This window comes from Nymphaea colorata, chromosome 10, assembly GCF_008831285.2.
Source record: "Nymphaea colorata isolate Beijing-Zhang1983 chromosome 10, ASM883128v2, whole genome shotgun sequence".
Taxonomy (NCBI): Eukaryota; Viridiplantae; Streptophyta; class Magnoliopsida; order Nymphaeales; family Nymphaeaceae; genus Nymphaea; species Nymphaea colorata.
In genome coordinates, this window is record NC_045147.1 from 9786895 (window position 1) to 9858983 (window position 72089).

Genomic DNA, 72089 nt, shown 5'->3' on the forward strand with positions numbered 1-72089 from the left:
CAGTTGATTGTCGAGGATGGACATCTAGAAGATACAAAGTACTTGAAAGAAACAACCTCAACAAGTACATCTTTGGAAGAAAACATCCAACAATTCAAGCCAAATTTGAATACAAACTGGTTTCAAATCCCTTTGATCGTTCAGAAAACGTGTTTCGAGATAAATGCAGCTGTCAAACTGCATCAGCTAGCTGAACTGTTATTGGTATAAAAACCCGTGCATCATTAGTAGTAATTACTAAATGGTCGCATGCAACTTCAACACCGGAAAGAGAAAAGAACGAAATTGCAACCATAGAGGAGAGGATGTCAATACTACGATTATGCAACAGCCAAATATTTCATAGATTTTCTGCATGGTTAACCATTTCGTTTACATGGAGTATCTAGAACCTGATGTCCCTTTAATATGGTGTCTCCTCTTTGTCACGTGGGTACTGCTGTAAAGGCAGCGTACCCGTACCAGTCAGGTACAACACCGGTACTAGTACTGTCTCGAGCACCTCTTGGATACTAGTGGCACAATACCGGATAAGGTCAATGTACCCAAGACCATATCCGTCTGATTTAAGACTCGTCAAAGTTGACTGAGTCCTTTTCTATCCAAAATTTAAGATTTCAGTTTTGTTATTTACACTATTTAAACTTCGGAAACACATACAGAGCTATATTTTCATATTTTGGTCAATAGTTTTTTCTTTGAAAACTATAACTTTTGAATCATGAATGTGTTATTTTGTTTGAATTCTTATTTTAAGTTGTACCCCCATACCCAAGTTTTTTGAAAATAGTCTGAACCAGTACTCGTACTGGCATCCGTACCTGTACCTATGTGACATAGTGTCTCCTGAACCTTTAATAGTGAATCTATCCTTGCCTCTCCAAGCATTGATCATGGTTCCAATCCCCTTTTGCTATTGGCTGTGATACCATCGGCTTATTTTTGTTTCCATGTTACCTAATTGCGACTCTGCAGTTTCACTAGTTCACAAAAGGTTATTCAATGACAGAAAAGCATGCCGTTTGCATGTTCCTCCTAACTTTGGCTTATAACCATCACAAAGTGCTAAAACAAGCAAACAAAAGGAAAACGTATACCCCTGGCCAAGACAAATACTCACCATGACTTTCAGTATAGCAGTTTCTTCACATACAATATCTCTTGATAGCCCTTGACTTTGATCACCATTCTCCATATGCCTTTTGTTGCTTGATGAGATGGTACCTTGAGAAGATCCATAGCTGCAACTATTATGGGTGCTTCTTGAATCAGGATCAGCAAACAAAGGAGTGTCGTTGTTTTTTAAGTGATCTATCTTCAAAAAGCCCTCAAAGCGGTCATTACACATTTGAAGCTTAAACCACGCATCATGTGTGAAAAGTGTTGCTCTCACTACCTTCATAAGTTGAGGTTCTTCAATACCAAGGTTCCTACCAATTGCATCCTACATCAAATCGATTATATAAAGTTAGGCAGACCCCCACTCGGCTTATGATATGTTTTCGAAGTCTCAAGTTGCATTAATAAAAACAAAGAAATTAAAAAAAAAAGTGGTAGCAATGGAATAACGATAATGAGAAGAAACAACAGTAATGATGAAACCATGAAAGTATACAAAAGAGAAAAAGATGACCTTCACAAAATAAAGTTTTAGCAATTTTTACATAAATAGGCTATTCCCTCACTTTTCAAAGATATATGCAGTAAACGTTGCTACATCATTATCGAGCTGGGAAGAAGCATGAAATGATCAACAGAATATTGTTGAAAGAAGAGGCACTTGAATATGGAAAAAAAAAAGATTTTTATTTTCTGAAAATCAAATCATTCCTTAGACATATGCACAAACATGGACATGAAATGAGAAGTATTATTTTGTGTGTGTGTGTGTGTGCGTGTGTGTGTGTGTGTGTGTGTGTGAGAGAGAGAGAGAGAGAGAGAGAGAGAATGAGTGAGAGAGATGAAGAGACTTTTCATGTGTATGTGCATACTTGTCTGCATGTATGGGGAGAAAGAGAGCGAGGGTGAGTGTGTGTGTGGGTGTGTGTGGGTGTGTGTGTGAGAGAGAGAGAGAGACCTGAAAAGACGTGGCAAGAGCAGATAATGAGATGGGTTTTGCTTGAATTTCTGCCATAGGTCTGAGCAATGTCAACAGTGTCTCCTTCAGAGGCTTCAATAGAGCTGCATTATTTGCAGCAATTGGTCCCAAGTAAGAGCATGCAACCCTGAGAGCATCAGAATGCTCTCCAGATTCAACTAGCTTCAGAAATTCCACCTGATGAGAGTATCATAATTTGCTCAGTTCTCATAATACATAACTTCATTTTCTAGCAACAATCTTCACATAAAATGTCACATGATTTACCTGCTTCAACTGAAACAGCAAAACAGGGTTTTGTTCGAAAAAGTGGGGGTCCAACAAATTGACTTCTTCAAACACCTTAGTAGTCATTCCCATCTTCGTAAGTTCTTTGATCCCCAAAATTAACTCATACTTATTTAGATCTTTAATTTTCAAACCTTCAATGCCAGCATCCTTCGTATCAACCTGTATGATAAGAAAACATCAATGAAAGAAAAAAGAAGAAAATGCTGTCATTCTATTTTTAAGCACATAAGCTATGCATACCTCCTCATCCTTTAAGGCTTTCAAACGAGCTGGATCTGTATAAATTTTTCCATCACCAGAAGCTAAAGCCCCTTCTTGCCTCTCAACCCTACCTTTCCATCTCTTGAGTCTGATCCTCTCCCTGGATCCACGCCACCCAGCAGATACTTTTCTAGGATGGTTACCAGTTTGGTGTGGTTCGCTGGTGCTGCAATCTTCCTGGTCATCCATTATCTCGTCCACTAACCTCAATTCAGAATCAGCATCCCTTGTGCTCAGCGAAGAATTTGTTTCAGGCATGTCTTCTTGATGAAAACCATTAGCTGAGATTTCCCCATCCAAATAACCCATTCCACAATCCATGTTCAATGATGAATCTTCTTTCTGAGGATTGCTCTCAAAATCTGGTAAAAGTGTCTTCATAGTTTGGCAATAGTCATTTGTATTCAATCCTGGAAATGATACACAAGCACATTCCAGTTAATTTCAAACTTGTCATGCTCATATGCCAGGTTTTCCAGTGATAATGTTTGTTATTTACCTGATACTGATATCCCATCAAAATCCAGCAATCCTTGGTAGACACAGTACTCATAAACAAGTTTGTCGAGCATTGGAACATCCAATCTCATTCGGCATAGCTCATTCTGTAAGTCACTAAACAAGTAAGATAAATTGCAATACTAGATTTCCCATAATGAATTAATGTGAGTAATACATCAGTGCCTGAGGTTCTATGTCCACTATGTGTTGCCAACGGAAAATCAAGACCAAGAAAGCTCATTCCATGTGATCAAATTATGTCTACTGTTGCTTATATTACCTACTGCATTTTTCTTACACAAACTTATCTTGACATATAAAATAGAAATTTTAACATTCAAGTAGCACCTGAAAAGCTCTGAACATATCTCCTTTTGCATATCTTAAACTATCAACTGCCCCTTGCCTCGTGAGCTGCACAGCATGAGCAAGAGCTTGTATGTCTACCTGAGAATATCAATACCAAAAGATGGTAACACTGGAGTACTAAAGAGAAAGAAATAGAGAACATTCAGAACCTGAACTCATGCCTCATCATAAAGGGGGGCCTCACATAAACCCTCTTGGGGAGTAGCTGGTGGATCACGCTCCTTAACTAATAAATGCTCAATAACATCTGATACTGGTGAGACAACACCTTGCCTATAGCAGAACTCCTTATGTATGCTGCACACCAAGAAAAGGAGTGCTGAATCCACGTGTGTCCGTCAGTAAGGATGCAAAGATACTTCAGAAATGAAGCGAAGATGCTGCATACCTTACCAAGTACCTTAGAGTCATTGAGAAAAGTGGATCATAAGCCTGTAATTGGTCTCTCAGAACAGAAGACAAGGAAGCAGCTAGGTCAAATCTCCTTTTCTCAGACCACTGAAACAGACAGCACAGTAATATGCAAATATTAGATACAACCCCAAGCAATGCAGTCTAATTGTAAATCATTTGCAAGTCCTCCTAGAAGACATGTTGGGGCTAGACAATTCACATGGTCTTCGAAAAAATCAATAAAAAAATATATAAACACAACAATTAAATTGTCAAACACAAAGGCATATAAGACCATCAAAATCAAGCCAATGCACAATTTATCCACTACACAAACATTTTGCAGGATGATAAACCAAGTATTAGTATCTAGAGCCACATCAGTCAACATATAAATTCAACAAACATTCACTTCACAACTAAAAGAAGAAAGAGAGGCAACAACAGAGAAGAATGGTACAAGGTAGCAAATCAGCAGAAAAGAGGGACAAGGAGAAAAAAGGAATGAAAAAACAAAGAGGAAGGAAGGAGGTGAAAGAAGAGGAGAAAGAACAAGAAATACAATACAAGTAGGAAAAAAGACGAAGAAGTGTCATTATGTAACTGCAGAACGATGGCAGGAGAAAGAAGAAAACAAGGGGGGAGAAAGAAGAAGAAGGAAAACATACCTATCGACCAAAAGGGAAAGGGAGAAACAGGGAATAAAGAGGCGAGAACTCCTACAATCAGAATTTTTTTTTTTTCTTGTGAACACCGATCATCTATCAAAGGACTAGTTGTGGACTGATCAGAGTAGTCAAGGAGGAGTCACCGACTTTAAGACCAGGAAGAATTACACCTAAAGACTAGCCGGTTGACAGCCGAATAGACTGACTAGTCGTGCTAGTCAGACCAACTAGTTAGGATTTTTAGGACAAGGCCCAAAATCGTAAAGAAAACCATAATGACAAGATGCAGCAAATGCTTACATGAACAACTATAAGTATAACATTATGACAAGCAAGAAAGGATGGGATTCAACCCACAATAAGGTAAAGGATACACAAACCTTCAAAAAATTGATATACTTAGGCTTTTTGTGAAGGCAGGTACATATGCTATGCCTCCATCCACATCTACATGGTGTTCATGCAGATGAATATCTAGGCTTGATACTCAAAGATGACCACAGCATGGATGGCAAAAGAAAAAACACCCTCAAATTTAGGTACACCAAACATGACACTCAATAATGAATGGCAAAAGAAAAAACACCCTCAATTTAGGTACACCAATGTAATTAATATTTCCTACTTACATCCTACGCAGTAGAACATGGAGGTCAGACATGCCCCAAAAAGACATGGAGGTCAGGTATGGTTTGACCGTTCCTAGGCATGTATGACAGGGTGGATGAATGAATGGTTTGTTGAGTGAGTTGTGAGCGTCATATTGTATCGTACGCGCTTGTACTAGCCTCGCAACCCCTTAGCATATTGTAGTAGGTTCAGCCTTTTGGGTGGGTAACCTCACTTGTAATCCATTGTCCTAGGGTATTTTGAGTCGGGGTGGCTGTCCAGCCGGGTTTTGAAATTGTAAATAATTTGTTTTTGGTTTTGTCCGACGACTACTCTGAGAGATCTTGGGAGAGGATCGACATTCGGCAGAGGTCTTGGTCGATGCCGGGTCTTGGTCCTAACAATTGTGCATGCATGTGCACTCAATGCACGTCCACAAAAGATATATTACCATCCTAGCTGACATGTGAATGATGTCCATTATGAATAATAAAGATATATAAAGAAAGTGTTAAAGCAACGACCAATAAACAGCACATTTCAAGAAGTATCTGAAACTAGTGCAAGTGCATAAAACACAAGAAGTGCACCATGACAGAAGTGTAGGCCTGCACAAAAATGCTTGACCAGAACTGTTGGATAAATTAAGATCAAAGAAATAATAAACAACACACATGTCACCCAACAGGAGAGTATGGTTAGTAAACATATTTATGACCAACCTCATTTACGACAGGAGAGCTATGGTCGTCTTTATCATATATAAATGCAAGAAGGACATGCTTGAACTCCTCATATGCTTCCTACAAAAATAAACATATACAGAATATCACTCATAAAAAAATATAACAAACTAGACATGACTGTAAAACTAAGAAATTGAAACACAAAAGAAAACACACAAATCAATCATTTGGACTAACAAAAGTAGGAACAGACTATGAAAATTATTAAAAGAAACACAAGGTACGAGGTTTGTGAACCCAAAGTCTTTCATGAGTAAGATTGCAAAACTCCATCAGCATGATCATTATATTAAGAATTCATTACCAAGTGTTTCAATAATATGAAGCAGCAGACACAATACAACAAAGTACACATAGATACAGCTATCTCGATGTATACTTACAACTTACAAGTATATATGAGTGTGTTCAGTTCACATCAGAGTAGAAACTGAGAATAACAAGATCACAATGATACTTCAAGGTATCCAAGAACAAGGTCAACGTAAGAGGGACAACAAGGTAGTTATGGAAGAAATGGAACAGGATAACTGCAATTGCGGGGTGTGTCTAGCAAGTTATAGTTAAGAAGAGATGAACAAATCTTAGAAAAGGAAAGGCACAGCATTTGACCACCAAATGACAAACTCGAGGACTGGACACTAAAGCTCATCAGTATAGTAGGTTGTTCATCAGTATGCACAAGATTTCATTAACCTAATTTACCATTCCATGAAATATTTCCTTCGATCAGAGTTATAGAAAAACAGAAGATCGAAGCCACTTTATTAGCAATACGTTTAACCTATCGACTGCCAATTCCAACATTAAAAAGACAATAGCTATCAGGTCATTTTTAAGTTTTATTTGCACTAGGATAACAATCAAGACAAGCGATTCCCGGCATTAGACAGAAGGCAGCACTTCCTAAGAACAGGAACCAACACAAACCAGGAATGGCTCAGGGAAAATTGTCACAGATCAAAAAAGGTCTCATCTGATGAGGATGCTGCACACAATTACTATAACAATGAGATTCACGATATCATGTTCTAACGTGATTCGCTGGTTCTAAAACTATCACAGCATAAACCCATGTAACAATTTCAGCTTTGAGAAATGTATAGCACAATGTGACTGTTTTCGACATTATCCAATTACAACCAAAGTAAGCCATACTCGGTTTCTCAAAGTTGCGCCTCTAAAACCCCTTTCCAGTAAAGCTAATACACAATTCACCCTGATGGAGAAACTCCAAACTATACAAAATCAAGCTAATACACAGTTCATATTCCTCCTGGTGGTGCAAATCAAAACTATAAAAATCACCCAAACAATCTGCAATGCAAAATGGTGCCCCAGTTACGCAAAAAAATGAGATAATCATTCCCGACCCTAGTTCAAGCTACGCCATAACTAATCTCAGCACAGAAAATGTATAACCAGAATAGCTCAAATACCGGATAGGCATGGAGGGCGCACGGAGCCAGAGACGTCCGCAAGCATTTGATCGCCGAATCCCGCTCCTCCGGCGATCCCTTCCTTAGAAGTTCAATGAATCTCTGATCAAAAGGCAACGCTTCGTAAATAATAACAACTAAACTAAGCAAACGTTGCAGACCAACGAAATCCATGCCCTAGAAACGTTAAAAAACGCAAATTTGAACGAACAAAATCCCGAAACCTGCTTCTGCAATCGGAAAAGAAGCCGGTGGTCCTCGAGAACAGCGGGGGCGTGGATTTGCAAGAGACCCAGCGCCCCGTCGATGTCGCCGACCTCAATTGCCCTGCGGATTCGGTATATCACCAGCCTCGAGCTGTAAGAAGAGATCAAAGACGACGCCGACGAAGACGAAGAACACGACGAGGACGAAGGGGAGGACGAAAAAGGAGGAGGAGGCGGCGAAGGGCCACCGGAGAGAAGGTTCTCGGACTCTGCGTAGTCGATGACGAGGGAGTCAAGGGCGTCCCAATTCACCGTCATCGATTCCATGGAGGGCCGTCGGAATGATAGTTGATTGTCGAAGGAATTCTGACTGCAGGGAAGGGAAGGAAGGGGCGGTGGGAGGAGAGAGAAGAGAAGGACGGCTTGGCTTCTCGGGTTCCTTTTATTTGCGGGCGATCGTGAGGCCCGAGAGGAAGCGGAGGAAGCGGCGGCGGTGCGGATTTCGGCCACCCAACCCTTTAAAGGCGGCGCCCGGAGCATTCCCCTTCCCTCCCCGGGTTTGGTTTATTATCTTTGTCTTTTTAGTTTATTAAAAAAACAAACAAATCAAGTTGAATTGAATACTCTTAACGTCAAATTTAAAATGAAGAGGGACGTTTTTTTCTTAAACTTTTGGATGAACAAATCGTTTACAAACCATCGCCCGAAAAAAAAAAAAAAAAAAAAAGGATGAATGAAAACCTCGGACTTCTCCTACTTTAAAGATTCAGGGTTGTTTAGAAACTTAAGCGAACTCATAGTAATTCCCTTTAATTCCAAGATTCAGGGTTGTTTAGAAACTTAAGCAAACTCATAGTAATTCCCTGTCTACCAACATTTGTAATCCATAGTAATAATACATTATAATCAAATTGATGACCAAATTTTTACCATTCCAACAACTTGAGTCTTGACCAGCTACGCTACGTTTCTTGGAACCGTTTTGAATAGAATCGGTTCTCCTTGAGTTTGTTTTTGTGTCTTACCTCCATAAGGCACAAGCCAATCACATTTGTGATGCACCATTAACATGCCACAGTGGGCCGGCACAGAAAAAAAATATATTATTACGTAAAATTTAAAAAAAAAAATCATTGAACCCATATAAAAATCTTTTATAGCTCCTGCCAAACTTTTGAAACCATAATTTGGTCTTCTTAATAAAAAATTTCTACCTTCACCCCTAATGCCACCAATCTGTCTAGAGATGTGCTTACTCATATAGGTTTAGTTTAAAGAGAGAATAAATGTTCTTTTGCTTTGCTTAAAACTTATTTTTATTGGTTTCTTTTAATTTTTGTTAAGGAAAACTCAAACTTAAGCTCTGTTATAAGCAGCAGTCAGCGGTAAAATGACTATACGAAGTGGAATGCAAACATCAAGGGTACGCTTGACTCTGGCTTTTGCGAGGGACTGAGCTCGTGGAAATTGTTTGTGTGACAGCCGAGGCTTGTCCTTCTACACCAACACTTATAAATATGCATATTTTAAATGTTGACTGATTGCTTTTTATGTTTTCTCCTTTTCTCATTATAATGATAAAACGATTATACGCGGAGTTTAAACAACTTTTTTTTACCAAATCAAGCCAATAGGTATAATCATCTTAAGCGGCTACAATATGTTACTATTTCATGCATCTGCCCTCAAAGTGGGGTAGATTTACATATCCAGTTCTTTGTCTCAATTTTTATGTCATATTCATAGAACAGTTATATACTGTTCCTAATGTCAAACAGCCCCGAAGAAATTGTTTGGCAATAAAAATAATAACATAATGATCTTGTTTCCATTGCCAAACAACCCCTAAGCTGCCTTTACAACCTCTCAAATAAAATGGCTAGAGATATTAGGGTAATGGTTTAGGCTTCACCCACGGCCGGCAGCAAATTTTGAATATCCAAAACCAATAGATGTTGGCTATCAGCAATGAAATTCCAAGGGAGAGGAGAGGAGCCTCCAGTTGCTTCTCCATGCAAATAGCAGCTAGTTTGAATAAGAAATTTGCTTCTACCATGACCAGAGGAGATTTACCAATGTCAGTCAGACAACAATTAGTGACTCAGTCATCTCAATAGATTGTTTTGATCCTTCCAAAAGACTACAAAAAGAAAGGCATTTGATTTGCCCCTCCTTTCTTTAATGAGGCAGCTGCCCTACTTTTCCCCAGGATCTACTTGCACTGCAGTTTATTATCCTTCATTTGGAAAGGTAGAACTTAGGTTTACCTTTGTTCACCACAAAGTTTGCTCTGCTTTCTAATTTATTTTTGAGAGAGTAATTCCTTCAAAAGAAGATTTAGCTTTACAACCGATAAGAACATCATCAGCACAAAAAATAGTGACAGGCCGAGGCAACTCCTTTCTTAACCTTGAGTGCATGCTGGGCAGTTGGTGCTAATATGACTGAGGCTACATTTGTTTAGCTCGGATGTCAGATCCCATACGAGATTCAATGGCCTGTTGATGGTTAACGTCCCTCTCTCTCTCTCTCTCTCTCTCTCTCTCTCTCTCTCTCTCTCTCTCTCTCTCAGTTGCTCTCACTTTTTCTGAAACCTTTGGCCATTGCTGAGAATTTGAAAACCCTCAACAATGGCTGAGGGTTCAATGCTATTTTCAACACCCTTGGCCTGTTTGAGAACCTTAAGAGCCTGTTTGCATGGACAGAAAGAAATAGAAAGAATTACTAGAAATGAATCAGATAGGGATCTTCTTTGCTGGTGAAAAATTTTCTACAGTCAACGTGCTTCCACATACAACACGGGCCTTGAAAAATAAAAGGATATTCCCTTTACCTAACGCTTTTCGAGTGAGCAAGAGGAAAATTCCACCACCCGAGTTAGAACCGAAGCTCTGTCCCTTTTTCTTTTGTCTTCAAGATCCAAGGCTGCGTTGGTGCCTCAAGAACACAGCTATACTGCACATTAACTAATGCATCATTATGCCCTCATTTGCAGCGCAAGGAGTAATCCCCCATATGAACTAGTAATAGGCCGCTTACCTGCCACTGACCCACCCATTGGGGCATTCACCAAACATTTTCACCTTTACAGATCCCCAGCGAATCCTGCCAAGGGCGTCCAACTCGCGGCCTTGCTAATCTTCCTGTAACTGTTCCTTGGCATAACCACACTCCATTAATTTATACAGGCACAACGTCATCCTTGGCCTCAAAGACCTCTCAACAGCTTTCTACAGTCCCACCATCTTGAACCAAAACAACCAGAAGCAGAATTGGTCGAAGAGGAACTAGCAGAAGGCTCCCCAGGGTCAAGGTCTTATATAGAGAATTCCTAGGCAGGGAACAAGCATTCCACCCACAGAAGACCAAGGCTTCATTTTTCTGGAGCCTCTCGCCCTCAACATGTATGCGTGCACACACGCATAGAGACATGATCAGAATCCAAGCATAAATGACCTTCATGAAACATTAGCGCGACGCCAAAATTCGATGTACGGTTTACTCTATAAACAAAAGAAGCAAATAGAAGTTTTGAGTACAAAAGGCAACTTGGGCACCTCACCAGATACAAAAGCCAAGCAGAAACACAACCCCTAACAACCCCCCGCCCCTCCCAACCAACCCTTTCTCTTTCCAAAATGCTGTCGCAGGGATATTATGCTAAGAGAAAAGGTAGAGCTGGCTCCATCTAAATTTGAGGATAGCTGGCTTGCAGATTTAAACATGGACACGAGACAATTGCTTCCACTCAAACCAGGTGACCTCAAGAACGTAGATTCTTGATTCCTTTGTGCAGGTTTCTGATAAAAGTTCCACAAAGTATTCAACAGCCTAATCATGGAGCTTTTCAATCTTGTTCTTTGTAGTGGAAAAGGCTCATTCAGTTGATTTTGTCAGCACCACCCTGCACTCAAAACTGTACACAAATAAATGACTGCCTGAGGACTTGAGGGCAAATGAACGGATCAAAATGCTTACCTGTATAAAAAAATAAAAAAATAAAAAAAAAGCAGTGATATAAGCAAGCATATCCATTTTGAAACATTTGAAGGAGAAGAAAAGTTTGGCTAATTTTGATTCCTTAACCATGAAAGGGAGCAATATCATGATAAATTTGTCCTTGGACCAACAATACAAATCAGCATGCATGTGTTCAAGAGAGGAAGCAGCAAGGAACTTGAAAAACTGTGTCTAACAAACAATATGAAATCCAAATCATTTATTCATGGTGGTCTATAACTATTCCATCTGACATGTAAGGACATAATATGCTAATGACATAAGCAACAGCTAAAAGTTCATTAGGTTATGGTCATGAGAGTTATATAACTGTTTTACATAAAGGAAAAACAAGTTTAAGCATCAACTCATCAGTAAGAAATCCTTCGTCGAACATCCAGACGAGAAAAAGGACAGTTGTGCACCTTGCACTGGTTTTGTGCTTTAGGATGCATCACAAATTCATCCTTGAATCTCAGAATTTAGTTTACTGACTGGGTTCACTAAATAAGGAATTCCACAAACTTTACATGAACCTTATTTCTAACATAACCCTAACTAGAAAGAAGTATTGAGCATACTGAATACACCGTGTACTCATTAACTAGGAATTTTCTACAGGTCTAAGTACCAGGGCTCACAGCCACAAAATTTATATGTCATCACAGTATAAAAACAATCAAGGAACCAGTATGCAGGAAGAAGAATCACAAGGACAAAACACTCTTGTTGCATGCGCAATCATCTTCAATAATCCAATTTTAGCTCAATAAAAAATTCTGAGTTAAAACTTCATTCTAGCAGATAAAATTTTGCTGCATACGTACAAAGAAAACATCAATCAACAAATTCACAACATGAAGAAGACCACTGCAAGTAACTCTGCACCCTCTTCAGTCAACATGGGCTAACTCCAAGAGCTTGCTACTTAAGCACCTCAAAGGATAACATGACAGAGAAAGATAACACAAGAATTTGCACGTCCCATTTCACACTTCTACATTTTTCTTATATGGGCCAAACTCCTAAGTGGTTTTAATGTATTTCTTCATTATTTGTCTTTCCTCATAACAATCAAGTTATCCATATTTCCTTCACATGGATGATGCTTTGAAGTTGTCGCCTAGTTGTCCAACATTTAACTCCTATAATAGTGTTGATCTAATGCCAACCTTATGGCAACGTCTGTTAGTTTTAAAGGTTTGTTTTTTCTCACATGCCAGTAGCCTGTTCCTACTTCAACACCTTCAGTCATGCTAATGATATTTTCATCAACTTCACCATCTTCCTATGACATGGATCCACAATATCAAAACTTTTGACCATTTAATTTCAGAAGTTTGAATCCTGATTGTATTATCCTCACTAGTTCCTCCACTCAACTTACACTCCATATATTTGTGTTTTCTTTAAAGAAGTCTTAACACTTCAAAGAATTCAGTATGTTTCTTCAAAATCACCACCTCTCTTCAACAAATGTTCTCTACTATGCTTCTTCAAAGTCATGACATCTCTGTGTTTATTAACAAGTACCATATCATCTGCAAGAAGCATAAAGCATGGCAGTTGATATTCCATAGTGGATGTCTATGGCAATTTATATAGTCATAATATATCAGTTCTGCAGCAAGAACTCTCATGAGATTCATAATCTAAAGATTCTAAACCATTTGAAAAAGTATAGCTACCAACATTCCATATATGGTTTTCATTTTGGAGAATGACATACTTTTTTTGCTGCATGTTTTCCCATGAAGAACAATTTTTCTACAGAAATATGCAATCACGAACACTAATACCTAGTATTGTTCACCAGTCCAATTAGCACCGGAAAAATCTAGTCTAACACTCTTAAGTGATTCTAGAATACAAAATATCAAGACTTATATGATAATACCTTCTATATACACCATGGTTCTCTTTTCTGAGCTCCCAAATTCCTTATGCATATTAACAGAAGAATGTGTAATATCAAACTTGATCTTCTCCAAACTTCACATTTAGCGTAGGGGTATCCATGTGTTTAGAGTCTAGCATATTAAGTTTTTTCAAATACATCAAATACATATTTTTGACAGAATTGACCTTCTTTCAATACTTTCTTCTCTTAATTTCTATATTCAGAAGTTGCTCCATACCTCAATATTTCATTAGAAATATATAACAAAAACTTGGTTCCTCTACGACATACGAATTATGTAGTAATGATGTCACCAACATATATAAGAGAAATCACCATTTACTGATCACTTAAATTTAACAAAATGACAAGAGCAACATCCAAAAACATTTCCATTTCAATGCATCATCGAAACCCTGAAGCCAAGTTTAGACTCTTATTTGCCATAGGAAACCTTGCTTAACTTGCCGAAGCACACCTGTCTGTATTAATTTTTTTGTTTCCCTGTGACTGTTCTTCCTTGAATGCTTCCATTTGCCAATGTAACGCAAACGTCCAAATTCTACCATCTTTGAGTATGTGCATTCTACACATGATCCATGCATAAAATTTTCATATTTGGTTCATATATGAAAAATTCTAGACATGTAATAATGTTCTGTCGGTTTTGCACCCCAGGTTTGAAAATCTTTCGTGTATCGGATACACAAAAGTTCACCCGTCTGACAAATAGCCATGAGTTGAACAAAAACAAAAAACAAAAACAACACAAGGGCGCGCAGACAGTATTCAGGAAGCATATTGGACGACAGCGAACAAGAGGCGCCTTTTGAGAAAACCAATTCTAGAGGCAACAAGAGAAGTATCCAAACAAGCGATACGAACCGTCAATTCGTCTTGCTGAGCTGCTGAGACGCGATGGAGATGAGAGATTGGATCTTGGCAATGGCAGAGGCCTTTTCCGGCGGGCAATTTGCGAGAGCCAGCCGCAGAGAGGTGAGGGCCGAAGCAAAGTCACCGGATGCAAGGGAGGCGCAGGCCGCCCTGTAAGCCTCGTCAGCGACGCGGACTTCGTGAGTAGTCGGCGGCGAAGGCCGGGAAGTGGGCTTCACAGCAGCAGCGACACCGGCCTTCCTGGGAAAATCGATGCTCTGAGCATACTCTGCGGCGGCGATCGCTGCATCCACCTCAGCCATCAGGCAATCGGGCGTCGGTGGCAGCGATTTGAATGCATCGTATACGCTCCAATAACCCTTGCCGCCCGCGCCACCGGAGCCCATCTCTCCCTCTTTCCCACGGTTGGAAACGCCGGAGCTTAACGCCTTAACAGCTACGAATTTGCCCAATAGTTTAACGTATTTGCCACAATCTCCAGCGCATCAAGTGTACACACAAATTTCCCTTGTGCCATTTATTTTACAAATATTTTGGCGGAATTTTTTTTTTTTTTTTTTTTTGAGTGGGTGTACCGTTGGAACAATTGAGATGAAAACAAAGGAAAAAAAAAGATGATGTGATATTTTCTTTGTTTAATATTAGCTCACATTTTTTTTTCAGTCATCTAAGTTCATTCTTTATCCATCTCCATATATATATTATTTCTTAAATGCTGTATAAAAACATTTATCCCCTTAATTTATTTGGATCATATCATATCTAGGCATATTCTATTTCTATCATCTAGATGTGATTTACATCAACTTTGTCTCTTCTTTTGCTTGTCGTTTCATTCTCGGCAGGATGGAGAGCGCCTGCAAGATGCTTCAATAGAACTGCACATTTCCCTAGATGCTTGTTCAGTTATTTATCCTCCTCTTACCTCTCAAAATGTTCATCAATTGTTAGAACTTTATAAGTAGTGGGTAATAATTAGTAAAAACGCCCACAAAACCTTCTGGACTTTAGAAATGCCTTCCTAAAGTTTTTTCCCCTCTTTTCGTCAGATGTAAAAAGTGTGGGTGTCGCTGTTTTTCCAAACGTTTGAAGCACATTTTTTTAGCTTTCTAAAGCTTCTGGCCAGTATCTATGTTTTGAAATATTTTTGGCACTAGGTATTTGTTTTTCTACCTTTATATATATATATATAATTTGCATGCTAAACATATAAGAAACAATTTTACTTTTTCATCTATTCTAAATTAAAGAAAAACAAAAAAAAAATGTGATGGAGCATTTAGGTGGTCTAGTATTAGTTTATATATGTTTTTTCTTGTTTTTCTCTGAAGTACACATCTCAAATGGTCAAAGGCTAAGATTGTTTCAAATCAAAACTATTAGAAAGTAAGAGTGGTGGGAGAGCGTGAAGGGTTATACGAGATATTTAAAGAGAACAGAATCTCTCTTTTTCCCACAGGCTTAAAGACTTTAAAGGGGAGTAGGTCACCCATCAATTAAAGTGTCATGTATTTAGTATTTACAGTCTATAAAAGTAGTGCCCATGAGAATCAAACAATCCACCGCTCGACCGACCGGCTACGTTACGCCCCTCGAAGATGTTTAACAGCTATGGTATGACTACAACGTATTTCAAGCACTCTCCTTGCCGTTGTCACATAAAAGAGGACATAGGTCTAAAGGGGCCTTCTCAAAAAAGGTAATATTAGGGTGATAATATTGGTGATGTGAACTCAACACAACGCAACATTTCTCGTTTATAATCATTAAAATAACCCAGATAGCACGTTCATTTTCCTTCTAATTTGCTCGATATTTTAATCATTTTGCTTAGGTCAAATATATTTTCAACACCTACCATTTTTTTTGTATTTGGATAGCATATTGATTGATCTATATCTCGAGGACTTAGAACAAGCTAAGCACGTATTAGAGAACACATGGGACTTTCATAATTTGTTTGATCAAAAACAAGTTTTGTATCACATCATTCCTATGCTGAAGATTAAAAAATAAATAAGACTAAAAAGTTTACCAGTCCGCAATTCGTCCAAACTTGATAGTTTAAAAAATAGGCATCTTTATCCAAATAAAACATTGTTAAAAATTTGAATTTTAATCTGTTTTAGCTGCTAAATAAACTAAAATCGTTGTTTTTCTTCCTTTCTTTTGTCTTAGGGTAGATAGAGGCATGCCATTCAGTTCTCATTTAAGTAGAAGCACATTATTTAAGCAATTTATATTGGTTGTAAAAAAAGTTGGTCAGATAACATTGATTTGATTATAAACATAATATTTATTGATCCCATCCTTTTAGGGCTCGTTTGGTGACTTTGATTTTTATTCTAGAATTAAAATTTTAAAACCAAAATTCTACCTCAACCTCAAACTGGAACCAAAATTCCAACTCTAGTTTCTTTTTTGTGTTTGATTGATAGTATGGAATTTTGATTCCAAAAATTAAAATGACATGTTTGATAAAACAAGATAAAATTCTGAAATTAATGAACTAAAACTATCGTGGTATGCACCCTGAAAAAAAAAAACATATAAAATTCTAGAATCATAATTCCACCCCGAAAGTAAAATCTGAAATAATGATTCTATTACTCCAAAATTAAAATTCTAAATTTTTTTGTTTGGTAACACAATTTCCATTTCATTAAAAATGAGAATTGTGATTCATAATCACACGACTCTGGCTTCGTCAAACATCCCTTTATTGCTGGCTTGGATAATTTTGTTATGTCAAAATCAAATTACATATTTGGCCCTACATTGGCTGGTCCTCGCAAATCATTGCACCAGCTTTCACTTTGTAATCAAGAAACCTTTTTGCTTGCTCAAATTATTTACACTTTTTTTTAAGTGAAAGTTGGCTTAAATGGATCTTAAGATTATTGCCCACCTCAAGTTGGGAACACTTGATGTAAGCGCTGTCCAAATTGATTCACAAGTCGAATCGGCAGCTTCGATAGACCAGATGGCCATCACCAATAAAAATTATAAAAAAATTATTTATTGAAAAAATAAATGAAAAATGTTTTAAAATAGTTAAAAACAAGAATTCTTAAAACATGATTATTGAATCAACCATAGAATTTCCACCAATTTGATTTCAATTGGCCGATTTAGGATAAACTTAAAGTTTGTTTGGCATCAATAACAATGTGTCTCATAAATCCACCCCAAAAAATAAAGTAAATTCATGAAATACTTTCTATTTTTTAGATTAGGTAGATGAAACAATTGCATAATGTTATTATTCTTCGGAGCTTAGGGGCCGTTTGACAGCAGAAACACACTATAAGTGTTTGATAAATTTGTATCAAAGATTAAACTAATCATCATGAATCGGTCACAGACTTTAGAATAATTCATGGGCCATTCATAAGGTGTCCATGCTGCTGAAATAAAGCTTATCAAAGTCAGAAATCAACTCCCTGAGTCAGGTGGATACAACTCCATACCAAACTTGAAACATTCCGAACAATTTCATCTAATATTACATGTTACAACTTACAACATGCTGCTTTCTGAAACTACCCCTCTCATCAATCAACATTGACATCGAATGCTCAAGATATAAAATATATTTTAAATATGTATATTTAAATATTAAATCATCATTGTCAAGTATGACAATCTTAACGAATTTATTTATCTTTATTTCGATAAACATTTAAGCATTTATACACTTAATAGTTAGAGCTTTCAAGTTTGGTAAAAGAATATATCTAACACTCTTAACCTAGAAAAGTTATCAAATCACGCTAGCGCGAATCAGTGCAAGATTACAATTTATTTAAAATATTATTTTATTTAAAACATATGTATATTTTATCATAATTGGGAAGGGTCGAGTTTGCTTAGGTTGTAAGCCGTTGCGCCAGGCCCAAGCTGTGTAGGCATGTAGGGGCGGAGCTAGGATTTTCTGCAAGGGCGGGCCAAATGGGGACTAGGTTTTGTAGATTGGATTTGAGTAGGGCCAAACTGAACTTATATTCAAAAAATACATTGAGACAATTTTTTTTTTCAATTTTTACACTAGATTTTTTTTTTTAATTTGGTTGGGGTGGGGCCATGGCCTAGGCGGGCCCCCCCTCCCTCGGCCCCTACAGGCATGAGATGCAGCCCTGGCCTAAACCCAACTTTTTATATCCGGTAATATGAATTAAGCAAGCACAATGTCCAACCATAAATACAACACCTAAGTTGATGGGTGCACCATTGTCACTATTTATACTGATTTATAAGCACCATATATCTTGATTGGTCATTGCTCATTTGATCATGACAGGACAAACAGATGGGGCCGAAAGCCATCAACTGCATTAAATTACATTTGCCCCCTACCGACAAGCGTGAACAATAGGCAGAATCCTTGAAAGTGTTCCTTTTCCTTCAATTATTTGGTGAAGTAAAAACTAAGAAGGCGATTTACTCAAAAGTGGTAGTCCTTTATAAGCTCAAGTTCAAAAGCAAACATCATAACATGAAATGTTTTTTTCAGTATTTACCTCAAGGAACATAGCTGGTTGGAGCGGGGGATATATAGACAGCATACTTTCAATTCGATTCTCAGGAGTGCTGCTCTCTTAAGCCGCTAAAAATAAGGCATATTTTGTCTAGTCGAAGGAGGCTCATTGGCTGTGATTACCCAAGGTTTTTTTTTTCAATATTTAAAAGAAACACGACGCCAATGAAGACTGTGGCCAGTGAAAGCAGGAAAGTTGATGGAACTTTACTGGATCTTCAGAATTTTATCCTCGGCGGAAGATACTGATCCAGTCCGTTCAAGCCACATCATGAGGGTCTGGTTGCTTGGAAGCACTCCTGCCCGGATGTACTGTCGATTTTTACTGTATTGGATTGCCATGGAGCCAGATCTGGATCGGAAGATTTTCACAGTATACAGTTCCACAGTTTTTGGTTACTTAAACTTAATGGGGCAAATATGCATTGGAAACGCAACCCATTTTTTAAAACATTTTCTGCCGATGTGTTAAAAAAGTCAAAAGCAACAAACTAGATCTCATTGTCCAAAACCAAGTTTCATGCTTCATTGAGAAACGGCAACTTGATTTTATGTGTGCTACATAACTAAATTGGAGACTCAAATTGTGGAAAACCTGGTTGTTGGGCATCCACTTGACTACTAAAATAGAAAGATGAAATTTATGAGACATTTGTGAGATTTTAGATTTAAAAGGAGTGTTTTAGGAGATCATAAATTTAAGCAAACTGAAGATATGAGTAGTATAAATTTGAAATCTTTGCTACACGTTAAAAATCATGAATTTAAAGTTGGATAGAAGGGAAGGAAAACCCCGATCTTAAATCCATGAACGGATCTTAGATCACGAAATCTGCAGTGAAACAAAGCCAACCATATTTAAAGTACTTATTTAATAAATAAGTAAACGTGCCATAAAATTAAAGGATCAGTTGTGAATTGGCTTAGATGCAATACAAATCGTTGCAGCAAGATTTTAAAACGATTTGGAAATGGAAAAAACGAATATTTTAACTTCGAAAGGTCATGTATGGTTTTAGTAATCACCAGACGCTTGTTTTGATTGAATCTGAATACAAAAATCAGAAGCATAAATACGGTGGTTGGGATTTTGGTTAGCTTTTGATTGAACCGCGAACAGCGAGCTCCATCTCTCTCTCTCTTTCTTTCTTCCCATGGACGCCAGATGAAGGGAAGAAGATGGCAAGGGGGTTCGAATGGGGGAACAACCTGGGGAGGTCGAATTGCTCCTACAAGAGAACCACCATGATCATCTGCTTCATCAATCTCGTGGCCGGCTTATACGTTTTACACTCCCTCTTCACTTCCTTCTACATTGTCTCGAGGCCCACCAAGCTCTCCGCATCTTCCTTTCGAGGCATACCCACCTTCTCCTTTTCTCCCTTTCTCTCATTCTTTTGTTCGCATCCTTTCTTTTCTCTCTTCGCGGGAGTATGTTCATCTCTTTCCCTTTTTTTCTCTGTTTTTGTGGTTTTTTCCCAGATGGGTATACTGAAGAACAGATTAAGATCATGGAGGAGTCCATTCGGATACGTAGGGCGTCGGAGCCCACTCAACTCGTCAAATTGGTGATGTTCTCTCTCTTTCATTCTTACATAGACATGGCTCATTACATGATCCGCCATTCTCGATTTTTTGCCCTTCTCTTACGTTTTTTGACATGTACCGGAAAATGGTTGTTAAGGTTAAAGCAATTAAGAATGAAACGGTTCAAGACGAATCTGTATCGTATCTACCGCGGCATTTGAAGCAGAAGATTGCTGAAGAAATTCTTCAGAGCTTAAAGGAGTTCGGGGAGAACATCAAAGACGGACGCAATGTCAATACGACGGAGCAACGAGGTTGACTCTGATTCGCATAGTTCTCTTTCGTTGCATGTAGATTTTATTTCTCGTGCTACTTAGGTTTTTGGGTCTGCGTTTGATGAAGGAAACACCAACTCTTGTATGTAAATTTAACACTTCGTACTTCTAGACCATTTACCTTATCTATAAAAAATGCTAAATTTGAAGTAAGTTATTCATTTATGGTGTCAGGAACCGATAATTTTGGGCAAGTGATTTGAAAGATTGCCGAGAAATCGATTTGCCCCAAAGCCTGCAACTCTAGTGGAAGAATTATATCCTCATTCCTGAAAAATTCTGCCATCCCTAATGCTAGATTTCATGATCTGGCAAACTTCGTTTCTATGGCATCTATAAGCTTGATTTACAGGGGACTGGAATAATACCAATTCAATCACTTTTAATTCCTTATATTAAAGAAATTGAAATGAACTTCATCAATGGCTATAACCCTAAAACTTCTAATCTCTTAAGTAACTGCTGATCCTTCAAAATCCTTTTATGAATGCAAAAGATTTGGATTTCGACCTGATCTGACATATATGGTTATTTAGTATCTACCGTTTTGACGTCAAAGTGTGTCCATCATGCTTCTCACTTCTCCCCTTGAAGAAAGACTTAGACAAATGCGGTTGAGGACTTTTTCTCCTCTGTTGTCTTCTGTTTACATAAAGTATAGGTTATAGTCAAAAATAGGATTTCTATAGGTTATAGATCCTAAAATATAGGATTTCTATAGGTTATAGATCCTAAAACTAAAAGTATAGGAATTCTATCGTTCTTGTTGTAAATTTGGCTCTAACTTCATAATCTCAATTAGGTAAAGTCAAAATATTTAGGTCAACCATGGACACCAACACACACATGTGGATTGAGGTTCAGGTTACCTATTATGCAACTTTAAGAGGCAGCACGGCAATCTGGGCTGTTCATGAATTGTGTTAGTTTACTATCATCCAGTTATAAGAAAAAACAATATTAATCACATTTTTTTCACCTTTCCTCCCTTATTTTCCTTTTTTTATTTCTTGTCTCTTTTTCAACATTAATGTCGTCATTGATTAGAATTTAAACTTAAAGTACATTATTTATCATTATTTAAATGTTACTTTGATAATCTTATTTAGTTATTTTTAATGTCCTTTTATTAGTTTCTCATTTATTTTATTTTTATGTAATTTTTAGGTTCTTTTTTCTTTTGCTAAAAAATTGCTGAGATTTTCCCGATATTTTCTCAAGAAAAACAACTTTGCTGAAAAAAACACTCAAGACAAACCTCGCCATTAAAAACCCGAGAATGATATTTGCAACAATCCTATGATCAGTACATTGACCCCCTGGGCCACACCTGTTGAATGGCCCAAATTGCTGGGTGACTCACCCAAGTGGCAACTTTGTTTGAATTCTGCACAATGTGGTTTGCACATCCATTTTTCAAAGTTGAACTTGTTCTACACTTTTGTGCTGCTGTCTGGACCTCATACTAGTATCAGGTAAGTTGGTAAGAAGCAAACTGCTTGACCATCAGACAGATCATCTTTAGCTGCTAAAGCCACTTGCTAATCTATGTATTCAGAATAATGATCATAGGTCTGTTTCATGTACATGCATAAGCACACATGCATCCACATGTACGGGTTGCTTATGTTGTGGTCCTGTCTTCGCGAAACAGACGTTCTTCAGAAGTGGCGCAAGGGAAAAGTGGAAGAAACAAAGAAATTGGCACTTGAAGCACAAAAAAATTCATCTCAAGGTTCTCGCTTATCTAAAGAAGCTGGTATTCCTCTAATTTCTTGACGGATACTTGATAGCTTGCTTGTGGTGTATGTTTATATTCCAAATTCTCATTTTCTTGAAACTTTGAAATCTGACATGAGTGTCCTACTGAGTTGAAGAAACTCATATTCAAGGACTCTCTCTATTTCTCTCTCTCTCTCTCTCTCTCTCTCTATACGACATTTAAGAGGGCCATTCTGTTTCTTTGGCCATTTGAAGTTGCTTTTGCTGAATTCAACTTCACCGATGTTCTTCGAATGTCCAAATATATAAGCTTGGAGACAAACAAAATTGTGTAAATTGGATGTGCATATAAGTGTATAAATCTAGACTCTTATATAACTCTTTTTCTGAAATCCAATCTACACCTTGGGTCCTTGTGGCTATGCAATACAGACATACGTATACATACACACACATAGACATTATATATTATGTATGTATACATATATATAAAATGCTTGCAAATCAAGTGGCAGAAGCATGAGATAGAGATGCTTGCCCAATCAAGAGGCGGGTGGCGGTGAACATTGCTGGCCAGGACAACAGAGAAGATGACGACCAGCACTGGTTCGCGTTGAAACCTACTGATGAGGACAACAAAGTGCAAAATTGGGCGGTTGGTGATAATAATGGAGGAATCTAAGTTGATGCCTTGCTGACCTTGCCACTAGCAGCAGGTTAGGCTAGCAGTGAAGTTCAACATCATTTTTGCTGATAGCGAACTTTCTTGTCGTGGAATTTGAGCTAGTTCTAATCAGCCTTTGTAGTTGCCAGAATGTTGTCCTCTGCTCTGGGACTTGCCTCAACAAGGTTTCATGCTGGAGGATTGGGAGTTACGGGCTGGCAGACATTAACCATTTATAGAAAAAGGAGGACAAAAGTTACTGGGGGCTTCGCCACCGGCCACAGGTCTGTTCGTTGCCCAACAAGCTTCATGGGGCTGGCTGAACTGCTGCTGGCAAAAGCAGGGCTGGGTGGCCACAGTGGCAGCCATGTCAGGCCCCGATTGCTCTCCTGGCTCCTGAGGATAGTCTGGAGCTGGCGGGTGATCTACTGCCTTTGCAATACAGTGTCGCCATTGCCATGAGCCCCAATCCTCCATACTGGAAGCGGTGGGGGGAGTGGGGTGCCCATTCCTACTGGCTCTGACTGGGTCGTTCGGGACCCGATCTGGGTCAACATGAGATTGCTTCCAGCAAAAACAAACAGAGGTTTGACCGATCTGGTTCCCGAACCCTTTTTGGAGCATATTCGGGCTTCGAGAATGTGATTCTTACTATGTGAGACCTGCTTCCAAACCCAACACCCACTCCGCAAGCCGATTCAAACCCATTTTGGGCTCTGATCTAAACTCATTTTATTGAATCTCCTTTCTCTAAACAGGTTCAAACGTAATTCTAATATCTAGCACTTAGGTCAAAACTTGAAGCTGTAATCAAGCCTAAAATCTATAACCCAAACTTTTAGGAGCATGGTATCAGAAACGTTAGAGCAAAGGATGAAATGAAGCATTAGTTTACTCTGCTTACCTTAGAGATTTGATTTGTTGAGGGCAACTCTTTCGCAACCCAGGAAGAATGACGGAGGGTGGAAGTAGAAGAGATCTAGTTTTGATATTTTGGTTCTTATTAATTGTTTTCTTTATTTGGATCCACACCCATGGATCCACTTTTAGTCTATAAAAAGGATCTTAGGGCCCATTTGTAATCAGTCATTAGTTTAATCAAAACTCTAATTGGCCCTCTGCATTTTGTGTACCGTTACCTCTATTATATTATTGTGTTCCTTTCAGTTTTCCCCAATTTAGTTTGGACTTTGAATGGGAAGTAAAGAAAAACTTTGATCTTCATATATAGACACACAACAAGCACCCGCACTCAGTGTTCTTGCTGATTAATTAGGTATGACCTTTTTATCTTTTTTGCTAATTGTGTTTGTGATTCTTGTCCAGTGATGTTAACAAGAGCTCTGGAGCTTGATTGGACTCTTCTATTGGAAGATATTGGCCTTTGGATGCCTGCTGAAGTAATAAACAAAGAGGATGTTGAAAAATTACTAATGGATCAAGAGCTTGGTAAGGAAGAATATCTTATCCTTGTTTACTTGGATCTATCTTCATCTTGCTCTTCATATTTTTTGGCAGTTTACAGCCATTTTACAGTTAGGTGTAGCTATGATTCCCTCAATTGTCAAAAGACTTCCTGCATGCTGCAGAATGAAATAAACCTTCTTTATCAGTGTTGATATTTGGTGAAGAACCATTTCTCATGCTTATTTGCATTAGATATTTCCTGCATGTAACTTCATAGGTATTATCTCTTTACTGCCATTTCAGCAGTATTCTAGCTACAATTGCTACCACTAGTGAAACTTTGATCTTGTTGTGCGATGAATAAGCTTGCCCCATCAATATTCTTTAACCTGTAATTGTCTTTTCTTGTTTTTTATTCTGTTATGGAGTATTATTATTCTTTAGTTTTTCTTAAAACCAGCCTCTCTTTTGATGAACCTATCAACTTGCAGAAAATCAGATAATCCCTGGTAGGCCAATTCCGCCTGAGTGCCATGCTGAGCAGCATACGGATTATGATGGTGCTGCTGTGAGATGGGGCCTCACTCACCACAAAGAAAGTGCAGCTGACTGTTGTCAAGCTTGTCTTGATCAGGCTAAAAGAGCTAAGCCAGGGGAAATGAAGTGCAATATATGGGTTTATTGTCCATCTGAAGCTGGTTGCTATTCTCCAGATATTTATGAGCACAAGCATCAGGAATGTTGGCTGAAGCAGGTGATGCTTCTTACTTGACGATGTTGCAATTTATAAGTTTGTGCACTCCTGATCCCTTCTGCTAATCTATCAGCCATTCGAGGCATATAATGTATAATATGGTCTTCTATTATTGCTCCACTCATCTTCTAGACAGCAGTGATCACATCAATGTATCTCTATTATAGTGAATATTTCAGAACCTCAGGAGTGTGCTAACAGAATCTCTGATACATGGGTGCGCCTGTGCACCTGTGCACCTGAAGTGTCGGTGTCGACTCGCCTAGATGCGGGTGGGGGGTATGGACATGCCTCTGACATGGTGCCTGGTGGTGTTGCGCACTGTGAATGTACTCAGGGTCGTATCCGGCCTTTTGTGGGCACGCAGTGCTTACCAACTCCTCTTTCGTCCATTGTTTGGTACATTTTGTCACTGACCGACTCCTCTTTGACTTCATTTTTTAGCCAATTGCTCCTCTCCTTTACCTTGTCCCTGCGTCATCTTCATCTCCATCTTTCATGTTACTTTCTCCTTATTTATTTTCCCGCTTTCCACTGGCCAAAGACTTAAGTCCTTCCATTTTACAACACATTACAACTGCCGTGTTCTCTTTTCCACTTTTGTGACTGAAACTGCATACATACTGTTATACATTGCTGCATCTGTAATTATATGTTCAATATATGACATAGAATTTATATATTCAATACATTATAGTATAATTATATGCTTTGTATTGGATTGTAATCTTAATGAATGTATTTTTCCATATTGTGTATGTATATGTATATATATATACTTTTTATATGTACGGCCAGCCGTATCCGTGTACCCGCGATTTTGAATTTTGTCCGCACCCGTACCCATGTGACAAAGAACAAAATTTAGTTGAAATGTTTGGGGCAGGTAATACAAAATGTTATAAGACTAATCTCAAATTTCAGTGCCCAAAATTAATCACTTTCTGTCGCTTCACAGTTGGAGTTTTATTTAGATGATCTTATCCAAACGTTGTTTTGGTAACCTTATGTCTCAAAAGTCGTCATGCGCCTGTTTTGTGACTGGAAGTGAGAACCATTTGGAAGTTGCACTTTTAGAAAAATATCACTGCAATATAGGTATGCTGCGATCCTAAATACATATACACATTAGGCTAATTCATTGTCTGGTTTCAACTTTCTTGTCATTTGCTACATTCTTTAGTTTGAGATGATAAATCTACTTTTGATATGATATGAGAATAAAGGGCTGCTGAGCCATCTGAGTTTAGAAACCATTGTTCATTATTCTAAGGGAAAGAACTAGCTTAGTGTAAGGCTTGGGCTATGGCTGCATGGCGATCCCACTTTAACCAGGGAGAAGGGGCTTTCTGATCCACAATTGTGGAGACTTATACTCTTATGCTTTTTTCACTTAACTACCAGGTTTCTGGTCCTTCTTAGCTCCTGCATACTAAGGAAAGGTCTTCTATTGTTCTAGTCAACATATTTCTGGATCTCATTCTAAATTATAATACATCATCCTTCTTGGTAACATTTTGGAAGGCATCAAAACTTGTTGATCTGACTTCTTGGAGGAGATCAGGCCTTCATACCTAGAGTAGCATGAGTCACTTGAATGGTGACGTTTCTGCTCAACACTGTCAGATGAAGAAAGGCTAAATTTAACCCAAACTGCAGTGCCAGGTACTTGGATCCTGTAATCAAATGGCCCTTGGTTATATATGCAGGAGGCATATGTCCATATGTTTCATCTGTTTTACCTGGAGAATAGACTGAGTCCTTGTGCAGCTTCTTGTCAGTTGTATAGTTTGTACTGCTGATAAAAGCTGCCCTCTTAAAGGAATTTCCTGGTTGTTGGTGGTTGATCCATATCACTCACTGAATGCATGGAAAAGAAATTTATTCTTAGTGTGTTTATATGCATAGACTGGGCCCACTGCATTTAGTTGCTCAATGAAATATGTAAATTTTGGCTGACATTCTGGGTTGACCAGCATCCAAGGACAGTCTTCATTCCAATGTCTGCCTGTACAGAATAGTAATAGTATTACGTCATTGTTGAGTGCTATTTCTGTGAAAATTATGTCATTATCGAGTGCCATTTTTCTGTGAAGCTAAATAATACATAAACACAAGCTTTCTGCTTTCTTCTCCCAGAGGTTACTTCTCCCTTGTCATCTTCTCGTAATAGTATTATTATCTGGGGATAGCTTCATGTTGCATTTGATTTTTTATGAATTAATTTAGCATCAGTTGATGGCTTATTCTATGTCTGTAACTCTGTTTAGATAACCATGAGTGATTCAATTTGAAATCTCTCCCCAACTTTTTTTTTGTTTAGGTGGGTCTCAGTAAATTCACATTATTATTTGTTCATCTCTCTCTGTTGGAGGTCTTACCTTTTCATGGTCACCTTTGCCTCTGGACAGATTGTTCCTCAAAAAGTATAGTTCATGTTGACTATACATGCCGGATCTGGTTCTTAGAGTCTGTTTATCTATAGTCTTACGCATCCAAATATACCCATGAATTGTGGAAGTATGTTGCTGAACGTTTCACATTGACAATTTATAAGTTCTCTATGTTGATTGATATCCTTCTTACAGTGCGAATGTTCATTGCTAACAAGCATGTCTATTTTCCTGATGTTGCTACATATGTTTCAGGCAGACCAACCCAAATTGAACTTCAAAGACAAATATTCAGAATCCTATAGAAATGCACACCCCACCGCTCCAGTAGTTGTTCCTTGGATTTCTGGTGTTACCAGTGCATGACAAGATTGGTCTATTCTTTTCTGCCAATTCATTTCAACCTTAGAAGCATCTGGAAAATGGGAACTGACACTTGTAAAGTAACTGTGAGCCTGCAAAAACAAGGAATGTACCTTACCTGATTCTGCGGATGGATGACTTTTTTTTGGCCCATACCTATTTTTGTAATGATCAGTCCAGTTAGCAGCTCATTCTGATCATATTCATTTTGTAAGTCTCAGTAATGCCGCACAGCAAAGAAAAAAAATGCGAGCATGAAGAGCTTGTTACCAAAACTTCTATTTTCCTTTCAATTTGAGCACTGGAATCAGGAGGCATAAGGCTTTCGTTGTACTTTGATCAATGCCAACATGAGTGCTGATGCTGATCTGTCATTTGAGTGTGGAGTGTGGGTGCTGGTGTGGCACATCCCAAAGAATTTAGGTAAGAGTGTGTGGCCAGAGTGTGTGTGTGTGTATATATATATATATATATATATATATATATATATATTTGTTTCTTAGCTCACTCTATCTTTTTTTTTAAACTTCTATTGCTGTACATAAAAAAAAGAAAGGAAAAGAGAAAAAAAAAAGGAAAAATTTTTGAACATGAATAAAAGAGGGTGCGTGTCAAAGCTGCACCTGCATTCTTAGACACAAAGAGGCTTCCAGCTTTAGTTTTCCATCCGGCAGGGAAAAAAATGAATGAAAAAAGAAATTACTGCTGGCTTTAGCTTGATGGTGCGGTGCGGTGCGGCCAGGGTGACATCACCTGATTGGAAAGGCAATTGACCTTTTCATTAAGCTAATAATACTGTTTGTTTCTATTGGAGAACTGCCCAAAGATCTTTCCAGGCAGAAACCTCTCTCTCTCTCTCTCTCCACAGGCACACACACACACAAGGAACAAATGTCTTCGTGATCAATTGAACAGGAAAGAAATTTATTGTTAAATTGCGTACTTATTAATGAACGATTAATCCTCAGTTCCAAGAAATCATATTTTCTTTCAAGGAATTCACCAAACAAAAGGAAGTCCCTTCGAAACAGGCTATTCAGGAGCAGATGAAACTATTTCTACTTGAGGAAAAGAAATTGGTCATTCGTTTGATAGAATCTCTTAGGACGGCATGAGTTGAGAAAAGAAATGACTGATTCAAATCATTCCACAAAGATATAAGAAGGATGCTAAGATTTCTACTACTTGCATTTTTTTCGTTGTATCCAACCGACCCTAGTATGCTTCACTTCTTATTGAACCGAATCTGGAGCTAATAATAAAAAATCGTCTAAATCATATGAAAATATTAGCTTTTTTGTGTATGGTTATCAAATGTAAGTTCGAACCGTTAGATTCTTCAAAAGCTAACAATAAAGTTCCACTGCGAGATATTAAACCTAATTCGGTACATACCATGAAAATAATAATTTTTTTTACATTAAATTGTAAAAAATGAATTGCTGAATTTCATGAAATACTAATTTCCATGATATATATCAGCTGTTTAAATTGAACCGTGATATCACTTTTAATTTGAAGAGAGAGAGAGGAATAAAATGTCCTCAGACAGGTTACGATTGCTTCGTGAGGAGAATCATATTTCACGAGCCATGCTTGCAAGTTTTATTTGTTTTCCTTTCTTCACTCACTCCAGATATAATATTTTCATGCCTATCCTTCAAATCTGGTTTCATTAGAAAAAATTATGCAGCTTTCTTCCACCTAGTAGTTTAATTATGCATATTTTTTGAATTTTAAATTAGGTCAGCCTTGCCCTCCCACAGTCGTTCATTCTTGAGGGTGTAATTTCAACATTGATACCTTACTTTAGAGTAGTCACAAATAACGTCCTAAACTTTTAAACGGCGAGGTTTTTCTCGGGTACAATATGACGAGCTTGAAAAAACTGAATAAAAGAGAAAAAATACAGTAAATTTTTAAAAATTTTAAAAAACTAAAAATAGGGGAAAAATAAAATAAGCGAGAAACTATTAACACAAACATGCAACAAACAAAAAATAGAAAAAAAAAACCGTTTGACATTAAAAAACTGAAAAAAATGAAAAAACGCAAAAAAGGGCGATGAAAACACGTTTTTTCGTTTTTAACATTTTTTTTTCGAAAAACGTGTTTTTTTAAAGTTTCAAATGGTTAGTTATTTTATCACGTTTTTCTTTTTAAAAAAAACACGTTTTTAGACTGCTTCTTTCTAATTTGATTTGCTTCTCCGAATTCTGTTCTTGGCTCTTCTGTAAGCTGCTTCTTCATGTTTAAACATATTTCTGGTTGCAATTTCGCTTTGCCGATCTTGTCACTGATTTTCGCCATTATTTTTATTATGAGAAACTAAATAGAGAGAAATTTCTGACTTAGAAGAAACGAGTTCTTTCATCAGAAGTGATGGTGTGTTTGTCATCCTAACGAATCTATGTACCTTCAGCATTTGTTATGCAAAGGCAGAAGACGATCGAGTTATCACTGTGCATACGACAGATCCTGCATACCAGTGGATTTTCTGCAGATGATTTGGGATAACATGAAATGAGCCATCTGCTGTTTCATACGTAAAGTTAGACATTCTAGTCACGGATTTAACGTGTGTCTGGTTTCTATCATATTGATTCTCAAATCACGCCTACACCATGACTCCAGAGTTCTCTGCCCGGATTTATCAGTTACAATGAAGTCATGTTTCTTTTTCATTCTCACAGTAAAAGAGTGTTGAGACAATTTAAGATTATTTGCCCCGCGGGGTGTAATGGCTGGTCGGATTGGTGGGCCGGTAAAAGTCCAGTGATCAGTTCGATCATGGTGCTACTCTTCTATATTGTAAACAGTAGATGCATGACACTTTAATGGACAAGTATACAGCTCTAAGTTAGCTAATGATCTTAGCATGAAACTCTCGTGCGTAATTTACACTTTGCTTAGTTTGGAAAAGGAAAATCACACAAACCCCCAACAGCTAATCCCACATGAAAAATGAAAATATAATGTATCGGCATTCCTTGCTGTTAAGATATGAATAAAGGTGCACAGAGACGGTGAAACCAATGAAAATAGTTGGAAGTTTATGGAGTATCAATCTGAAACTCTAATGAAGCTATGCTAGTTTTAAGCAGGCCTCCCAGCTTTCCTTGCAGGAGATGCATTTCTACTATGAACGAAGAGATTGAATTACAAACATGATAACAAATCCAAATTTAAGCAATTAATCATAAAGAATGAAAGCTGCTTATCCAATGAGCTTTCTCACAGCTGTCAACACTGGGTTAATATCTCAGCACCATTTTCTGTAATAAGTATTGTGTGTTCAAACTGCGCAGACAAACTGCCATCTTCCGTAACAACAGTCCAGTTATCACTCCACATTACAGGGTTGATGCTACCAATGGTTAGCATTGGCTCTGGAAAATGGTAAATGACAAAACTTAAGATGTCAAGACACATCAACTTTATCATCTAGAGAAAACTGGCAAATATTGGCTTCCAACAAATAGACAAACTAAGACAGCATAAAGATAAAATGAAGATAATGTTACCAATCGTGAAGGTTTGACCTAAGATCATGCGCCCACGGTCATTATTTCCTGCAGAAAGTTTCAAGCAGAACCAATAAATAGATAAACACGGTATACCAAATGCAACACAATGATCATAAATCTTACAGAGAAAAAGAGGAAACAATATGAAAAGGAAGATGGAATAAGACATGCTATGGATTAGTAACAGTATCCTAGAAAGTAGAAATTATGGAAACATATGAAATACAAAAGCAGCGTAAGTCATGCAAAATTTGAAGACCATTATTGTCAAAACAAAATTATCTACTTACTTTTCTAATATAATAGTCACATTTTGATTGTGAATTTGGATAGTCTTGCTAAGGCAAGATAATTGGCAGTGGTTTCTTCAACGGGAAAAATGAAAGAGATTGCAATTTCTCCTTAAGAACATTTATCCGGACATAAATAACAAAGAGAGTAAGAAACTAAAATGCTAACAGTGAAACCACAGGAAACAGGAGGGTAACATGAAGTAATTGTGGCAGCAAGCTAAAAGATACAATTATTAGAACTTGTTGGCTTCTTTACAAGAACCTTTGCTGAAGGTTTTAACTTGAGAGGTTCAATACTTTTGTTTGAATTTTGAATTTCAGAAGTATTACAAGTTCCTCAGGGCCCGTTTGATTGCAAGGAAGAATTTAACGTGGTAAATTTACCACGGTAAATTTTTCTAGAAAAAAATACAGGATGAAATTTAACCCTCTTCCGATTTGAGGTCCTGTTTGATTGCAGGGAAGTTTTTTGTAGGGTAAAATTAACTGTGTTTGATGCACAGGGTAAAATGAAGGAGAGACTTTTTAGGTGACCGTTGAAAGATGACAGAACACTTTGTCACCAAAATTCCGGCCAGCCAACGATGATCCGACGTTCACCCCAAATCCACGCCGGTGTTCTCCATCACGGCCATGGCTGCAAGAGATCAACGGCCTCCCTTATTCCTTATTTCTCTTCTCTCTCGCTCAATCCCTCTCCAACCTTCTCTTTAACCTCTTTATTTCCCCACTTCTTCTTCTTCAATCACCTGCAGGAGGAGAGCTGCCCGTGACTCCCCGTAGGCGTTCCAGCAGAGGGGCTGACGTTTCAGCCGTGTTCCGTTGGATTGCCTTTGCCGGCCGCCTTGGGCGGTGATCAGGCCCTTTCAACAGACGCCCAACTAATGCCTCAGCTGGTGGACAGCATGGCGGTGGGTATCTAGGGCTCCTTCTTCTTCTTCTCGTCCTTCCCCCTCTGCTTCTCCAGCTTCTACCCCTTCCCCCTCTGCTTCTCCCTTTCCCTTTTCCTTTTGCTTCTCCCTTCGGCCTTCCCCCTCTTCTCCCTTCCCCCTCCCCCCTCCGCTTCTCCCTTCCCCCTCTTCTCCCTTTCCCCTTCCCCCTCTGCTTCTCCGTTCCCCCTCTGCATCGTCCCCTTCCCCCTCTGCGTCCCACGGTCGGCAGCCGTAGAGCGGGTGAAATTTCACCCGCTCAAAAGTCCGTCCTGTGCTAGTGGACTTTTGAGCGGGTGAAATTTCACTCGCTCATTTTAATGAAGAACGGGAAGAATTTAATGCCGTTTGAACGGGCCCTCAGGAACAGGACATTGTAATACTTACAATGACATAGAATGATATTTTACTAATGCATGAAAGAACTGATACTGAAATCAGTAATCTTTCTAACTGAAAGAAGATCTGTGAATCAACATCCTCTATACCAGCTTCTTGCTCGGTGCATAAAGCAAGGAACCACAAACAAAAGAGGAAGGAAAGACCCAGCACTTCAAAGCCATTGTTTGTTGTGTTCAGATGGCCATATCTCGTCTAATATGCTCCTTAGCCACCAAGTTGGCTTTAGAAATAGGACCCATCCGTTTTGGTTTTTTTCTCACTCTAATGTGTCATTTTTTTATTTTTCACATTTTCAGTGTAAAGTGTAGAATGAATATGTTAAGTGTTAACTGTAAAATAATGTGATCTACATAAAGCTATAAATGTACAAATGCTTATCTGTGCTGATTCATATGTTCACACTTCACAGGTGTGCAAGTGTATGCAAGAAAGTAGATTATAATTATAAATAAAAAGAGGAAATGAAATGAGATACTGCACTTACTATGATGAAGAATCACGGGGTCTGCATGGAAAACTTGTCCAATTCCGTGACCCACAAACTGTCTAACAACACCATACTGGAATTTGTCTGCGTGGTCCCTTCATTGGAAATGCATGATAAAGGAAAGAATTAGAAAGTAAAGTGCAAGAGAAGAGCATTTATGAAAAAATTCAGAAAGAAAATAAATGCCTATAATAAAGGAGTAGGAATGCATGAGACTGGATGTATTGTGGAGAACAGATAAATTTTCAGTCTCAGGAGGTATAAATTTCATGCATGATAATACCATGCTGACTGGCTGCATCTCCATCATTTTTTAGATTGGTGAGGAGGCTGGCCAATTTGATAGATTATTGAGAATTGAGACTGGTGGGGAGGCTGGCCAATTGGATAGACTAACTTTCTCAAACCTATATAGGCTTACACATTCCAATAACCATGTCTTAAAATTGTCAAATAAAACACGTATTATTCGAAAAAAACAGGTATAATACCCTAGAAATAAGTCACCCATATAAAATGGCAATTAGACACGTCTTTTTTTAAAAAATGCCAGAAAATGAAAAACGTGAAAAAACACATATTATATGCGTTTTTCCGTATTTTTTATTAATTTTTTATTTTTTTATAATTTTCAGGATTTATTAAATGTTTTAAATTTTTTAAAAATTTGCCGACATTTTCCCGAGATATACAACTTTGCCATATTATATTCGAGAAATTCTTCGCCGTATAATACCCATACACGATATATGTGACAATGCTTAAAACTATAAAAGGGCACTCCTATTCCACAACAAAAGTGAACAACAAACATATTTGATATTTTGCAGCAGCAATGGAAGAGCTAAAATAAGTTTTTACTGTATTGTCCGCCCTATTTTCTTCAGCTCAACTCCAGCTGCACAAATTGATATTGCCTTGTACATGCACTCTTTGGTCACCTAGAATGTGAGAGGAATCCTTTAGAATAGAGTACATCATAGGCTGCAACCAAGAAACAGCTGAAAACAAAGATGAAGGTCACAAACAAAATCAGACATAAATAACCACAAGATGTGTTTCATTAAATATATATCTGCGTTGAAACATAGACATAATGGCAAGTAATGACCTGGATAGCTTATATAAACTGGAGTAAGAAGAAGAATCCAAAAAACTTGACATTTAATAGTTGAAACAGAAACATTCGTTATGCTAAACTTTTTTTCATTTTGTTATTTCTTTCTACAATTACATATTTACATTTATACAAGAAACAGAATTTTCTTCATATGGACAGATTTTGAGAACAAAAGTTTGAGATTAGAAAATGAGAAAACTTACATAACCAGCGCTGGTGATTTCTCCACAAATATAATCGGCCATATCTGAAGACATTGCCAATATATGTGAACACAATTGTATATTTTCAAAATGTTCCTATCAGCTGTCACCTATTTGGTTGAACTTTAGGATTTACTGAAGCATTCCAATAAATAATGATAGCTGTTTCCAAATTATACATATGCACAAGAAGACTACAAGAACTGTCTGCACAAACCCAGAGCTTTACACATCCACCTTACAGGTAGTTGGTGTGCACATGTAAGGGTGGGCATCGAGCGGGGTACCCATTGGATAGTCAGGTACCTGGACATATCTGAGCCAGGTCTGGGTATAAATAAAAGGACTAATTCTGAGCAAAATCAGATCAAACACCAGCTCCATTATAACTGGACTAGGCTCGGGCGGTTGTCTCTATATATATATATATATATTTCAAATAGTTGGAGGATGTTGCAATTTCCAGCAAAAAAAAGGCTACAAATAGAAGAATTTTCATGAAGAGAAAATGGAAAAGGGAAAACAATGCCAGAATAAACTATGTGAACAAAAAGTAAAATGGTCACACAAAGAAATCTCACCTGAATGAGTTGTTTTGCATCATTGTTGACATTGCCACAAAAGAAAGTTGCAGATGTATCACCATGGTAACCCTAAATGTTAAGTTGAAGATATCATTTTAGATTACATAACCATTTATTGAGACTGACCTAGTAACTACAACATCAAGATAAAGTAATATACACCATCCAAAAGCAAAGAAGAAGGTTGCCTTCTAACAGACTTGGTAATTTCAAGTCACTAATTCATTCATAAGCATCTTTGTCACACACAACCACCTGACAACTACCCACTCACATGCACTGCACATCAAAGAACAGGTATATTCCCATGCCCACACCCGCACATAAAAATGCGCATGCCGACACATACAAATGCATGTGTGAGAAGTAACTGAGAACATATGCATGCACATATATACGTATACACCCATGTCATAGGCCCACACTCCATGGTGCATACATGTGTATGCATAAATACACCTTTTGTTTGAGCATACCCAAAGATATTCTTAGGATTTTCTGAAATTGAAAATCACAAGGGAGGAGAAGCCTATCTTGTTCAGAAAATGTCCACGATATCCCTAAAAAGAATTTAACAAAACAAATGACCAAAAAAGAAAACCACATCTATGTGATCTCCAGTACAGACTATATTCATTACTGTATCTGCAAAAGAAGCACAAAGTACCATAGAAAATTGAAGGACTTACATCCAAATAGACCGTGACATCAATGTTGATTATGTCGCCATCCTGTTTGAATGCAAAATTAGTTCACTAGCAAAATGAAATCTCAAAAAGAATGAAAAGTGCATGTGAAAGGTGCACAAGCTTGCCATAACAAACAATTTCCTCACAAAACTTCCACATCGGGGAGCAACTTTCTTTATTTTTGTGCTTCAGTGTAAAAAATTTGAACCAAGCAACTTGAAATTGAAACTTGAAACTGCTTCACATATAAACATGATAAAGTTTTCATAGGAAAATAACAATAATAATCAAAAGATCACCCTGCAGCAACATATTAGTTCTAAATCAAAAGAAACTCTGGTCATTGTGAGTGTACTGATAATAGATACTAAACAAAAGATAAAATATGATGGAATGACTAAAAGTTGCACCTCAAGTGGACGAGAATCTGGAATTCCATGGCAGATGCACTCATTTACAGATGTGCAGACACTCTTTGGGAAGCCACCATAACCTAGAGGGGATGGGTATGCACCATTTTCGATTATCATTTGATGCACTGCTTTATCGATTTCATCAGTTGTTATTCCTGGCTGCAGAAATAAACATTTGACAATCAAGTTCCCAACTATGGATTTGTCCACATGCAGCTACATAATAATGTTATATGCTTCAAGAAGCAATGCAGTAGCAAAAGAATGGAAGAACCGCCATCTCAAAAGCCATGATCCAAGAATGGTATGGAAAACAGATTCTACATAGACAGGAAGTTGCCTAATCAGTTATGATAAAAAATGATTTATTTAAAGGGTAAGCAAGCGCTTGATCAAATGTGTAATACTTGTGTTTCCTTTTTAACTAACAAAGACTTTGTTACTGCAGAAGAAAAGACAAGAAATGCCAAGGAGAAGCAGCAAAAATAAGCAACCCCTAAGACTTCTATCTTCTCTTTTCGTTTTTTAAAAGTGGGAGTGCAATCGAGTAGTTCAGTCACTTCCTGCTATTTGGCAAGTCAGTCATCATATCTGATAATAGAACTTGTCAAAGTGAATAACTCAGTTCTACCATAAGCAGAGTACCTAAGAAAAGAATTGGAAGTCATTGATGGCAAACCAATTCAATGTCTAGGCATACGACAAACTTCACACGTAATAACTGCAAACAGCTTTATAAAGCTAACAACTGCACCTTGACTAGGGTACCAGCATACTCTAAAACCTGAGCCGCAAGCCTTCCAGATGCTCTCATTTTCTCTATTCCCTTTTCGTCATGCACTTCTGGTCCACTTGCTATCCCAGGAGACTGCCTTGTGTTCACATAAGGGGGCCTTCTTATATGATCAGGCACAGGTAAACGAGGGGAAACTCTTCCAGGCTTCAAAGCTTTGCGTTTGTTGCTGGATATATCATTAGAGGTTCTGGTTGAAATAAATGCAAGTTTTTACTAACAGCATCCAAAGAAACAATAATATGTCTTTTACAATTGATAGAGGGGCAAAGAACTTATTTCATCAAAGAGAATGAAAAGGTAAAGCAACAACGTTGTGTCTGATTCTCTGAAAAGACTACCATAAAATGGAAGTAAGAAAACTAAACTTGTCATTGTAAGTTTCAAAAATCACATGTACAATCAATTCTAGCAGTATATAGTTGGCAGTCACTAATCGTTTGGTTATTCATTGGTTTCCTGCATTTGACAAATATATCTCAATTTCCATTTATATTTTTTACTCCTTTTTGTTGGTTTATATTCTTCATAAATAATTTAGAAAAAACTGCAAATAATACTGGGAAATAGGTGATGGCATACTCACAACCGCCATCTTCCAATGCATGTCAAGATAGTGTTCCAATATAGCTTCAAGCTATGTCACATGGGTGCGGGATGCGGCAAGTTCAAAAAAAAAAAAAATTGAGTGTGGGTGCAGCGAGCGCATACATATATTATGTGTATATATAATCTGTTATATAAGTAATTTTATTTGTCTATATATATATATATATATATATATATACATACATACACACACACACACACACACACACACACATATATATATATATATATATATATATATATATATATATATATATATATAAGGTTACCTTAATCTCATACAAAACTCAAAGTTTTATTAAATAAAATGGGAAAAGAAGAGATAAAAGAGGGAAAAAGGAAAAAAAAAAAGAGAAAAGAAGAGCAGGTGCAATCAGCAGCACCCAACTCAGTCAAACCGAGTCCGGTGCTGTGTGGGGCCACACCTGCACCCGAGTCGACTAGGGTGCGCCACCATTTTTGGTGCACCTGTGTGACTTAGGGTTCCAGTGCCTATTCTTGCCTTCCATAGATCTCGAACCTACAGTTTATCATATATTTTAACATTTTTAACAGTCCGAATAATTTCTCTCAACCTATATAGTGCCAGCTTCATGGAAGAACAAGTACTGCATAGTATATATCAGATACTGGAGCATAATCATTGTAGCAGACCACATCTATAGATACTGGTAACAAAGTAGGTAGAGCTAATTGGGAGAGGAACAGAAGTAGACATGCAGGAACTTCGACAAGTCAATTTGAAGTCAAATTCAGTTATCAAATTTGCATTTAACGTTTATAGCTGTCACATAGGTACGGGTGCTGATACGGGTACTGGTTCAAACTATTTTAAAAAAACTTGGGTACAGGGGTACGACTGTTATATATATATATATATATATATATATATATATAACATAAAATAAAAATCCAAACAAAATAACACATTCATGATTCAAAATTTATAGTTTCTAAAGAAGAAACTATTGAACAAAATATGAAAACGCAGCTTTGACCGAGTCCTAAATCGAACGGATACGGTCCTGGGTACGTCGACCGTATCTGGTATTGTTTGACCAGTATCCAAGAGGTACCCGGGACAGTACCATTACAAGTACCAGTGTCATACCTAACCAGTATGGTTACGCTGCCTTTACTGCAGTACCCATGTGACAAAGGTTTATAGTTAGTGGAAGTATGTTTCCTTAATTTTTTTTTGTATACAAGTATCTTAGTTATGCATGGCTATGTAAATTGTGTTACTAATGGTCAATTTTCATGAAAATAATATTAAAGGAAATGACAATGAAATTATAGTTTTCATAACTTTCATTGGGGTAAGATTTCCTCTTGCAAGATCTTCTGTGTATATGATTATGACCTGATGGATGAATAAACGAGTTCATCTAGAGTTCAAGATACTTAAGCACATTTTCAGTATGTATCGATAAGAATTCCTATCCGTATCAACTCTAACAAGACCACATCCAGAAGGAAGAAGGCTGCCAATGAATCTTCTGATTTTGTATATAATGACAGCTTCGAAATTTTTAGCCTGTCTGCTACACATGATGGAAATTGTACACCTCTGTTATTGGAAAACTCAATTGTGCCGTTTAATCAACAACAAACAAAAGCAAACAGGTAATCTCTTCCAGACACATGATCATGCCAAGCATGGTGCAACAAGATGAAGAAAGGAAGAACAAAAGATGGATGATTAACTTTCTAGCTAAGCGTTAAGGAGCTCTTAATTCCTTTTCTACACTAAGGATTTGCAAACAGCAGTAGCCCCATGAAATCTCCAAAATTCATCATCCTGCTAACCAGGAGATGAACACAAGCCCATAGAGACTAATGAAGCAGTTAAAAGACCTCATAACCAATTACATAACTCTGCCACTTGAGACCAGCACAGCGGCAGATGCCCACAGGAGGGTCTGCTAGTATCCTTGTAGGCATACAACTTCCACATCAACACGGTTTCCATGTCATTTTAGTACAAGCAACTGGATATAACAGCAAGCCAAACATATAACAGAACAATGAGCAACGTTAAGACTAAGAATGCAACATAACCACAGAGAATGAGGCCTTTCCAGGAGAAAATTTAGGCAGTTCTCCCAGGAAAAAGTGATGCTTGTTCCCCTGAATACTCGTATCATTCATGGGCAATTGACATTTGTTATCCCCATACAACTGCCGCTGTGTTGGCGAAGACTCTTAACAAAAGGAGCCTAAGGAACAAGTGAAACAGAAATCATATAATGAGCTTTTAGACAAACCTTTTATTGAACAAGAGATTTGTGATCCCAGATAATGATCTCGACAGCCGCATCTGTACATGCCTACTCCCTGCATTTCAAAGTCGTACAGTAAATCAAACTAAGTGCTCTTTACTAACTTATGCTCCCCTCGTCCCAAAACTATCATCTCAAATAAAAAACAATAATGAATGCAGAGAAACAGGATTCGCCAATTTCAAACATTGAAGAAGTCACCGTTACTAAAATTAAGAGTACGAAGAAAAACGAAGCAAACAACATGACCGCACGACCTGGGTTGCAGCCGAAGAGCATGTGCAAATGATGGGTAGAAGGGAGGCAGCAATCGCTAACGAAAGAAGATAATAAGCGACTTTGAACAGATGAAAAGGAAGTCATCTTCTCGTGCACGGCGACGGTAACTCCTCTCTCTCGCTCTCCCAACGAAGAGGGAACCTTGCCTGAACACTTAAAAAAAATCTTCCCTCTTTTGAGAGTGAGAGGGGGAGGAAACGTATGCTTGGTGTCAGCAGCTTAAAAAACGATAAGATGTCTGATTTGGTTTTTCTGGTCACACTCATTTAACGGCCAAGATTGAGATGGCTTCGTCGTGGTAGCTTGTGGCAAAAGATCAGAAGTAGTATCTGTTCTCAAACCATAAGCGCATTCAGAAAAGAGAGGAACACTATGGTACTTTTAGAAATGAGATCAGGTCCATGATCAAACGTAGTATCTGTTCTCAAACCATAACCGCATTCAGAAGAGAGATGAACACTATGGTACTTTTAGAAAAGAGATCAGGTCCATGATCAAACGTAGTATCTGTTCTCAAACCGTATGCGCATTCAGAACAGAGAGAAAGACCAAGGTACTTTTAAAAATGAGATCAGGTCCATGACTTTAAAACCCTACTGCAACGTTCTTAGTGTACTCGGACGATGAGCTCTTGCGACTGAAAACATAAAGTGAGGGGTGGCAGTCTGACCTCAATTGATGTTTTAAGCATCACAAAACTCAATCCTTACAGAAGTTGAGTCTCTTATATATAATAAAGTTTTATTTCTTTTAATAACAAAAGAGTTAGAGAGGCCTGAGAAGATTTGATTAAGCCTATTGGTGTCAATAATCTTCGCATGAACAAACGCCTGCAAGTAGTTGCACGGAAGATTGAACTCATAAACATCGACAACTGGCTCAAGCCTACCTAATGGGGCTAACTCCTTCTAAACGCTGCTGACCTTTTGAGTTTTATTGGCAATACTTTATTTAACAAGGATTGGGTAATAGAACATAATGCTCCAAGGGACATAGCATAACTGGTCGGGTAGACAGTGCTTTGAAAGTGCATCTTTGATTTGATCCTCATGAGTGCTACTCCCTTGAGCCCATAAACGGTAGGATCGTGATATTCTTTGATGAATGTACCATTCTCCACCCAAGTTCTCGATGCTACTAAGGATCCTAGGGATAGAAGGTTAGCAGTGGGTTGTAACCTCCTCCTTACCCGGATAATATACCTGGATAATATGAGGACATAGGAGGAGGATTCAACTTGGGTTCAAATCAACTAAAAAAGTTGCAACATAGAATGTAAGGACTTTCTTTGACATTTTGATAGCAACAATAGAAATGTAATCACACTTGCATTGTTGATGATATACCTTTGGCCAAATCAAGTATATTATAAGAGTTTAATATTTTGATTTGCTGAACATAATCTCTTAAATTCTGTGCCCAAATAAAAAATGATCAGGCTGAACTCGCCTTACATTAACAGTTCTAGCTCATTATTCATTTTGGTGGGAAAAAGTATGCTATACTAGAATAAAGTTCGCCCAGAGTTTACTATGTATATGTGATTTACATGGTCACTTCAAAAAATTAAGAAGCCATTTCCCCAATAAATCACAAAAGAAATTGGCATTCATGAGTTAGTTAAATCGCCAATTAAGTCCAAGATTTTATATATCACTTTTAACCATGTGAATCACAACTACATTGTCAAACATGTCATCAAATAAATTTGCATCTATGGTACTTGAAGGAACTCGTACTCATCCCAACTCTAAATGTCACTAAACATACCATTCAACCATGAATAAGGATAAGTTGAAATTCTATTTGGAGTTGGCAATAGTCCTTTCCAATAACCATTTTCATGTAATTTGCAAATGGTTACCTCCCTAAAGCAGCCGTTAGCAGCCAGTAACAATAGAGACTTCATAATTGAATTATTATCTCTTGTAAATCTTGATTCTTATGACAAATGCTTAGTTAAACAATGAACTGCAAACTTAATTATTAAGAACCTTCTTTAATCATTTAACATCTCATTCTTAGCATAACAACCAGTATTAATATAAGACAATCTGATAAATTCTATTGATACAAGTACAGATCTTTCATTTAGGATTTCTAATTTAGCCCTTCATAACAACACACAGTCATAAAAGAATTCTGCCCTTGAAGATCATGTCTCTAATAGCAAAGGGACGTGTGTTGCTTGTATATGGGCAACAGTGTTTGAACTCTTCACTTTTGGTGCATTCATAATTTTTTTTTTCTGGATTGCGGTCAATTGTACAAGTAAGATTTCATCCCTTGCTCCAAAGGGCGAGGCAAAACTTGCAACCTACCTTATAGATATCAAAACATAACTGTAACATTATAAACATGCACACTCTTTCAAAATGTTATGTTGGACTCAACATAATAATAAACAAAGCAGTTTATTTTTTATTTACTGCAGTACTTAGACAACTTGACTATTTAGATGTAGTCATTTTGTCCAGGTGTCCTAACTCACTTTGTTGAGAAGATTATATTTAATAAAGAGCAATGTTATTGAGTGCGTCGATGTGAAATGATGCAGTGAGCATGCGAGGTCAGACGATGCGCAATGCAGTGATACAATGCGGAGGCATCAAGTCAAAAATTTTAAAATATATAATATTCTTTAAAAAAATGTAAAAAATGACAAACAAGAAGGTAAAAATGGTTTGAGAAATTAAATTGTATGAAAGCTACTTATGTATATTTTTTTATAAATTGAAACTAACTATAGAGCTATGACCTCTAACTAAAAAAATCTAAAAACAAAGTTAAAAAAAAACATGCTTCTTTGTACATATGATTTCATGAAGATTTAAAAAACAAAGGTCCAACGCTTTTTTCACTTGTTAGCTCCTATGCTTGCACGAAAGAAAAAAAAACTTGACTATTAATTCATAAAACTTGTGAAATTAGAAACAAAAGAGTTTAAATATAAGAACTTACAAGCAGATACCCAATAACAGATTAAATCAGGTTGACAATTTTTGTTCCTTAAAATAAATTTCATGTTACATAATATCAAATCCGGATGTCCAATATAATATAAATGAACAAGAAAGCATGTGATATCCTAGAGTATTGACATGAATGGCTACCGACCAATCTCCCATTCTTGTTGGTAGAAATCAAACATTCAACTAGAAGAAAGGATGAGAGAAAGATAGGGGAAGTAGATAGAAATACTCACCGAAGCTGGATCAAACATTCATTGAAGGTTACACAATGGCTGTTGGAGAGGTTGCCAAAGAGTGTCGGCACATTAATGTCATCGTCGGATTGATGGAGATGAAAGGAAAAAATGCACGAGATACTTCCTTTTGAAAGGATGCAAGAAAGGTTGGACTGCTACTAGTGAGAATGATATCATCCACATATAATAGAAGTATAGTTATAGTTGGTTGTTGGAGTCGAACAAATAACGATGGATCTGCAGAGCTGGCTTGAAAATTGTGAGAGAATAAAAATTGAGCAAACTGATCATACCAAGCTCGAGGGGCCTGTTTGAGGCCATGTAGCGCACGATTTAATTTGCAAACATGGTGTGGAAATCGATCATATTGGAAACCTGGAGGTTGCTCAATGAATACAGTTTCAGTCAAATATTCATTCAAAAATGCATTTTTGACATTAAGTTGTTTAAGTGGCCAACTATTCATGAGAACAACAGAGAGAACGATCTGAATAGTTGCTGGTTTAACGACTGGTGAAAAGGTTTCAAGGAAATCCATGCCTTCAACTTGAGTATCGTGCTACCAGCCTTGCCTTAAGTCTATCAACGTGGCCATCACTGTTCAATTTGGTTTTGTAAATCCATTAGCTGCCAATAATATGCATGGATGGATCGCGAGGTACCAAGGTCCATGTGTCATTAGCAAATCAATGCTGTCATTTCATCCTTCATAGCTTGCCTCCAACCGGGATGCTTAAGAGCAATGGAAAAATGTCTTGGTTCGGCGGGAGCAAGGGTAGTTAATATGTATTTGGGATTGGGTTTGACAATACCATTTTGAGACCGCGTGACCATAAGATGAGACAGTCTAGTAGAGGTATTGGGTAAAGCATTAGATGGGATTGGAGAGGGTGAGCTAGGTGGCGATGGTGAATGAAGAGCTGGCGAGCTAGGCAGCGATGATGAGTGAAGGGCTGGCGACTCTGGTGGTGATAAAGGTAAGGGCGACATGGCTGGTGATAGTAGAGAAGGAGCAACAAAGGGAGGTCCTGGTTCACTATTATGAAGTCTTGCAAGATCATGGGGGTTCACTTTGGTGAGAGCAGGCTGGTTAGGTTGTGTGGCGATGGGAGAGAAGGACACCAGATCTGAGCAAAGTTGTAATTCAGTTGTGCGCTAGCCGAACCTTGATTGAAATGAAAGCATTTTTCATCAAACACAACGTGTCTGGAAATATACACCCGATTTGTCAAGGGATAAAGGCAGCGATAACCTTTGTGTTGGTCACTATACCCTATGAAGACACATGGTAAGGATTTGGATTCAAATTTGTGTTTGTTGTAGCTCTTGGTATAGGAAAAACATCTACACCCAAAAGTCCTTAGGCAAGAATAATCTGGAGGTTTATGAAATAAACTTTCATATGAGCTTAGCATTTGGAGCGTGGACGTCAGCAACTGATTTATGAGCCAAACAATTGTAGAAAATGCTTCCACCTAATATTTTGTTGGTAAATTACTATGAAACAGTAGAGTTAATCCAAGTTCAGTAATTGACCCATGTTTCCGCTCCACCAACCCATTCAATTAAGGAGTTTTTGGACACGCCTTGAGATGTTTGATTCCACATTCTCTTAAATAAGAGAGAAATGTTGCGCTATTAAATTCACCACCCTCATCACTTTGAATTTTTTTTACAGATCTTCCGAATTGCGTTGTCACCATCTTATGAAATTCTATAAACTTTGTAAAGAAATCAGACTTAGATTTTAATGGAGAGATCCAAGAGTATCGAGAATGGTAATCAACAAAGAGAGCATAGTATCGAAATTTTTGACATAAGTCAACCGGTGCTGGTCCCCAAATATTACAATGAATTTTTTCAAAAGGTTCATAATATTCATCATCTAATGGAAGAAAAGGCAAACATGTTGCTTTAACCAATTGACAACTTCGACAAATAGAAAACATAGGTGTTTTTGCTGTTAAATTTATTCTACCCTTGGACGATAAAAATTCAATGATCTTAGCTGATGGATGCCCGAGCCGACTATGTCAAATTTCTGAAGTTGCTATCCTGAAACGATCATAAAAGAATACTGCCTTCGGTCTGGTCTTGAGCACGTATAAGTCTCCCTCTCTAGCTCCCTTGGCAATCGTTTGATTGGTTTCCTTGTCCTTAATCACAAACAAATCAGATGTAAACTCAAATACATAGGGCATAGAGGATGTAAGCTGACTTACGGAAATAAGATTTTTCTTTATCGCTGGAACAACCAACACATTATCAAGAGGGAGAGTAGTATTTCCAAGATCAATATTAGTAGAGCCAACATGAGTTATCGGTAAATGCCGCCTGTTTCCAACCATAACTGAATTAGTTCCATGGTATTTAATGAGATGCTTGAGTTTATCTGGATCATTTGTAACATGAGAAGTTGCGTCAGTGTCCGGATACCAATCTGCGTTATTAGGATCGACAACTTGAACAATGGAAAAAAATTTTGGAAGATCTTTGGGCTGATACGCCTAATTGAATTTGTGGTAGCATTTGAATGTTGTGTGACTGCACAAGCTGCAAATTTGACACACTGCTTTCACTGCAGATTGAGTGGTATTTCACCCAGCATTGGTTGGAGTGTTGGTGGGATGAGATTGAGAAGCGGGTGGAAATCCATGTCCCACGAGTTGAAGCGAGAGTTGCTGTTTTTTCTGATATAGTGATCGCGTCCTCTGTAATTATGAGAGTAAGAAGGTTGAACTTGAACTTGCTGGCTTATAAACACAACATTAGGATTGAGTTGGAACCCATGGAGGTTTTTCATGTTGTCATGGCTTTCAAGCAAAGAAACAACATCAATATATGCAGGAATAGGAGGTCGAAGTATCGACGTCATAAACGATTCATAACCTGATCCAAGCCCATTTATGAGCCAATAAACTTTGTCTTGATCCGACAGCGGTTTCCCAATGGCTGCCAATTCATCACATATGGTTTTGAAACCTGTTATATACTTAGTAACAGTTTTATTTTGCTTTTGAAATGTATGCAATTTTTTGTTTAACAGAAATTCTCGGTCTTTAGATTCTCTAGCAAAGACCTTTATAAGAGCATTCCGGACTTCGAAAGAGCTTTGGAGTCCAACCACATGACCTAGCACTTCTTCAAAGAGTGATCCAGTGATCTACCCTATAAGGAGTCGGTCTGATTTTTTCCAGGCAAAGAATTCTGGATTTGGGATAGAACGGGCCTCACCATTTTCAACAATTTCAATGGTAGAGGTCGGTTTGGATATTTGTCCCTCAATAAAACCCATCATGTCTTGGCTTTCAATCAGTCCAAGCATTTGGGTTTTTCAAAGCAAGTAATTCTTGTGAGAGAGTTTGATAGAGACAAAATTTGCAACATTAACTGTTGAAGGATACAGATACTTAGCTGTCATGACGGACGAAGAGGATGCACCGGAAGCCATAGAGAAATCGATAATCCTCACAGAGATAGCTCTGATACCATGAAATGAAAAAATGCAAGACTAAAATCTTAAGTGGTTCGGATTAAAAAAATCCTACGTCCATTGTCTCTCACACCAAAAAAATGATGGATGTGAGGTTCCCTTGATGAGAGGATTTATACACGTTTCTTGGAGGCATTGTTACAGATTTGTTTAAAATTCAAACAATCCTTCCTTAATTTTTTAGTTTCTATAATCATTTCTTTTTCCTTTAATGAGGATACGTTGCCACTTTTCTTGCCTAGATTCCCTATCGTTAGATGTTCTTCCTTGATTTATCACTCCAAATCTAATGGGCATAGTTGCCTTTTTGTTTGATTTGTCATGATCTTTATGATTTTCTTCATTTGTTGAGCTGGCATGATCTTCAGGATTTCCTTCATCCGGTGAGCAGCTGTAACGGTCTGCAGCTTGTGCGTTAACATGAGAATGGAAAACCCTCTTTGCAAATTGAAACCCTTTTATATATTGTGAATTGGAGATAGAAAGGCTTGACTTCTCCTGGCTCTTTGTAAGTGGTGGGAGTGGAGATTTTCAGAACCCACCTTAAAGCACATGCATCAGGCACCAAATACACATCATCATGGTGCGTACGCTTCACCTCCTGAGGCAGGTACATCAGGTCAAGTATGTCTCACCTATATTATTTATTGTGTTTAATTATTTGATGTACAGTGATACATGCACATGCATCTAACAACATGACAGTGACCAATGAGTCCCCATGTCCCAGTAAAAATTAATAAAAACAATATCATATTCAACAAATATTTATGTAGCGAAATGAAAAATTTATCAACCTAAAAAGAACTTGACATGCATAGATTTCAAGTTCTAATTATTATCAAGCTTACTGCTTACTTTTTTACAATGATTTTCAAATCCTATTATTGCTCTTTATTATGGTTTGCTTTACCACCTCAAAGAAAGGCTTATTTCTTTCATTGATGTTCCCTTGTTGAAGGACTGGCTCCTCCAGTTAAGTTGGAAATTTTGCAACTGGTGATTATTCATCATTTATTCTAGACTTTCAAGAGTTATGAATGCAGCAATTTGAAACCCTCTTTTTTCAAGCACTTAAAAATGACCACATATTAACTAATTGAAGAGTGCTTAGAAAGGACTTCCCCTTGCAGGCTCCACTTGTTAAAAACTATTCTTTATTGGTCACTGCTCCAAGGCAATCTTTGCAACCAGTCATTATGCAAGCTTGTTTTTAAATATAACAAAATCAGTAGTAATGTGTTCGCATTTTCATTCTGGTATAGAGAAGTTGTAAAACATTTTGCTCAGTCTTTGTACTTCTGCATTGATCATCTGACAAGTTAATTTCCATTAGAAATGAATTGTGTCATTTCCTTTTCAGGTCATCATATTGATGAAATAAGAGAGAAAGAAAGACAGAGCAAGCGCACAAAGCTTAACGTGATTCAGCCTGATCAGTGGATGCCTGATGAGTGGCTGCTTTCTCACACTAACAAGAAGTTCTTTTACAAGTGAGAGAACCAACAAAAACTTAACGCACCTCCACCATAAGAGAACTAACAAAAGGTAGGACATGATAACCGTCTAAAATAACTGCTAACGTGAAAATGAAAAACCAGAAAATGAGACACGTCATTATAAATATAACCGTTCAAAAGAAACGTGCATAACACTGTTTCTTCAACAACTCTCCTAAAGGGTACAATGTATCATGGGCAGAGGTAGGTGGGGGCTCTGTGGGGGCAGCGTATGAAATGAGCCCTTGAATAATGGCAATATTCCCAAATGAAGAGATGAAGCACCTTTATCATGCTCGGTTCAAGTGGCCTTCGCAAGTTCGCATGCATGCAGTTTGATGCACGTAGAGTTATTAACTTACGGTTTATGCTGACGCCGGTGACAGAACCAAGTCTACGTCCTTTTAGTCATTCAAATGCTGAAGAACATAGCATCCATTTGGGTCCACGTATTTTTGCAAATCAAGCCCAGATTTTGGTCCAAAATCCAACAAAGATCTCACCTGATTTCATATAACGTCCTCCTTTTTAGGTTGAAGCCCTGATTTGGTTTAAAAGGTTAGTTTCAAAGTCTAGATATAAAACCCAGGAATGAGCACAGAAATCAGATTTTTCTTATATGGAAAGAATATTTTATAAGGATCCGTAAATGGGTGGTCTAAAAAGAAAACAAATATTTTTGAACAGCTAATTCTACTGAGTTGGGATTGCCCCTGCCAGCTTCCCTGGTTCTGAGTAGGGACTGGGTAGTGGGTTGGACTCAAATGTACCCTCAAACATCCACACCGCCCTCCGCTCGGCCCAGGGGCTGGGTCCGGCTAAGTGCACCCTCAAACATGGAGACCTATGTCACTAAATAGCACCATACACACACAGAGTCTCTCTCTCTCTCTCTCTCTCTATATATATATATATATATATATATATATATATATATAAAGAGAAAAAAATAAAAGACACATTTTCTCCTTGTTTTTGTCTCAATCATCTATTTGTTTAATATGACAGTTTGATTAGATAGCAGGTGACTCTAAATAGCTAGAATCATGAGAAGACATGTTCCCACGTTTTACTATAGAAATATTATAATAATTTTACAGAGAACTAGATTTTGCTTTTGCCTTTATAGGGAAAGGGTTCTTCCATTTAATAAGTGGTGATACTTTGGTCATTTTCAAGTCATAACACATGGTCATTTGTAAAGAGTTGTAACATATATCCAGCTCCGTGCTCTATGCAAATACAAACAACAAAAGCACAAGATAAAATAACATTTTTAAGAGTGAAATGGAGGGAGAAGCGCAAGAAGAAAGTAAAACAAGCATGTTCCATGGGTGACAAATTATTTAGAAAAAGAGAAGACCAAGAAGAAAGCAAAACAAGCATGTTCTATAGGTAACAAATTATTTACAAAAAAGAAGGGCATTTCATCTTTGCAGATAGAATGTCTTAACACACAAGTGACCCTCAACACAAACGTGTGCCATTGGTAACAAATTATTTTGAACAACCTTTGTTGATGAGAAATAGAAATATGAGCTATGAACACAAGAAAAAACACAACATTTTCATGGCCTTGGATATGTACACCAACTCAATGAATTCTCATGATGTCTTTGCCATGAATTAGTGGAGAAAGTGAATGAACAAGCTAAGCTAAACTGGGGAGAGAGAGATGATTTTGGCATCCCTTCTTGGGTTTTTCGTTTTACATTTTAACTTTGAGGGAGAGAGAGAGAAGAGTTTTCCATGAAATCAAATGATTTAGGTTCAAAATACCCATGTTATTGGTTACTTTTGACTTGAAAACACATTAATATTAATTAGTCTGGTTAACTCAAAATGCCAAGTCGCAAGTTGTGTTGTAGATTATGCCAAGTATGGGGACAATTGAAAACAAGTATATGATACATTTGCCACAATGGTAAAACTCAAAAGAAATCATGCATGCTCCATAGCAACATATTAAACAAGGGTCATTTCGACGAAATGACATCCATCGTAGGTAGAATGCCATCACAAACAACCTACTTTGAAATCAAAGTGGTGAGCAAGTAATACATAAAAATGCGAACATAAAGGGTGTCAATTAAACCAAAAATTCTGGATCAAGTCTCAATCATGTTATTTTAAGATCTACTTATTAAGGTTTGATGGTCATGACCCAGTTTTTTTTTTTTTTCTTTCAAGTTTTAAGACGCTAAGAAACAAGACTCTATTAATTGTTTGCTCGGAGGTGTAAAACTCTAAGGCTAGTACCCTCGCCCCCGGGGATGAAGTCCGCTTAGGCTTGTGCAGGGAACTTAGCAGCTGACAGGAATCGAACAACGGTTGGTGGCCCAACCAGAGCTTACTCCAAGTAACCCAGGGCCCCAAAAAGTGGTCGTCCCTGAGACATGTTGGGGAATCAACCTAGCAGCATGTCCAGACTCTGCAGCACAGGTGAGGGACCCTCTTCAATGTGGTCGACTAGACCAAGAAGGTGGTACTTTCTGGCTGATGTACTTCTTTTTGACAAGCCCTTCATCATCTACACTTTTGAAAGCCTTTTGTGGTCGAAGTACGCAGTCTCTGCACATGATCCAGGGTTTTGGATCACAATGAAGACTGGCACCCATTAAATCCTATGAAATTTCTTATTTTAGATATGGGCAACGTATTTTTCAAATTTTCATAAATACTCACTCTTCCATGGTTTAGATTTGAAGATGTGGCTTTTCGTTTTTCGTTTTTTGTTTTTTGTTTTCTGGGGTGGGGCGGGGCAGGAGAGTGAATGATGGGGGCTCGAGCCAAATATGGTTCTGCTTGAGCTTGACTCGATAAACCTAATCCGAGCTCAAGCTCGGCTCATTTAAGCTCTTGTCATTGGTTCATACATTCTTTTAACCAGTGAATCAAAATGACAAGCACAAAAAAAGGTATTAAAATTTATCCAACATTACAAACAAACCCATATTAAGATTAACAAACAAGGAAGAGAGGAGAGAGTCAAGCTCGTGTAACTCATACTCCACTTGTTTATATCTCGAGTTTTAAACTCAAGCTTGAGCTTGACTCATTTATTAAATGAGTCAAGTTCTAGTCAAGCTTATACGAGCGAGTTCGAATCAAGCCTGAGTTGGCTCAACTCCTTGTACATCTTAAAGAGGGGTAGTCATATGTTGTATATGAAGTAAAATTGTGCCAAGAAACTTATAAAAGTCTCATTCATATGTCAGAATGGACTTGTGAGAGTCTTCAAGTTGAAGAATAGAATGATCAAATTGGGCTATGAAAATGACTTAATGATTTATCTACCGTGACTTAGCTTCTCAAAGGAGTTATGCCTCAAGAGTTGTAGTATAGTTGGTCAGGTTGGCACGCCGATAAGAATCAGGTCATCTACTTTTTTTGTTTGAAAATGGTGATGGTACAACACTCTAGTTGATTGCACCCACACGTCCACCCTGGTTCTGAGTGAGTCCTATACCCCGGGACAAGAGGAAGGGAGAGGGATTCTGCCCTTCTTCTAGCGATTTACATTCACCCAAAACGTAATATTCATATGAAAAAATAAAATTGCAACTGATCTAATGCTAATTCAACAAAATGCACTGCATTAAGGAAAAAAAACTGATAATTTCTTTATAAAAGGTAATCGATATATTTTTCTAGACTGAAGTGCCAACTAGCCATTGCAGCATTTTCCAACTTAGCAAATTTCTCAGAGGCTGTGTCTTTTTCATTGGCAGTTCAGAGCTTCTATAAGATTTTAAATTCCGCCATCCTCTAGAAGTTCCTTATCCATTTATATCTTGTCTTTTCATAGAGTCACATACCGGCAACTTCCTCACAGCTCCTCTCCATTATTTTGTCTACCATCTTCATCTACATGCTAAGGACAGGATCCAAATACAAAACTATTTATTGCATGATTGAAATTAATTTGAAATATCTTTGATAAAAAAAAGGTGAAATAAAGACAGTAGCAGTGGGTTTGAAACGTTAACCATATCATATCCAGATCCACACGGATCGATAACGCTCCAAGGCCCGCCTGACCCGAATGCGGACTTAAATATCGGCCCCCGACTTTATGAGCGTAGAAGTCGGGAGGTCGGGCGATTTGACGGGTGGGCCCCGGAGGTTGGAGGCGCCAACCATCACTTTCTCGAGGGGAGGTGGATGGAGATGTGGTCCCCACTCACCCCCTCGCCCATTGTGGGCCCCACACGGACGGACTCGTCGATGGGAATCCAAAGCCTGAGGACGTCGACGACCAGGGAGGTGGGGCCCACAGTGATTAGAGACCGGGACCCACCAGTAGGCCAACGGAACGTCAAAAAAAACTTTGGGTTTTTTCTTTCACCTTCTTTGTTTTTAACGTTGTTTTGAAATTACGGCGGTGGGTGCCCTTGGATTACGGCGGTGGGTGCCCTTGGATTCCTTACTTTAAAAGGGTGTAGCGTAGGTGAGGGGCATGCATTGAGCGCGTTTCATGTTTGATTTTTATGAGTGTGAGGACTTTTATTTTGATGGAACTGGAGATGGTTTGGAATTTTGATTCAAAAATAATGAAAATTTTGAAATCATAATTCTTTTTTGAACTGAAATGCAATCAAAATTCTAGGTTTCAATTTCTTAATTTTAAAAACAAATTACTTCGTTTGTTTAATAATGAAATGCAATCAAAATTCTAGGTTTCAGTTTCCTAATTTTAAAAACAAAATACTTCGTTTGTTTAATAATTTTAATTTCTTGAAAAGTGATATTCTAAAATTTTATGATTCTAGATATATCAAACACCCGAATACAAATGAGGTTGAGTGATGTTATTCAGTGATTTTGGGTAGGTTGTTATTTAAACACCTCAATTTTCATTGACTTGTTATAAATTTTTGCCACCTACAAAAGAGAGAGAGAGAGAGTGAGATTCCATTTTCTTTGCCGTTGTTTTGGGTCAATTTGAACCTCAACGAACCTTAACAAGCCCAGTATCTAATATAGTTCCAAATCCAAGTTTTAGATCCTAGTTCAGATCTAAATCCAAATTTTTCATGCAATCCAGATCCAAACCTCACGTTTGGATCTATTCAGATCCAAATTATCGATTTTGGATGCAATTCATATCCAAACCTGACTTCCAGAACCAAGCTAATTATTTTTTGACTCAATCCGGTTCCAAATCTTACTCTCGAAACCAATCAAAACACAAATCCCACTTTCGGATCTAATCACTTAACTAATGAAGATAGAATCTAGGGTGCTTTAGTCATGAATCTGTATATTCAAATGTCATTTAATTCTACAACAACATTAGTTTAGCTGACATAATGTTAATAGAGCAGAATTTAATTAGGTGTGTTTTTAACAACAACTAGAAGGGGATGCTGCTTCTTCTGTTATCATCAAACCTTTATGTGTATGTAGGGATTAGTATTCCCCATGTTCCTTGTGTTTGGATTTTCTTATTTAGAATATCATTAAGCAAGAGAGAGATTAAAAAGAAAAAAAAAAAGAGCCCCACTGCCTGAGTGAGAGGTTAAAGCACTCTTGTCCTTCCCTTTCTCGCACCCTCTAGGGTTTAGAGCTGCATCAGGACTTGAATCCATAGATCCAAAATCTCTAATGCTTGTGTTGGGTTTTCATCAGCAGTACCAAACGATCCGTTTTGAAGGGAATCGGATTTGATGAATTGGCCGATTTAGCGATCTGTAAATAAATATTTTTTTGAAAAAATATATGAAAAATTCAAAAGATTAATTAAATAAAATTGCTGTTAAACCATTTTTAAGATGATGAAACATGACGTTTGCTACACGTGCATTTAGCTAGAGAAAAATGGGTTGGGGGAAGAGAGGGCGGACAATACAAGTGCCTTTAGCTAGAGAGAAAACGGCTAGGGCTGGGCATCAGGCAAGGCCGGTCCAATGGAACCTGAGCTCGAGCCCGACTATTCTTGAAAAAGCCAGTCCTACTCAGCCTTGCTGGCAGCCCGTGGGGAGAGAATGAGACATTTACCTATGGAAGGCCCGTGGGGAGAGAATGAGACATTTACCTATGGAAAGAAGAGAAGTGGAAAAACAAAACAATAAAAATAAAATATAAATCAGTTGTTTGTTCGAGAACTTGATACCCGATCCAAATAACTCGACCAAGAACGTTAAAGGGCCGGTCAAGCCGGCCCATTGGTTGCAAATATAGCCTGAACATCACCTGTAATGGGCTCAGTATCCAAACCGACTTCTTTCGATGTACGATTCACACATATATATATATATATATATAAAAGTTGGTAAAAGTTAAACAAGTAGGTTAGGAATAAAACCAGATCCTTTTGTTTTTGAAAGTGTTTTATTTTTACAATCTAACCTTATTGATAGATATGGTCTTAAGAATGAATTGATACAAAAGTTGATCATTTGTTAGTCTTTGATGGTATTTTTATAATAAAAATAATAAACAGCCCCCAGATAATAAAAAAACCAACAATTTTTATTAAAACAACTTGAATCAAAACATATTTTATAACAAAATAGTCTCTATAAATATATTAAAGTCTTTATATTGTATTTAAAATAGTTTTTAAATATGAGATCAATAGATTGCGTTTCATCTAAAATATATATATATATATATTGCACTCTTTTGGCAAATTTCGAAGTACACCTCTCTCTGACAAATTGCCGTCCCTGAGGAAATCTCACTTGCACTCTAAGATGTTCATTTTTTCTTTCTCTCTCTACCTGTCAGGGAGTGACGTAACGCGTTTGAGACTCCCAAAAAAGATCCTTGTTTGAGGTAACCTTTGCGTATGGGAGAGAGGTCCCAACCCAGGCCCACTGGTGTTTTTTTTTTCACCTTTTCTTTCTAAACTTTTTATCTTCTCTGACGCCGAAATGGATATGGAGCCGGCAAGAATTCAAAATTTCAAATGACTTATTGCTACCACCTTCTGGAAATCGAAGGGTTATTTTATCTTAAAAAATACGTGCATTTACTTCTCCAATATATAAATTAAATGAAGGCATGCCAGAAGGAAACTGTTAGAGAACTGTAAATTAATGCGCTGCGTTGCCTTTTTGAGATTCTCAAGCAATGGAGGAATGGGGGGAAGTTGGATGAGCGTTCTGCCATGGAAGGATGTCCGGGACCGTTCTTCAAGAACGAAGTGCAGGTTTTATTTTACCGAGGAGGAGGGAGGAGGAGGACGGCGGACATGGCGGCTCCCATGCTGGTCGTCACAGTGTTTGCTTTTTCACTTTCTCAATAGTAGTTCTGATAGTGGAGGGATGTTTATAAAAAAAAATTACATAGTAGAGTTTGGATGAGAACAAACACACACATTTTTTTTCTAAATTTTATTGGGTGAAGAACCAATTAAAGCTTGATTCATGCATGAGTTCGAGTTGAGTCATCTACTTAACGATCGAGTTTGAATTCATGAGTCGACTCGTTTAAATAATCGAGTTGAGTTTGAGCTCAACATGTAACTGTCGAGTCGACCTCAAACCTTAATCGAATCACGCTCGAGCTCAACACGTAACAATGAATATCAATTCTATTCAATCAAGTTTGTCAAGACTTAATCGAGTCGAATTCAAGTTGCTTTCGTCGAGCTATTCTCAAGCTCGAGATTTCATTAGTCGAGCCAAGCTCGAGCTAGCTGAACTCGGGCTCAGCTCGACTCGACTCGTATTCACCCCTACTCACCACTATTTGGGTTGCCCAATTTTAAGCAACTAGTTTCGTTCTCATAATAAAAGAAAAACTTAAAATCTTGGGACCTTAAGTGTGTGTTTGACAGTCTTGATTAGATGTCAGATCCAAGATTGATATGAAACCCCTTTTATAGGAGGCCCACATATTAAATAAACACTAGATTTCAGTTGATAGTAAAAGGATGATTTGAAATCCATCATATGAGATGTTCAACAAGAGGGGGATCTGACCCCATATCATGATATCCTTAAAGGTTGCATTTGTTTGCCTTGGATCCTTGATTGAGGTTGATTTCAAATCCGATAATCTCTCTCTCTCTCTCTCTCATTTATCATTGATCCTCTTCATAGATGTTGGCAACAACGGCGGACACTGACTAGCCCTGTCAAGTTTCTCTATGTCTCCCTCTCTCTCTCTCTCTCCAACCGAAGGCCGACCACAGGAGGTCTTGAATTTAAGATTAAACCCTCTTTCCATCTGATCTTAATTAATTCAGTGTAAAAAGATAAACTGGAGATTTCAAATACACATTATATGTATAATGTAAAAATCTTTAGTTTGATCAACTATGGTTTTACCTTGAAACATTCACCACATAAGCAAAAACATGTCATGTCATATCAGATCTACATCTAATCCATGGGTCTTAAATTTGAAGCAATCAAACAACCTTAGGTTGTGTTTGTTTCACCTACGATCTCAGATCAGTGGTAATCTAAGATCTTAGGATCATAGATCCATGAATTTAAGATCAAATTACCCTCCCATCCAACCATAAACCTATGGTTTTCAACATGTAGCACAAATTTTAAAATTTATGTTAATCCTTAGTTTGTTTAAATTGATGATTTTTCAAATTGCACCTTTTCATGCCACCTGAAACCTTACATCCGAGGCTATCAAATACAACCTTAATGATTTTACATCACCTCGGGTCTCAAGTCGAGAGTAAACAATGCCCCATAAAACCTTTTCTTTTCTCACTCCAATTAATTTCTTTCTATGTAAAAGCTTAAATTTCTTTTACATAAAAGTTTTCAACTTCTTACAATGTAGCTGGACTTTAATCACCTCTCCATCTGTAGTCCGGCCGGTTGTTCCTCAGCATCGAACAAGCAACATTTTCAAATTTGAAATCCAAAAATTTAAGAACAAACAAGAAAAACCTGCACCACCATTAAACTCTTGAACGGCAGAACCATATTAATATGCCTCGTTTCTGTAATAAATGTAAACGTCTGGCCACACGTTTTTGAAAATTCAGCTCTCTTTGCTGCCACTCCCTCCTTAATTTGTTCCATTTAATGGCTTCTCCGTAGTTGCAATGAGGGACCTGTGTATCTTCTTAGAATGCACGTAATAGATGTCATATCTCCCTTGTACTGCACCTGATCCCCACGGCGTTAGGATCTGATGCATTAAGTCTTTATGGGCACCTACTTGCTGGTTCCGGCGGAAACACGTGTCCGGCACCGGCAAGACATGCAGTCCTCTCGAGTGGCGGTGGCCCACTGGAGTCCTGGACCCGTTGCGCGATTACATGAAAGATCGAAAATATGTTCAGCCAGAACACCTGACCTCCTAGCATACCGAACACATTACCACTGGACCTGTTGAAACAGATTCGTAGAACAATAACAATATGTTATTACTGCTAAAAAGCATCGATGGTTGGAATTCACCTGAAGATTTCATTCTTAAAAGTTGTCAAGAAAGAACAAAATGGCTAGAACATTAAGACTCAAATGTTGCTTGAATATTGAAGGCTTGACAGGCCCCTCTTTAATCCTGCCAAAAGAGCTCCATTCATAATTAAGTTTGAAGAAATGGATGCACCACCGTTAAGTTTCTCTTAAAGCCAAAGCTGCTTCACTGCTCAATCTTCTTCTTGGGATTGTAAATCTTTGAAAAGAAACAGAAACTATGCATTGAGTTAAAGTGGTAGAAAAAGTGGTCCATATTCTACCAGGCAAATACCAACCCACCTAATTGAAGGACAATTTCATTCATTAATGGATCACTTCTTCTCTCTTTGAAGTACATGATCATGATTTTATTCAGGATCAAATTTGAATAAGAACATGAAAAATAAATGCCATTTAAGGACTGCTTTTTTTTTTCTGCATCATCCCTGCATAATATAAATGTTGCTCATACTTATAGGAAGGTTGAAATTCCAAGCATAATGTTGGTGCACATAACTCATGAGTGAATATGGTCATTGTATGTATAGTCAATTAAAGTTACTGCTGCAGATATTTCCAGGAAGTCAATAGCATGATCAATAATATGGGAGCAACTGATTCTGGCTATTCATGAACCACTTTGACTTTAATAAAGTCGGTTTTTACTTAAGGTGCTTATATATAAGTTCTCCATGCACTCTTGTTCTAGTGGATTGATTTCTTTCATGGACTTTAAAGAAGTATGGTTCCATTTGATAGCCTTGGATCTTAAATCCATGCTATATGTTAAAAACCATAGATTTAAGGCTGGATCTCAAATCTATGGTGAAACAAACACAACTGAAAGAGTTTTTTTCTTCATCCTCTGAATGCATACAAAGTACTTCTACTTAGTTGTAAGACCTGGCTGCACCTGCTTAACTTGTCATACCTATGGTCGCCTATTCGACCGTGTAAAACAAATGAAACAACGTCGAGGTCGGCCCCACAAGATTCCATAACGGGGCTCGAACCTACATCCAGCCACCTACTAGCATAGACCCTTGCCGGTTGTGCTAATCCCTCAGGTTCAAGAGGTCTAGGGTTTGATGCAGATGCCTAACTAAAGTATGCATAAGCATCCCTATATGCTGGAGAGATAGTTTCTTAACTAATAATTGGAGTCTAATAGAGAGTCTTTACATTGAAGAACAATAACTGGACAAAAAAGTATGTCAGCCTAACAGATAATGAGAGTTTAATTATTTAAGGAGTTGTAAGGTGCGAAAATGGGATAGACATGCATCTCTTGAGCCAACAATATCTTCCACATACAAACAAACAGCAGTTTTTTAGTTACACAGAAGATAAAAGCAGTCAAAGTCACAACAATCATGCCTTCACCAATAATTAGACAAAATTTTCTTTCTTTAGAAACTTTTCTTAATTGCAAGAAATCTCCCTCACATCCAAAAGAAATTTCTTATGATGGAAGCGACACCATCATAGACCAGCTCAATTTTCAAGTACTGCTGGCAGCATGGAACAAAGTTAATTTCGGGTGAGCGAGAAGGAACCCACCACCTGCTCCCCTTTCTTCCTTCTGTTTTTGAGGTTCAAAGCTGCTTCGGGATGTGGGTGGACCTACAGTACATCTTCAATTAAAGCTTATGTAGGACATGAAACAAAGTTCTTTTCTCCTAAAGTTAGGATTGCGAGTTCAAATTTTAGAAAAAATGTGGGACTCAGGGAGAGGGAGGATGCATGTGGGCAGCCCTTATTTAAAACTAGTGTTTGATCAGCACACAACATGCATGATCTCACACGGTCTTGCATGGAAACATTATTTTATTCCAAAGGAGCAGCTCATTCACTAGTTAGAAAACGGGAAAATACATATACAATTAGAACCATACGTTCAAGTTAGTTCTCTTCTCTTCTCGTGCAATGCACGTTCACCCAACCATAGAAAAACTTGTGCATTTTTTAAGAAAAGTGGTAGTAGAAAAAAGAGATCCTCCCCACTCAATAATGGAGGAACTCGGTGCATTGGCCAGCTCTAAAATACACAAGCTCATACGTCACCCCAAGCAAACAAGCAGCCGCGCTTCCCTTGGTTTAATGAGAAACCATTCATCTCATCTCGCAAGCAGTCTGTGGAAAAGGAGAGTTCTAGATAAGAAGAGCATATATCCAGATAAGATCGGATAATATTGGCTCAAAAGAGACCATGGAACGAATACATATGCGAAGTACGTGACTTAAAAAAATACTTGGGATATTCATATTATTGTTATGAAGGAAATTCTGCGATGGTGAAATGTGAGACATTGGGATTCGTAAACAAAACTGTGGAGCAGAAGCAAGATTTATAAAATTGCAGCAGTTGGAGTGCTTTAAAAAAAAGGAAGAGAGAGGAGAGAGAGGGAGGGGAAGAAATGTCAATGAATCTTCCGTAAGCAACATTCGAAATTAAAAGGAGTGCCACGACGTATTATTCAAGAGACCGGCATCGGATCCGAGGCACATTAGTGAACTATTCTATTGCACGTGCACCCTCTTTCTCTCTCTTTCTCCTTGGAATCGGACCCAATCGTATCGGCCCCTCCCTTCCGATTCAGGCATTGACAGCTGACAGGAAGCCTGTTCGCTGGCCACATATAAGTTAAGAGGACAAAATTAGTTTTATGTACTTCTAAAGGCCAATACGAAACAATGCACATGACCGATACGGGCCATTACTTTAGTGTTTCTGATACGAGTTGGAAGAGATTTTTTTTTTTTTTTTTTTTTCGTAAGATTGATGTTCACCAGGGGCGTGAGGAAAAGTTTCCCAGTTAGGTGGGCGTTTAGATGGTACGTAGCAGGTTAAAAAGGTCTTCTGCTTGCATTACAAGGAAATGGATTCGCCTTACCAATAACAGAAAAAGAAAAAGAAATCAATGGGATAAGTTTATCAGGACTTAAAATTTCGAGAGAGTCCGGCTGCATCGGATTCCATTCTGTTTAAGAGCTCTTACCTAACTTCTAAGGTGTCCAAAGGCTCCCTTGCTGTCATGAGGTCACCAATATATATCACCACGTTGATAGGATGCCCCGTGATTTTCAGATCGGCAATAAAGTATCTCCCAATGCAAACACGGAATCATGTCCACACACTTATAGGCAGTTATACATATGTTGAGAAGAAAAAGAATGAAAAAAACCAGACTAAAGAGGCTGGTTGGATTATCTTTGGCCTTTGGGGACTCCAATTACACTGGTTGAAATGAGATTGGCTGGACCCATTTCTTATATATAATGAACAATTATGTTTTTATCTCAAAATTTTGAGTGAAAGAAACATCATACTGCTCGAAAGAGAGCCGAAGCCCAAATTAATTCGCTTTTACACTTTATGTGGTCAGTGAATTCTATAGAAGTGATCCAAGCTGCCAAGTTGAAGTAGGGTAACAATTTGGCTTGGTTCACACCGAGACATTTTGTCTTTGCTTGGTATGTGTCACACTTTAACGTCCGGCCCAAAAATAAAAGCTCCGTCGGCTTGAACTAGTGGGTTTAGCTAGAGAAAAGTCTAAGCACCAAAAGGAAAATTGTGCATAAATATGTGCAAAGACCCTTGTTTGGGATGGATGGGAAAACTGCAGCTTGTTTTCACGTTGTGCACCGTAGCGATACCGTTTCTCGCATTTTAACGACGGCCCCGTACATGGAAATTGATGGTAAAAACGTTTCTCGCAAACAGGGTTGTTCATTTTCCCTCGAAAATTTTTTGGCCGTATCCGATGATCCGGCCTGCAGAAAGGGCGAAGAAGCTTCAAGCGTAGTGCCCGTTTTCCGAGGGAGAAAAAAAAAAGCGACTATTTGTCTCTCGCTAGGGATGGCCAGACCATAAACTGCTTCCCCGTCATCCACGACGGAATTTTCTTCATTTTTCTCCCTTCCGCACAAACATCACGTAGAAGGAACTCCCACTCTTTTCTCTCTCAGAAACTCAGCAAAGGAAAGAAGGAAGAGAAAACAAGAAAACATTGGCGTGAAAATCTCTGAGCAGAACGAAGGAGGAACGAGACCATACTCAGAAACTATGAAATTGGGGTAAATTTTTCCTTTATTTCTACATTAAGGAGACTGTGTTCTTCCAATCATGTACAAAAGAGGAAGACTATGAGGGGGAGAGACGAAAAATGGAAAACAACAGAAATTTTACTTCCTTGTAAATAGAGGTGGGAAGGAGGGGAAGAAACAAATGGAGGCTTCTGGGTGTTGGTTTTTCTTTTCATTTTCTTCTATTCAGCTTCGTCCTCATCTCTCATGGCGTCACTTTCACCCACTCGTACCTGCCAGCCAAGGGAATATCCTTCACCACGTCGTAGTTATACCTGAACAAATTAAGACACACAGCAAAGACGGAAAACGGAAATTACGGTAGGGATCAAACTGAATTTACGACACCCGAAAACGGTTTTTTCGCCCGCCCATTTACTCTCCGGAAGGCAAAGGAGAAAAGCAAAAAAGAGGGAATGTGAAAAGATCGAGGGAATTTACTTCTCGGCGAATCGCCGTTCTTCTTCCTTCTCGAACGCAGCGAAGAATTCTTCGATCTCCGAGGCCGGAGGCGTCGTCCTGGCCGCCACTCGCGACGGTTTCCGGCGGTAATTGGCGGAGTCGTTGAAGGCCGAGCTCGTCGTCGACTCGAGAGCTTCGGATTCCGCTCGGAGATCGCTAGGCGGAGTCGTCTCTCTGACGCTGAACAAGCAGGAAGACGAAGAGCAAGAATTTAGAGAAAGAACACAGGAAAATCTGTCGAAAAACACGAAGAAGAAGAAATTCAAACTCTTCATATAGCTACCTCTCTATGCACTCGTAGTCAGCAGAGTTCTCTCCCAGCGACGCCTCTACCTGAGATCAAGCAAAACCGGACGCCGTTAACGACCGGAAAACCTCCCTCAAACAATTTTCCGACATCGAAAACCGTTTCCGAGATCAAGGAAGAAAGCGAATCGGAATTCTCACCTCCGGATCCGAGACGCTACCGCTCCTCACCGCCGCGACCTTGTCCTCCTCGCTCGACCCCGTGCCGGAACACATGGAAACCCTAGCGTCCTCGTCTCCGGCACCAGAATTCACCGCCGGCGACTCCTGGGCCACCACCCTGGACCCGAATTCCCTCTTCTTCTCCTTGGGGGGCCCGTTCTTGGCAAGCCTCCTGCTCCTCAGCTCCAGGTAGGAGACCTGCAGCTCCTCTGACCCCACACTGCTCCTCTTCCTCAGCTCCGCCAGCGCCCTCGCCCTCGTCCTCGCTCCCCCTACCGGCGGCACCTCCACCACCGCCACCTCCCCCATCTCCTTGCACTTCCTCATGAACTTCCCCATCTCCTCCTCCTCCTCCCTCTTCTCCTCCCGGTTGTGTAACAACCAGTGTAAGACGGCGACGACGGCTCCCAGAGAAAGACCGAGAGCCTAAAATGGGGTTGATCCTCGGTGATTGGTGGGAAAAGGAATGAGAGAGAAGAAGCGGTGGGGACGGAACGGGGGGTTTGTATAGGATAGCGTCCTGACGGTAACGGAAGAGGGGGGAGGGGAAGCGTTAAGAAAGCGAGGAGGATCCGGTTTCTCGGTGTCGATCGGCGATACAAAAGGACAGGTGCACGTCCAAGCACGGTAGCACGAGGCGGTGGCAACCGGGTACAGCCGGTGGCACGTTAACGGATATGGGGTCGTCAAGGAGAGAGAGGGAGAGGGAGAAGGGGGTAGTGGCTGTCCACCCCCTCAACACAACCCCATGTGACTGTTGGGCCTTCAGGGTGCGTAATTATTAGCCCCCCCGTTCCCCTTTCCCCTCTCTTTTTTTTCCTTAATTTTTTTATTATATTGTTTTAAAAACCAGAAAAATTGAGATAAAAAGGCAATTATCGGGTTAGAGATATATATATATATATATATTCTCGATTTTTTAAATTGGCTTCACCGTGCGTTACATTTTTATGGCTTCACCGGGCGTTAATGCGATTTTTTCCCCCCGAGACATTCTTTTTTGGGGGATGTTATTACAGACGTCGCTTCTCCATCTTCTATTAAGTAATTTCATTTAATTAATTAATTAATTAATTAAATCGGGTGTTATTTACGATCCGTTGGTAAGCTGGTGTGGGGACGGTCATGAGGCAGCACATGCCCGTGGTTGGTGGGCCCCATTTCCGGGTCCTTTGTGGTCCCCACGCTCCATCGACCGCCCCTCGCTGCTTTCCGGCGAGCTCGCCTTTCCTCGCCGCTGTTGATACCTTTTCTACCAGATTTTCTTTAATAATAACAAAATACAATATAAAGATTAATGAAAAAATTAAATGTTTGGTTAAAGGTAAACTTTTATATCATTCAACTAACTCGAGTGTCACACATTTTATGATATAAGAAAATAACAAATCTTACAGCGGCCATGGGATTAAGATTGCAAACTATGTAAACATTTAAAGAACAAAGCAATAAATTCTGCAAAAATGTTAGTTGAGAAAAGAAAATCTAAATAGAAAGTAAATACAATGGGAAAAAAAACTTACCTAAACTACGCACAAAGAGATAAAATAAAAGAAACTTTTGTCGCGCCAGTAATGAAATGAAGAAATCATGCATAAAAAAAAAAAAATCGGCCGTATAGTTACAAGGGCGGCCGGACATCTCGAGTTTCGAGTTTGCCACACAACCGAGCGCACTCACGCATGAAAAAAACAGAAGCATGTGACTTTCCATGAACAGTTTTGGGACGAGCCACGCATCTTGAATCCATGAATCCGATGCACCGCAGCTTTACGATGCTCCAAATTCTGAGTTCACGGCTTAAGGAACCAACTAGCGTTCTAAGATCGAGCCCTCCATGCATGCATTTTATAAAACAGAACATCCCATCAAAGATTAACCAGTAGTGTCTGTTAGACTGCCCAACAAGTGTTTTTTGATGCAGAAGACCACATATACATATATACGTACATATGTATTATATATTATACATCTCTGTGTGTGTTGTATCACATTGAGACAAAAAATAAAAAAAATTTGAGCACCAAAAATCTGCCACAATGCTTGTTGCTTCCTGTCAAGTTTAAAGAAAAAGGGAAGACTGTTCTGTTCCAAATATTATAAAGGTTAGTAGTTGTACATTAGTTTTATATCATGAAACATTTGTCTCTATCACTAGAGATCTAAAAAAAAAAAAAAAGGCTAGGTTTCACGGTAGTAATAAAATTGCCTACTTGGCTAACCTACCTACAAGAAGGAGTAGCTATCCACTAGCTATAGTATTGCGTTTCTAATTTACCTTCCAACCCAATATGATAGAAAATGATATATATATATATATATATATATAGAGAGAGAGAGAGAGAGAGAGAGAGAATGATATATATATATATATAATGTTAATAACCATGCATGAAAATATCAAGCAAAATAATTGGGATGAAAATAGGGAGAGGAGAAATTATGTATTCCCCAAAAAAGTCGGGCAGCTTGGGTGTTGGCCGGATACGTCCAACGGGAGATTTGGAAGTTAAATTTCGCCTGGCTCATGTGGGAGGGAGTGTTTGTCCACATGTTTATGCCCCATAATGTACTTGGGCAGTACCCTACGCTAACCAGGAGAAATTGTCACAGTAAATTTGTCCGTGAACAGCAGTTCCAGCACCTACTTCTCCATGTGTCCCATAAATGAAGGTGAAAGGTAAACTGGACATACGAAAACATGCATAACTCTCTCTCTCTCTCCCTTTTTCTCTCTCTATCCTTTCAGAATGATAGAATACATACATCCATATATAACGTACATATAGTCGCAAAAAAACGTCTTTTTCGAAGGGCCTAATAAAAATGTTAAAAGTAATGAAAATTAAAAAAAACCCATTTTTCTTATTTTCATGACAAATTCTAAAATGCAATTTTCGCTTTTTTTCACATTTTCATTGCATTTTTTCTCATTATTTTTATGTTATTTTTCCTTCAACGTTTAAAGCTTGAGTTAGATTATCGAAATTCATTTCTATCATTACTAAAACATAACTTTTTTCATTTTATCAAGTTATTTTTATGTTTTCTTGTTAGTTTTTTATTTATTTCACTTCTTTCTAGTTTTAGGATTTTTTTCTGATATTTTTAGTATTACTGAAAAGTACCTGAGAAAAACCTTGCCATTTAAATCCAGTTAATTATATTTGTGATTATATATATATATATATTCACATCGTACACAAAAAAAAAAAAATCCCCATGCACAATATACAGATGGGCATGCTGGTGATGGGTGGACAAGGTGTACCTGCATCAATAGTATCCATTTTGGATTGAATACGTCATACCGACATATATTTATTACAAAGATAATGAACAAGAGACATGCTTATAAAAAAAAAAATGCAGGGGACTAGTGCTAAAGGAAACTATTGCCCAATCATTGAACCGCATAAATCTTCACATGGCTCTTTCATATTGCATCTGCTCGAATATTGGATCTATAGCATAAGCAAATTTAGAATGAATCAAGGCTTCTGTTTCGTGCATAATTGCTTTAGATGTAGAATTTAGAGCAAGAGTTATTTCCTCTTTCTTTTTTAGTTATTTTCCTCTATTTTCAATTGATAGTGCATTTATATTTGGTTATATATGAAAGCATATATCCTTCTAAAATTGGTATCCCATTTTTGAATTTAAAGGCTCATAAAGAGTCATTGGTCATTTGAGGCAAGATGAGTTTGACATGTTTAAAAGCAATGCAGGTGTTTCTTCATACACCATCTTTACTGCAATCAAATTCTCACTAAGACAACTTACTAAAAACTGAAACCACCATTGCTTTTTCCAAGAAACAGTTGAGCTTCACAGCAGAGGACACTATCTTGGCATTTAATGGGCAGGGAAGCCATGGCTCCCTCTTGTTTCCATCCATGGTTGTTGGTCTTTCCAAATCTCCACATAAATTGCTTAAACTATTGCAGGATTCTGATTGGCGCTGCAGTTTGTTTCTTCTATTGGAATTATATTCAAATCCAAACAAAAGAAACAGATCAAAAGATAACAGCCAAGTCCAGGGCTCTTCTCTGTGAAAGAAGCTCTCATGGCATTATTTCTGCCACTGCCCATCTCTTTTTGTTTTGTATTTTTTTGCTTTAGAAATGAAGGGAGATCTGTTCTTCCCTGGTTTTGTTTGATTAGTTGGGCTCTTCCATTTTGGATGCATTAAGAGGAGCACCTGACCTGTTATCTAGCATTATTAGAAGTGTGGATTTCATTTTGTGACCCACTCCACTCAGTGCCCAATAACTTGACTATGTACCCAAAAGAGGAAGAGTTGATGCCACTAATGACACTGATTATGATGTGATTTGGACATTGCATTTGTCTAATTGCCATGTACCAGGAGCTAAACTACAAACACATATCGGCATTGCGACGTCACCGATCAACCACCGGCACCGGCAGCCGCCCAAAGTGTGGCGGGACCGGCATCAAATCAATGATTCAAATAAACAATAATCAAATATGTAGGAGGTCCGCAGTTACCCGGGCACTTGTCTTGGATCTAGTTCGGCCTTATAATATTCCTTGGACCTAGTGGCGGACGCAAGGGTTCGGCAGCGGCCATGGTCCCCTCACCCTCCCCTTTTCCAGATTTCTAGAAACTAAAATTTACTTGTAAATTTTAAAGATTTTAGCCTGTATAAAAATTATATTTCGATGTGTGTTAAAATTTTGAAACTATAGTTCAGCCCCTGCTTAGCTCTGCTTCCACTTGGACCTGACATGCTCAAGGGGCCCCAAGATATCACAAGGTTGAACCCCAAAAATGTGGACTATGAGATCAAACACAGATCTATGAAATGCACCAAAAACTTTTCTTGATACGGAATCTCCGCCAAGGACCAGATCACTTAATGGGTCTGTTCCTCCCGTGATCGCAAACGCTGAATGAGGACATGACAATGCAGCCTTGCTCGGCCCTGCCGCGGACAATCACATGCATCTTGTATTCTTCTAGCACAAGCATCAAATTGATCTCGCATGGCTCCAGATGTGATAAAACTGAACATGGAGTACTGAATCAATGCATGATCCTGGCTGGATTCAGTCTCAATCCGAAGCTCATATCTGGTCACAATGAATTAGTAAGATAACCAACTTTATTTGACAACAGATCATGCAAGAGAACAGGGATGAGATTCAAATCAAGTGTTGTCCTGATTAATCAAGTAGACATCAGCATGTATGGAACACTACACTACACTTTTCAACTTCAGTGTCGCTCATACTATCATACTACTGTGTTTGCAGTTTAGAAGAGTAACAACTACCGGAATCAAACTAAGGATGTGTCGTCAACATGTCTACAGAAAATAATAGATGCAGAAACATTGTAAGAAATTTTATGGTTGAAAGTATGAATAAACTCTTTCAATTTTTGTTCAATATCACGATTTCCTGGGATATTTCTGTTGATTGAATAATGCTAAATTCAAACATGAACACACACACACACACACACATATATATATATATTCTGATATTTTTTGCATGATTTCCAATCAAGGAACCAGTTGCACCATCATGGGGTCAGAGATTCAGGGTCTACAACAACCTGGATGTTCATAAAGTGGGAAGAAAATGGTGGAGCGGAAGATATAATACACGACTTTGTTTTCTTCTTCAACACAATAATTGATCATTGAAGCTAGAATACAAGCGGATCATGGTGCCAACCTGGGTTGAGCTGGATCTGACCCAAAGAGTTTGATATAAATAATTTAAACCCGAATCCCCAAAATATGGAATATTTCACCTGGAAGCAACAGCGTGTGGCCGATTTGGATCCCAGGTGGATATTGTTGGATCCAAGTAAGACCAACTAAGTCTTAACCCATAAATGTTGATAGCATATTAGGAAGGACCTCATATTTCAGTGAATCCAACAATGGATCTAGAAATCCATTCAGCAGGCTTGGTAACACCTGATTTCACAACCGGATCCACTCTTCAAAAGTTATGTCTGATTTGGGTAAAGCTTGGTCCGACCCGCAACCATATGCTCATGCCTCTCATGAAATAAATCTTTTGGTATGCAAGACAGACTTAGATACCTCTAAACATAGTCTTCATGTGTATTACAAAAAATAATCTTATAAGTAATTAATATGGTAGAAAATATGTATTAAGCCCAAGCTACATAACATATGTGTGTATGTATGCATGTGCATGTATGTGTAAGTATGTGTGTGTGGCGCCTTATCTCTAAGGCCAGTGGAATTCCAACTCAAGCTATCCAAACACAAAAGACATCACTTGGGTCATTTCAGTAGAGAGAGAGAGAGAGAGAGAGAGAGAGAGAGATTGTACTTTCTTTTTCTTTCTCACTTGGTCTAAAGCAGAAAGCTTTTGAGGTTTAGTTGATCTTCCCCTTTTTGCTCTTTCCATTCTCTGTAAATGACGCGTACCACTCTGCTTTAATGGTGTTTCCCCAATTATCATTTCTTTTATTGGCGATTGCTTTCTTGGTTGCTCTCCTTCTTTCCCGTCATTTCACTTCGCTTTTGAATATATGTAAGAAGGCTTCGGTTGACGACACTTACCGTGAAATTCTGCACTTGAGTTAACTAAAGGGGTTTTTGCTTTATGACCACGAAGTTCAAAGCGACCAAAGGGCATGCTACGTGGAATTCTCCTGTAGATTTGATGGGAGTTTTACCTAACCCCAGTGGAAGAGACCCACCGACCGACGGGGGTGAACAACAAGTAGGCTCCTTAAAGCTCCACGACTCATTTGCTTAATGAGTCGAGTTTACACCAGTCGATTCGTTTAAATAATCGAGTTGAGTTCAAACTCAACATGTAACTGTCAAGTTGAGCTTGAGTCTATTCAAACAAGTTTGTCGAGTCTTAATCGAGTTGAGCTCAACCTCAACACGTAACGATGAATATCAATTCTATTCAAACGAGTTTGTCAAGCCCCAACAAAGCCTTCGCCTAATCTTCCGTTTTCTGAGATACAAAATCTTCTTTCAGTGTTTTAGGATGTTGCTCCTGCTGTGCTTCAGTTAGACAAAAAACTATTACGAAAAAAGAAAATTGCTCAACTTTTAAAGAGGAAACAATGACTGGCTTCCGTTTTCGATAAAAATGCATTTAATCGCATAACTTAGTAGTTAAGTGAATGCAATTTAAAGTAATGTTTTGATATACCATCAAATGATAATAAAATTTTTATTTCAGTGAATAAAACAAGTTCCGAATAATTTTATTTGCCTGATTCAAGTTGGTGATTTTAGGGCATCTCCTCAAATATAACTATTTTTAACTTCTCAATTTATGGAAATTACACACTAGCTATTGAATAATAATAATAATAGTAATAATATAATAAGTAATAAATAACTAGCCCCTATGGGGTTGGTAAAGTTGGTTGGGCTTTGGCTGTCAGAAAAACAGGGAGAGTTCAAATCCCATGACATCCACCTGCTACACAAAACCAAGCGAGTATACGCCATAGAGATGGCGAACTTTTAATACTGCAAGATTCACATTTTAGGTGTGATCTCCTGTTAGAAATGAGAAAACAACATATAACTATACCAATATATAAAGCATTGTTATTGAAATTAAGGCTAAAAATGGATTAGCTCAAGTTATCAAATTAATTAATGTCTGAAGATCTGTTGTTGGGTTTCTTTACTCGAGAAAGTAGTTAGATCTGCACCATCTTTCAAGTGGGTCAAGGGTTTTAATACTTTTGTGATTGATAGAAGTACTGCCCCTTGGCTTACCCGTGATTTGAAAAAGGAGTGGCTTGCTAACTCATGCTGCCAGCGTTCATTTCTAAGAACTATTTGCACTTTTAAAGTAACATGCGCTGATGGCTGGTCGGCTTGAGTGTCGTGCTGCTGAGATACCATTAGTTTAGTTCTCGTGGGTGTCATTGGTCTAGACTGCAAATAATGACATATTCTCGATACTCGAATTGAAGGGTATACCATATGATCTTGAGGTTCCGAATCAACCCTGGACCTTAATGGTGGGGGGAGGGTGGCTTCGCCTCTCGTGTGTTGCCGCCACATGATCTAAGGTAACATTGGACCTAATGTAATTCCAAATCCCACAAATTTGTCCTAATGTTATCCTAATTAACTTCACAATTAACTTCATGCTGGTTTTCTCGCAGTTGCTTCAACATGAGAAAATAGGGCGAACGATAATTGCTATCCTGCAGTTGTTATGTCAAGAGCAGCTCCTAGCTAGGGAGTTGAAGACCTCTAACTTGAAAAAGCTAACAATCAACATCCAATGTATTAATTTTTTATTGGCATAATCTAGAAGACGTCTACCTGACCTCAGATTCTCTCTCTCTCTCTCGCTCTGACTCTCTCTCTCGTGTGCGCGCACACACACACACATACATATATAATAATATATAATGAAAGAGAAGTTTTTTAATCCTTTCGTTCCTTTCTCACTCTCACCTACTTTTTTCATCTTTTGTTTTTCTTTTTTAATCACAACCATCTTCGCTACGTTAAGACCAGTAGATCCCAAGCAGGGGAAGAGACCTTAAAAACTAGATACAAAATGGGATTGGTCAGATTGATTTGAACCTAATGTCTATGAGATAATTTAATTATACTTCTAATACCCATGTTGAAAACTGAAATCTGTGTCACCAAGTTTCTCACCCTCAATATCTTCCTCTCATTGTTGAAGCTTCTTAGATATGCATTCAGATCCGTTTTCAAAGTAATGTGAATTGAAAACATGGAAAAGGAAAACAAACAATCAAACCCAATTAAAAAAATGCACAAGAGGAAGAC

General features: G+C 38.2%; 4 protein-coding genes across 6 annotated transcripts in view; 1 reads left to right on the forward strand and 3 right to left on the reverse strand.

Annotated features, from left to right (window-relative positions):
• Positions 1-8139, reverse strand: part of LOC116263305 (uncharacterized) — an 8486-nt gene extending 347 nt beyond the window's left edge. Inside the window, exons 1-11 of one of the 2 annotated variants that reach the window (XM_031642993.1) lie at positions 7600-8139; positions 7376-7477; positions 5913-5993; positions 3909-4018; positions 3682-3817; positions 3500-3598; positions 3150-3255; positions 2630-3060; positions 2366-2548; positions 2078-2275; positions 1121-1444 (exon numbers count right to left, since the gene is read on the reverse strand). In XM_031642993.1, coding sequence (XP_031498853.1) covers positions 1121-1444; positions 2078-2275; positions 2366-2548; positions 2630-3060; positions 3150-3255; positions 3500-3598; positions 3682-3817; positions 3909-4018; positions 5913-5993; positions 7376-7477; positions 7600-8121 — 2292 coding nt within the window. In that variant the 5' untranslated portion in view covers positions 8122-8139. The remainder of the gene's footprint in view (positions 1-1120; positions 1445-2077; positions 2276-2365; positions 2549-2629; positions 3061-3149; positions 3256-3499; positions 3599-3681; positions 3818-3908; positions 4019-5912; positions 5994-7375; positions 7478-7599) is intronic. The other variant, XM_031642994.2, reaches the window with a different exon arrangement.
• An 11855-nt stretch (positions 8140-19994) lies between these two features.
• Positions 19995-28450, forward strand: LOC116263345 (uncharacterized). 2 transcript variants are annotated; one of them, XM_050080301.1, is made up of 7 exons: positions 19995-20268; positions 20394-20479; positions 20596-20752; positions 22428-22508; positions 24486-24608; positions 25058-25320; positions 27969-28450. In XM_050080301.1, the coding sequence occupies exons 1-7, from the start codon at positions 20091-20093 to the stop codon at positions 28077-28079; spliced, it is 999 nt and encodes a 332-aa protein (XP_049936258.1). In that variant the 5' UTR covers positions 19995-20090; the 3' UTR covers positions 28080-28450. The 2 variants fall into 2 exon arrangements, with proteins under 2 accessions (XP_049936258.1, XP_031498901.1); XM_031643041.2 differs by having other exon boundaries at positions 19997-20268; positions 22428-22532.
• Positions 28451-31034: 2584 nt separating this feature from the next.
• On the reverse strand, positions 31035-41202 carry LOC116263335 (methionine aminopeptidase 1D, chloroplastic/mitochondrial). The gene is made up of 10 exons (XM_031643027.2): positions 40665-41202; positions 40393-40462; positions 37478-37706; positions 36721-36882; positions 36311-36352; positions 35619-35690; positions 34576-34655; positions 33712-33809; positions 31601-31648; positions 31035-31465 (listed from the first exon to the last, which is right to left on the reverse strand). The coding sequence occupies exons 1-10, from the start codon at positions 40768-40770 to the stop codon at positions 31320-31322; spliced, it is 1053 nt and encodes a 350-aa protein (XP_031498887.1). The 5' UTR covers positions 40771-41202; the 3' UTR covers positions 31035-31319.
• A 21142-nt stretch (positions 41203-62344) lies between these two features.
• Positions 62345-63771, reverse strand: LOC116262759 (cyclin-dependent kinase inhibitor 3-like). The gene is made up of 4 exons (XM_031642251.2): positions 63268-63771; positions 63104-63153; positions 62800-63000; positions 62345-62633 (listed from the first exon to the last, which is right to left on the reverse strand). The coding sequence occupies exons 1-4, from the start codon at positions 63625-63627 to the stop codon at positions 62564-62566; spliced, it is 681 nt and encodes a 226-aa protein (XP_031498111.1). The 5' UTR covers positions 63628-63771; the 3' UTR covers positions 62345-62563.
• Between the last annotated feature and the right edge of the window lie 8318 nt (positions 63772-72089).

Coding starts and splice junctions, on each gene's coding strand:
- LOC116262759 (XM_031642251.2), bottom strand. CDS start 63,627: ATGGGGAAGTTCATGAGGAAGTGCAAGGAGATGGGGGAGGTGGCGGTG. Junction 63,001..63,103: donor GACTACGAGTGCATAGAGAG/GTAGCTATATGA, acceptor CTGCTTGTTCAG/CGTCAGAGAGACGACTCCGC. Junction 62,634..62,799: donor GAACGGCGATTCGCCGAGAA/GTAAATTCCCTC, acceptor TAATTTGTTCAG/GTATAACTACGACGTGGTGA.
- LOC116263345 (XM_031643041.2), top strand. CDS start 20,091: ATGGCAAGGGGGTTCGAATGGGGGAACAACCTGGGGAGGTCGAATTGC. Junction 20,269..20,393: donor CTCCGCATCTTCCTTTCGAG/GCATACCCACCT, acceptor GTTTTTTCCCAG/ATGGGTATACTGAAGAACAG. Junction 25,321..27,968: donor AGGAATGTTGGCTGAAGCAG/GTGATGCTTCTT, acceptor CATATGTTTCAG/GCAGACCAACCCAAATTGAA.
- LOC116263335 (XM_031643027.2), bottom strand. CDS start 40,770: ATGACTTCCTTTTCATCTGTTCAAAGTCGCTTATTATCTTCTTTCGTT. Junction 40,463..40,664: donor GCTCTTCGGCTGCAACCCAG/GTCGTGCGGTCA, acceptor TTTGAAATGCAG/GGAGTAGGCATGTACAGATG. Junction 31,649..33,711: donor CCCCGTGATTCTTCATCATA/GTAAGTGCAGTA, acceptor AACTTTCTGCAG/GAAATAATGACCGTGGGCGC.